This window comes from Python bivittatus, unplaced genomic scaffold (assembly GCF_059951505.1).
Source record: "Python bivittatus isolate LINGU-HERP-01145 unplaced genomic scaffold, Pbiv_v1 ctg000810_np1212, whole genome shotgun sequence".
Lineage (NCBI taxonomy): Eukaryota > Metazoa > Chordata > Lepidosauria > Squamata > Pythonidae > Python > Python bivittatus.
The window spans coordinates 250,872-320,172 of record NW_028277111.1 but is presented as its reverse complement, the minus strand read 5'-3'; the positions used below and the strand labels follow the sequence as shown (position 1 = coordinate 320,172).

The window sequence follows — 69,301 nt, the reverse complement described above, 5'->3', positions numbered from 1 at the left end:
ATATTGGTTTAGATAGGAGCGTGGGTGTCCACGAAGGAGAAATGGTGACATGTAAGTCATACTGCATTGTGCAAAAGACACAAATTATGTTCTTGGGAAATGGTGCAAAGGAGACACCTGGTTGCATCATTTGCACAATGGTGTCATGAGATGCACGTCGCTTGGACATCCTTGTGGCTTGCAATAGATGCCTGTCAACATGAGATGGCTTCTGCATCAGGAAAACTGCTAATGAGTTGGCGGACTAATTCTGTCAGTGGATTAAAAATGATGTAAGGAAAGTCCCTCCTTTCTGACACAAATGCAAGGAAAAATAATTGAGTTAGAAGCGTGACTGCAAATGTGACTAAGTATGTGCAATTCAGGAGTTAGCAACCTGTTTGGGCACCCAATTATGAGATCTGCTGAATATTTTCATCGTGGAAATCTCAAAAGATTTCAGCTGTCTTGGACTGTTTTATTATTTTTTAAAAATACTACATTTAATATAATCCAGGAGTCTATGGGTATCATGGTGCCAACATTTGGGTAATATCCTTTGTTGGCATATGTCCTTGCAGGAGTGTCCGTGGGGATGTTTGTGTCAAAAAAGGCAATAGAATGGCTACAACCATGAGATGAAAACCCTGCCCTGGATTCGACCCTCCTTCACTGGAGGTCCTTATTTAACGGGGGTGGGAGATGGCCATCTACTAGAAACGTTGTAATAACGGATTCCTCCATTGGGCAGAGAGTTGGACTAGGTGATCTCTGAGGTCCCTTCCAAGCCTTTCATTCCATGATTCTATAGCAGGAAACATTTCCACCACTGAGAGCTGTTCAACAGTGGAAATGTCTGCCTAGGGAGAGAATGAACTCCTTCAGTGGAGGCTAATGACCATCTATTGGGGATACTGCAGTAGTGGATTCTGGACTGGGCAGTGGGCTGGACTAGACCATCTCTAAGATCAGTAACAACCCTTACATTCTCTGATTTGTGGCTCCAAATTGGAGCAAGAACAATTGGACTCTGATGAAGAGAGTGCCAGCTGTGAGAAAATGTTCAAGGAGAAAGTGGTTCATGGAACCATTGGAGGAGGAGAAGAGGAGGAGGAGGAGAAAAGAAGAAGAAGAAGAAGAAGAAGAAGAAGAAGAAGAAGAAGAAGAAGAAGAAGAAGAAGAAGAAGAAGAAGAAGAAGAAGAAGAAGAAGAAGATGATCTAATTGATTCCTTAAAGTGGTTGCCTCTTTTTTTCTGTCTCCTGTGGAAGTGTGGAAGAAAAGGGGTTCAATCAAGAGCAGAGGGGTCCTGCCCTTGTGGGAATCCAAACCCTTCTGGAAAGCCTGCATAGCCATAGTCCTGCAAAGTAGGAGTTCTTTGTAGGACCGCAAAGTATATTTAGCCTTGCAGAGAGATGACCGAGGAGAGGACACAATCGGATGTCTGCAGGGAGGGTCGAAAAAGTCAAGATGGTGGCTGTGACCCTGTCATCAAAGCCCCACCCCTTTTTTGCAGTGCATGTAGAAAAGGGGCTTTGTCTGCACAGTCGCAGCCTCCCTCTTGACTGCGGAACCCCCGGACATGATAGTCCTCTTCAAATACCTGATAAAATATCAGAAGGAAGAAGGCCAAACCCGTTTTCCTTCCTTCCATAGTGCAGAATACAGATTAAAGGATTCAAGTACCAGGAAGGCAGGTTCCTGTGAATGTCAAGAAAATCTTCCTGACTGTAACAGCACGTAGACGGTGGAACTGATGCCCCAAGCCAGTGGTGGCCTCTCCTTCCCTGGATGGGAAGGCATTCAAGAGTCTATTGGAGTTGGCGGCTATGATAAATTTTGAATGAATGAATGGATCAATCAATAAATCTATCTGTGATGATTTAATTTGGACCCCCAAATTCAACAGCCTAAATTGCCGCTTGCAATTCTGATTCTTCGAGGCGCACAAGACTGTCATTGAAGACGCGCAGAATGCCTTGTCTAGCCTCCCCTTCAAGAAGTGCATTTTGTGAGTGTCTGATTGTAGGCCCTACAGTCCTGATGGGTTAGGGTTCTTAGCATTCTCAGGGCTCCCTCGGCAAGCGTTGGACCCAAAACAGGGTTCTTGCCTGGAGATGACTGCCAATAACTTCGCTGGAGACGAGAAACCTTTAGAAGTTTCCTTTACTGTGGCACAGCAATGAAGGGGCTGCCTCTGTCAAAAGAGGCGCACCAAACACAAAGAAATCGGGTTCTTTATACATTAAGTTCACGAAAACACAGCCAAAAGGAAGGATAATGATTGGTTTGGAGCCTCTTTATGACCATACCGGTGCAAACTTAGGTTATAATGATGAATGACTGTCGGGTGACGTCTTGTTATCATAAAGAGACAGTAGGCCTGCAAGGGACAGTATACAATACTAGGAAGTCTGGTATCAGAAAGAGATAATATCCAGGGAAGGGTCACTAAGTTAGTTTGCATTTATGTATCTCTACCATCAGGAAGGGCACTGAAAAGGAAGGGGAAATTGCAGGCTAATTCCTCTGTGCCTTGGAAGGTTTCAGATATGGGTTACTACATCCTTACCCTAAAGAAGGGTCACTAAGGTTAAAAGACCCATTATAGGTTAAGGCTGGGAGGGATCAACTATAGATTCTTGCTTTCCCACAGGAATTGCACGTACAGTATTTCTCCATTTTGTGCCCCTCACAAGAGTGCCCCTCAACATGGGCTGAGTGCTTACATCAAAGCAAATGTTTCCCCCACCTAATGCAGGTTAAGGCCAGAAAAGCAACCTACACAATATTTCACCCTTTAAAGAAGGCAGAGATATTAAACCTAAAAAAGTAGGATTCCATTTCCGGAAATTAAAAAGAAGGGTGGGGGGGAGAAGCAATAAAGGCAATTTTCTTCCTCTTTCCTTCGCCTTTGAAAGAGTTAAAACCGCAGAGCGGCACCGCCTAGACCTGCCCGGAAGTGCAAGCGGCGGCGTGCATTTCCCTTTCCTGTCCTTTCCTCTTGGCTGGGAGGAAGTGGCAGCCGCAAAAGCCTGTCGGATTGTCTGCAGTTGGCCGCTGGGCAGCGCGGGGAGCGGCCCGTTTGGGGGCCTCCGGTTGGCAGGAGGTGAGTTTCGGCGGGACGGGCCAGCAGCGAAGGGGGCTTGCATGCAACCTTCCCCACATCTGGTGCCCTCCAGTTCTGTAGGATGCGGCGCCCATCCTCCCCAGCCCTGCTGGCTGGGGGTGATGGGTTTTGTAGTCCAGCCCCCCCCAATCCTGACAGGGCGCCGGCTGAGGTGGGAGTGTTGAAAGGGGTGAGGATCGCCCCACCCCAAAGAAACAAAGCCCCACCTTAGTCAAAAGAGATGATGATGATGGTGATGATCCTCCTCCTCCTCCTCTTCTCGGCTGCTATGTATTTTATTTAATGTTATTTTTGTCTTTACGATGGAAATTTGTTTTTCCTTTATTCTCAGATTATTCCCCGCCCAGAGTCCCTTGCTGAGGCGGGCGGCATACAAATTGAATGAATGAATGAATAAATAACTTCGGTGTATATAGTTGCCCATCTCTCATACGAGACTCTAGGCACCTTGCAATAAAATAGGTAAAATGCACAATATAAAAATAAAACCCACAGCAGCCAAGCCATGCTGTTTCTTTCACTGTCTGTCTGTCGGCCGGCCAGTTCTATTATGCTGTCACGCGAGTGACATAATAAAAGCAGACGTGGGTGGGCAACAAAGTGAGGGGCATGGTGGGAATAATACCTGAGGAACAAAGGAAGCGCTCGGGTGGGTAACGGCAGAGGGTCTTTAACTGCTGTCAAAGGAAGGCTGTCCAGCACCTTTAAAAGTCTTTGGGTCGCATGCCCCAACATCCAAATTACGCAATGATGCTATTGCCTAGAGCCTCTTGGCAGCAGAATAAGGAGAAAGCTAAAGAAAATGTTATTTCTTTACAGCTTGCTTGCTCCACTTTGCAGAAAAGCCGCTGTGGGATTTCTGTGGCTCTCTTCCCCATTTCTGTGAGCCCCTGTCCTGCTGTTCTTTTGACCCCCAACCCAGTCATTCTTACGGCGTCACCCCCTCCCAGCATCCTCTGCTACCTCCCTCCCAAGGCCATCTGCTTCCTGCCATAATTTCCGTCTGTCGTTTCCTGCCATCTTTGGGTACCTACTTTTCCTGTCTCCTTTCCATGACGTTGCTCCTGCAGTTGGTTTTGAGTTATGGCTCCCCTGGGTGACAGAAATATGTTTCCTGGGTTATACAGCAATGATTTTTCCTGTCCTCGAGTTAACATTTGTACCTTGTAACATCTGTCTTGACTTTGCTGGTCAAGACAGGCCTATATAATATCTTTGTGTACCCACCTTGACTCCTGCTAATGCGACCTCAAATCCTCCTTCATTTTTGTTCTAGCACAGCATACAAGGTAATGCTGGGGTAATTACCTTGTATGCTGTTAATTTGCCTGTTAATTTCCTACAAAACCAACAACCAAGTGCTGATCTCCAATACTGTAGGAAATTCAAAGAGTTGCCACTGCAGCTAGGGAAGACGGACAAAGGCCATTGACTGGGGGAATAGTGTAGCAGAGGAGATCTTCCCTAGGAGTCTTCAGACTCTGATATATGGCAAGCGTCGAGAAGAGAGCAGTATAGGATGTGACAGCAAAGGCATCCAGGCTGTTTAATAGTTCATTCCCTCCCCATGGGATCTGAATTCCCAGGAGACGAGCATTTATGTAAGGCTTTTAAAATGGATTAGGGATTATTAGAGAAAAAAGGATATCTTTCTGCTATTATAAATCTGCATACAGGGAGTCCTCACGTTAAGAACACCCGGGTTACAGACGACCCCTTGTCAAGAACGGAGCCTATTGTAGCACAATCCGAGTTAAATACACAATGATTTGAGTTAAATACACAATGGTTCAAGTTCATTCCGCAATACTACTTATATCAGTGTTTCTCGACCTTGGCAACTTTAAGATGTGTGGACTTCAACTCCCAGAATTCCCCAGCCAGCAGTGCTGGCTGGGGAATTCTGGGAGTTGAAGTCCACACATCTTAAAAGTTGCCAAGGTCGAGAAACACTGACTTATACAGTATTATACAATAATACTGTTTTGGCTTACATACAAATTCAACTTAAGGACAGATCTTGGGGAAGGAACTCGTTCTTAAACTGGGAATTCCCTGTATTTGAATAGCAGAATGCTTTCTAGTATGTATTGCTACAAGGGTACCATTATTGTTTTCATACCCTTCTTGTGAGTTTCCTGGAAGTTATTGGCCACCATGGTAGGAAACAGATGTTGTGCTAGTTTTGTTAAACCTCCCCATGGCTGGGCTCACACAGTGCACATACTGTCACTGGGCGATTGTGCAAAACCTGGGTTTTCACAATACATTGAGTTGTCAGTTAATTGAACCGAGTGGATTTGTACAATAGGTTAAATGACCACAAACCAACCCGAGGTTTAAGCAGATCAAACTTGGCTTGCTGTGTGAATGCAGCCTAATGAAAATGTGTTGTGTGAGCCCAACTTGTGTGCTTCAGAGAGAAGAGAGAGGGCAAAAAAATTCTTTGGGTGCACCAGGATTTGGTGATATTTCAGTTAAGGCAAACTATAAAATCCCAAAAGTATTGTCTTTCCTTGCAAAGGAATTGCTCTAAACCAGGCTTCCTGAGCTTGGTGCCCTGCAGATGTATGGGCCAGCTCCCTGAATCCCCAACCAACAAGACCATTGGCAAGAGTTCTGCACATCAGGAGGTCATGGTGTCAAGCCATTCCTTTTAAGTTTAGCTTAGAGCTTGCAGCAACTAAGTTTGGCAGGCCTGGCTTGGAAATAAAAATATTGGTCTGTTCAAGTGAGGCAGTTCTTTCCTTCGAATGTTTCTTTTATCTCGAGAACATGACATCATTCTGATGTTGAGCTCCAAATCTCTCCCACCCCTTTCTGATCAAGATTTATCATCATAGAGCAGAGGGGGCCATATTTTCTTCATCTCAGTACCACAGTGAAAGAGGGGACACAGATCTCCACACTAGCATGGATGGGGAAGCTGAAATTCCTATTTGATGCATCCTAGCAAAAGTACAGGGAGTCCTCGTTTAGTGACCACAATTGGGACCGACAACTGGGTCATTAAGTAACATGGTCACTAAGTGAAACTGTGACTTTGCTTATGATCTGACTTCAGCCTTCCTTTGCTTTATAGACCTGTGAAGATCATAATGCAAGGACTGGTTGTAAAGTTACTTCTTCATCACCGTCTTAACTGAATGGTCGCTAAATGAGTTGCTAAACAGGGACTACCTGTAAATGTAACACAGCACTGTCCATCGAAATACCTCATAATGTAAAGGGGGAGGCCATGTTCCCCATTCTGAGTCACATTGTAATCTGGGTAAAAGTCACATTTCCTTCCAATTGAGCTTAATTCCTGGTGACTCCTTGGACACTTTCATGTTGCTTCTTGGTCATGGTACAAAAGTGGTTTGCCCCTGCCTTCATCCAGGATGATTTTCCTCGAGGCCCTAGTCTAGTCTAGATCTCCATAATCTCCTGGTCTCTCATCCTGATAGGTCTGACCCTGCTTTGCCTCCTTAAGACCAGCCAAGGTTGACTAGGGGAGAACCCTGAGAAAGAGACTCATAGTAACTCTGCCTTAATTACACCAGGTATAAGTTGTGCAGAATAATTACGTTGGTAGGCTTTCCAGATTCTGTTCCATTCCTGACTAGCGGTAAAGATCTTTCCAGAAATCCAGGTGGCACTTCTTTCCGGAGTTTGCCAGACTTGCAGGGCTAGACAGGCATGGAAGTCTCCCTTTTCCAGCCCTGCTGTGTCTCAACCCAGGTTACGAGATTCAGATCCCCACTCAGGGCTTCCCATATGGCAGAATGAACTGTGTTTGGCTGGCACGCAGCAGTTGACTTGAAAGCATTGTGGGTGATTCCATCTCAACTATCTGTTCCTCCTTAAGAAAGGTCCAACTGAGACGAACGGGGTGATCTCACATGCACTTGATCGTCAGCCAGTCACTGCAGGAGCAAGCAAGGACTCGCTGCTGTGATTCAGCTCCTGTGTGCAGATAGTTTGTGGGTTCAGTCTTGGAGTGACACGTACGTGCGTGGACAGAGCCCCAGAGTAACCATCCACTTCGTATGTGCTGTGGAAGAACGGCTGGTGTGCTTTGCAGGAGCTGAGTGTCCTGTTTGAGACAAAATTGTACTCTCTCTGCAGATCCAGACTGGTGGAAAGTTTGCTCCTAGAAGGCCAAGAAAGAGATTTTGCCAGGAGTTGAGCGGCCTTGTTTGGTGAGATGGACACTTTTTTTTTTTAATAGCCAGCAACTGTACATTTGGGGGGTTCAATTTTCATAGAATCAGTTTTGGAAGGGAACTTAGAGGTCATCTAGTCCAGCCTGCTGCCCAGCGCAGAAATCCTCAGACCATTCCAGACAAATGGCTGCCCAGCCTTGGCTTGGAAACCTCCAGTGATGTCCGTGACTTTGGAAGACATTTTATTGGGGATAGAGCAGTTAAGGACAGTGGGGGGAATGGCAATGACTTAATGCAGTGTTTCTCAACCTTGGCAACTTTAAGATATGTGGACTTCAACTCCCAGAATTCCCCAGCCAGCATGGCAATTCTGGGAGTTGAAGTCCACATATCTTAAAGTCTCCAAGGTTGAGAAACATTGACATAATGAGATTCCCAGTGGAACATTCCCATTTTTCACTGGAGAGACCAAAACCTTTCCTTGGCAAATTAAACCAATGCAAGGCTTACTGGATCCATTTTTAGAAGTGCATCCATTTTCTGTGGTTACTTTTTTCCGCTGAAAACCAGTGGCTGGAACATCACGTTGCTGCTGTTTGGCCAAAAGTTAATGGTTGGGCTCTACATGCCATTAAATGATTCAGGAGCTACGTAGCAAGAGATGTAGTTTGCCCACCCTGAAGAAGCAGACATTGGCCTTGGTCACGTGTTGAATCTACATTATTCCCCACAGTCTGCTTTCTCACCTAAAACTGCAAAGTGGTTTGTACAGGAAATGAAGAACAGTGCCCATAAGAAGAGGCCCCAGAATAAAAGTTTTAAGCCCTTCACACTGCATTACCACCGCCGAATGTGCCCTTAAATATCCAGCTCACGTAATCACCCTGGCAGAAACTTCAGGAAAAAAAGGAAAAAAGGGGGAAAAAAGCTTGGAAGTGTTATAGAGGAAGTTTGTTATTGTAACATATTTTAATTAATTCATATTTATCTATTTTAATTAATGTTTATTCTGTTTTTACCGCAAACCGCCCAGAGTCACTCTGCAGCGAGAGGAGCGGCGACAAATTTGAAATATAAATAAAGAAATAAAAGTATCTTTATCAGCGGAGGAAATGCTTGTAGCATGGAATTCAAATGAACCTCTAAGGCAGTGTTTCTCAACCTTGGGAATTTTAAGAAGTGTGGACTTCAACTCCCAGAATTCCCCAGCTAGCCATGCCAGCTGGGGAATTCTGGGAGTTGAAGTCCACACTTCTTAAAGTTGCTGAGATTGAGGAACACTGCTCTAGTGGGAGGGAGTTGTGCAGCCTCTGTAGGGCTGCTGAAAAGATCCTGACCCTTGACCCCATCAGTCCGTGCATCTTTGCTTGTGGCAGGAAACGAAGCAAAGCTTTTGCTGTTAAGTGTAATGCAGCCTAGAAAGTAAGCGGTCAGAAGTTGCTCGCTGGCAGGAGAAATTATAACCCCGCTGCAGGATTGGCAGGTGAGGTCAATTTCTGCGCAGAGCTAGGAGAAGGGGATTTCTGTCTTATGGCAACCTGCTTCATCTATATGTAAAGCACAGGGAAGACATGGAGAGTGGGGTCCCCCTGCCTGGAGCCTGCTTGTTTTTTCTGCTTGCTGGTGGTTATTGGGCTAGCATTCAAGGCTCTTCTCAAAGCTGGAAGGCATATAATGATGGAGCTGACCCTTGAGATAGCCTTGGGAGAACTGGATGGGACTGGGGTTTCCCAACCTGGGTGTCCTCCAATGGGTAGACTTAGCTCTCCAAATTCCCCAGGCAGCGCAGCTATTCGCTGAGCCTTTTGTGAATGGAAGCCCATCTTTTGAGGTGTAGAGGAGTATGGAGATGGCCTTGCAGAAGGAATTCAACAGCCATTAGTTAAACCCCAGCTTAGTCCAGGAAGGAGGAGAGAGTGAGAAAGAAAGTCAAGACTGCCCTGCCTTGATTTTCTTTAGCATAAGAGGGAGGGAAGGGAAAACACGGGCTTTCAAGATTCTGTTATTATACCCTACAACAATAAAGTAGAGTTCCAGTAGATTTGGTGGAGTTTGTTTCCTGACCTGGCCTACCTGCTGTATGTCTGAAGAGGTCAGGTTTGGGAGCAGAGTACTAAAAGAGTTGTTTTCTCTCAGGTGAATGTGCGGCTTGACTTGATGTCACTTGAATTGAGTGAGATTGGCAGGAATTAGAGAGCGAATCCTCTTAGTGTTTTCCCTCTATTCCTTGGACACCCTGCCAAGAGCTCTTTTTGTTGCATGGCTATTTTTTTTTTCTTCATTTAAGAAGGTAGGCTGATTTTAGATTGTTGGTGACTGTTGCTGCGTTTACATCATGTATAAAGCAGCTTAATGTTAATGTTTGGTTGGGTTTTTAAATGATGATGTTTTATTAATGTTTTGTTTTTACAGGATTAATAGGTGGGAAATAGTTGAGTGCGGATGGATGGATGGATGGATGGATGGATGGATGGATGGATGGATGGATACACACATACATACATACATCAAGGAAGTGCTGTGGCCCAGGTTTGAAGGGCAAAATAGGATTTGGTGTATGCATGAAACACCTGTCAGGAACACTTTAAAGCAGTGTTTCTCAACCTCAGCAACTCCCAGAATTCCCCAGCCAGTGCGGATTTGTAACTCTCAGAATTCCCCAGCCAGCATGAGGTTGAAAAATACTGCTTTAAACCAAACATGTCTTTCGCAAGATCAGGGAACAGTTGCATTGGGCAGTCACAGAAATGCAGGAAAAAATGCCTCTGCTCTAACTGTTAAACATTTCACCCTTTGAGTCCAGATGGCTAGGCCACCCTCGTGTGTGTGTGTGTGTGTGTATGTATATCTTTGCCCAGAATAGTGGGATGGAAGCAACTGAAATAAATACTGATGAAATAAAAGTCTTTCCTCCAACATTTTATGCCCCTTAGGTTTTTAGGGGATCCAAAATCTCAAGGGGCCGCCGCTGCTTCTCCTGAAGATCATGAGATTCTGCCTGGGAAGGACGCCGCCTGTTCTGACCCGGCCGTTGATGCCCCACCTGCTTCTGTTGTAAGGCAGGGGCGAGGCTGAAAGGGGGCCCCCGTGACTGGGGTCCAGCTGCTTTTCTGGCTTTGAGAAGGCGGAGGGGGTGGGTGAGCCTGGGCTGCTCTCCCTCCCCTCCCTTCCAGAAGGAACCCATAGGCCAAATCTTCTCCTTGCCCTGCAGTTCTCACTGCACTCCTCGCTGGCCGTTGGGCAGGGCCAGCCAGCCATCCGCCCAGGGCCCCAGGGCCTCACCTCGCTCATCTCGAGGTGAGACGCCGGCCTCCCTTGCGGAAAACAGCATGGCCTCGGGAAGAGGAGAAACAGCTGCCCTCCACCTCCAGTTACAGGGGGCTGCCGAGCCGAGCCCACGGCCGACCATGAAGATGGAGGTGCAGGAGACGGCCGCGCAAGAGCTGGGGCGGGGAGGGGTCTCGCGTTTCCTTCAAATCGGGTCCACGCGGGAGTTCTTGTCCGGAGAGGCTCCTCACCAGGTGAAACAGGAGCCGGATGAAGTTCTTCCGCCACACCACTGGGCGCCCCCCAGGCAGGAGTTTCCTAAGGGGGTGCAGTATCCTCCATCGGGGTGGAGAAACCCAGCCCTGACCAAGCCCCTGCCGTGGGACAGTAGCTCTTTCCAGGCCCCGTACGAGGCTCCGGCCAACCCGAGCCCCTGGCCCTCGGGAGGATGGGTGGGCCAGCCTCTGCCCAGTCTCAGCAGAGAGACTCAGCCGGTCTACGGCGGCCAGGAGCACCGAGAGCGGAGGACCTACGGGGGTCTCAAGGAAGAGGCTCTGAACGAAGGGATGGCCAACGTGGAGATCCGTCGCCAGCGCTTCCGGCGGCATCGCTACCAGGAGGCCGAGGGCCCCCGGGAAGTCTGCCGGCAGCTGCAGGAACTCTGCCAGCAGTGGCTGAGGCCCGAGAGACGCACCAAGGAGCAGATCCTGGAGCTGGTGATCCTGGAGCAGTTCTTGACCATCCTCCCCCAGGAGATGCAGAGCTGGGTCCGGGAACGCGGGCCGGAGACCTGCACCCAAGCGGTGACCTTTTCAGAAGATTTCCTGATGCGACAGAGAGAGACCCAAAGGAAAGAGCAACAGGTAACAAGCGGTATTAATATCGTTCATCTGCTCAAAAAGCAGTCTACCACCCTGGGTAGATTACAGGGTGATGTAAAACATCAAAGCCACCCCAAGCAATGAAACAGTTAAGAAGGATGCCAGGAGTAAAACAGACGTAGTTGTTAACCCAATTTACATTGCTTTAAAGCAGGGTTAGACTAATTTGTGGAAGTGAAGGTGACTGAAGACTGTTGGGGTGTGTTTTATTTAGTTACACCAAGCATCTAGCAATCCAGCGCCCTCGGAGCAATTCCCCGCGACAGAAACAAAAATAATTGAGGTGGTAATAATAAAACCAATCTAAACATACTGTTTTAAAATGAATTGCGCTTAAATTGGCGTGGCTTTAGATTTTAGATGACCACCTTGCTGCTGCCTGGTTTATAGGGTGTTTTCATTTGGCTTTTCATTTGATTTTGTTACATATATTGTATCTTTAGGGTGCTTTATTGTAAATTGCCCAGAGAGCTTTGGCTGTCGGGTGGTTTCGAAATCTTAATAAATAAAATGACGGGAGATGTATCCCAAGACGACTGAAAGGCCCCGTGTTCCCTCCGGCTGGGGCAGATGATAGTTAAAAGGACTGATTTGGAGTACAGCAGCCTTCTGGGCGCTGCAATTTCCATTCTGAGCGAGGAATTCACCCTCTGCGAGTGGGAGGACACATTCATAGGAGGAGCTGTTCTTTCCATTGCTATTCGACGGGGAAAAGCAGTCTACAGAGCATGGGAAGATGGGTACCGCCTTGTTTTGCATAAGAGTTTCTTTGAAATGAAAAGCTGAGTTTCTCTGCTGCCTGACCCAGCCAGGGTCCATTTTCCTGAGGCTGAACCACAGGCCAGGAGGGGCAGAGTGGGTCCGCCATGTCCTGTTCCATCCCCTCCTGGAATTAACCTCCCCGCCGCCCTTTCCAGGTGATGTGGACCTTCGAGGAGGTGGTGGTGAATCCTCCCCTGCCGCCACCCGTCCAGTATCCCGCCGTGACGCAGCAAGTCCATTACCCCACGGTGGCACTGCCAGTGCAGTACCCACCCTTGGCACCACAGGCCCAATACCCTGCCATCGGACAACCAGCCCCCCATCCCATTGTGGCGGAGCGAGTGCCGGCAGATGCCGGGCAGAGGGTGATCTGCAGGAAGTCGGCAGCGGACGATGGTGCCACCCTCCGACCTTACGGTAAGGTGATCTTCCAGGGGAGCTACAGCCCCTGTACAGCTGGGACTCCACTTCCCATAACTTCCCACCAGCAGGGCTGTGCTGGTGGAGCATCATGGGGTTGGAGTTCCATCTGTCTCTTTTTGAGTCAAAAGCCATATTGGGAAGCTGGAGAGCATGTGAAGGACCCTCTCTCAAAATGGCGGGCATGGCAAGCCACATAACGCGTATACATCTCCCCCTCGTCTGAAGAGGAATAGGTATTGTTAGACTTCAAGATTATGCTTGAGGAAGGGACTTTGTGTGGCTAGCTTCTCATTATCGTTATTATTTAATTAAAAGAAGCTAACCAAATTAACTGTGAGGGGACAAGAAGCTTAGCAGCCCCAACAAGCATAGAGCTGGACCCAACGTCTCCTTTGAGGGATTTATTTATTTATTTACCTATTGACTCCATTTGCCCACCGCTGAATCCCAAAGGCTCTGGGTGGTCCACGGCCTCATCATAAAATAAAATAACATCCATGTAGAGGAGGGGAAAAAAATAACCCCAAGCATACGTTAAAAAGTATCTGCTTCAAAATGGAATACCAGAAAATGGAAAAGTCGTGCCCTTGTTGACCCGCATCACCAACCTTCTTCTGTGTTAGACAGAAGTGACACAACGTAGCAGCTTCCCTAAAGTCCAGGAAGGATGGAGCTGACCGAAGAGAGTTCCACAATGTGGGGACAGCTATCAAAAAAGCCCGTCTCTGAGACCCCGTCAGGCGGGGCCCGGAAGGAGCTGGCCTGATTTGATCTGGTTGGCCGGGCCAACGAATGCAGGTGGTTCCTTACAAAACCGAGTCTGGAGCCACGGAGGAGATCCAAGGCTGACACTAAGAACCTCGTGGTTCATATTCAAGGGCATAAGCCACTCCTCTCTTGTACAGCGGATCTCAGCGTATTTCCTCTGATTTTGCTATCCTGTCTCAGGCAGCAGGGGAACCCAGCCAAGGATGGCAGCAGAGGGGGAAGAATGCGCAGGAACCGTGCTCTTGTTGAGGCTCAGCGGGCGCCATTTTGTTCTATCTGAGCCCACAATTTGACACCGACCGAGGCCATGCTCTGCCCTGACTGTTCTGGGAGGTCTCGTGGGACACTTAAAAAGGGAAGGCCGTTAGCAAGAGGCCAGTTCCTGGCCTCCATTGCTTTCCAAACTGAAGCTGTCTCAGTTTTAATCTGTTGCTCTGCGCAACCACAGTTGCACGATGCAACATGTTTAATCTGCGGCCTGAGGAGCTTAACTTTCTTTCCTTTTTCTTTAAACAGTAAAGAGGAAGCGTTTGTGAAATCTTGGAAATTGATGTGCAGCTGTTCAGTTCTGAAATGGAAACTGACTATTTGTAAACCGCCAAAAGGGGATATGTTTTATTCTGCACTTTTAAGTCTTTCACTTCTTTTGACCACGTCAAAATAATCAGCAGTCGAGTGAGGGCAACATAATATTTTTAGCATGGCCCATGGATCGAGGGTCTGGTCCAAGATCTGTCTCCAATGTATAGTTCTTTTTCTACATTTCACGGAAGCTCTCCCTCCTTCCCTTACAATTTTTTGGTCCCTGCTGGCTACCTACATCATGCAAAATTCTCATAGTTGGAAAGGTTACTGGCCCTCTTTTATTTTACAGGTAGGCCTCAACTAGTGCAGTTAATGAATCCCACAAAATGGTTGCATTATTCAAATTCGCACTATGCAAAGTAATATTCCTATGGAAAATAGGGTAATTGGTTCCAGCTCAAAGGAAATAGGCAATTAACATTTTTAAATATAAATGTTTATACAGGTAGTCCTCACTTAACAACCCTAATTGGGATTGGAATTTCTGTTGCTAAGCGAAGTGGTCGTTAGGCAAAACATCACATGACCGCACCGCTTAGCGATGGCAGTTCCAATAGTCCCGGTTGTGGTCGTTAGGCCAGGACCTCATGCTTCTCCTGCCTTGCTGCACTCACCTCCATTGTGGTGTAGTGCGACAGCCAAAAGGCAAAGATAGGGAGAGGAGAGGCAGGTTGGGCGGAGTTGAAGCACACACTGCGGTTGTAAATGCGGGCAGTCTGCCAAGCACCTGAATTTTTTTGGGACTGCGGGGGTGCTGCAACGGTCATAACTTCAAGGGCTGGCCATAACTACCATTCATTCAGCGCTGTTGTAATTTCAAATGGTCGCTGAATGAATGGTCGTTAAGCGAGGACTACCTGAATGTTTATTAATAAAATGCTGTATAACAGCAAAAGAGGATAAACTCATATCCAAAGCGTACCTGCTCTCTCCTATATTCTGCTGTAGTTCTTTAAAATGGGACTCTTCTTTTTTGAGCTTTCCTTGAATGGAACCTGCCTTTTCTCCAGTTTGAACAAATGACGATTAGTGTCTAAAAGGCCAACAGCAACTGCACATGCGCTAACCTCGGGCTAACTGAACTTTGGCTCGCGTTAAACATGACCTGGTATCAATTTATAAGTCGCACTAAATCGAACTGCGCACTGTTCAAACTCACACTAATCGCAGCCCACCTGTATTTCATTTTATTACGGGTTAGACGCCTCTGCCCGATCCAAGATAAACATACGGTAAGTACAATAAACAACAGCGTAAAAGGGCAACTACAGCAGTGTTGTCCAAACTTGGCCACTTTAAGATGAGTGGACTTCAACTCCCAGAATTCCCCAGCCAGCAAAGGGAATTCTGGGAGTTGAAATCCACTCATCTTAAAGTGGCCAAGTTTGGACAACACTGAACTACAGGTAGTTGGCGGGGCGCTAAATAAAAAAATGGAAGGACTCGAGAGCATTTGGCATGTACAAATCCTAAAACTATCATCAGTTTCAAATAGACTGAAATGCCAAACTCTGAAAAGTCCCGGGGGAACAGCTCTTGGTGTTGGAATGGAAATGATAGTAAGGAGGTGTGGAAACTTTATTGTTGTGATTGTTGTTGGTGGTTGTGCAGTCAGCCAGATGTTTAGACTGGATTTAGCATTTTTATCCACCTCTCGAGATGATGAAGATTCTTACTTGAATTTGTGCGCTGCCCGGCTCCCAAGAACTCCTAGCGAGAGCGTCTTTCAGCTTCTGAAGTAGAAAAGCCAAAATTGCATTTTTAATGCTGTTTTTAGCCGGGGGCGGGGGGTTTAGGGGAGGAGCAATTTACCCTGCTGTCGGGCTCCTGTCTCCGGCAGGAGTCTCATTTCCTTCTCCCCTTGGGCACCCTTCTGATTTCCCTGCCCCCTCAGGGCCCATCCAAGAGTTCCGGAGGCCCCTGACCAACGCCGAACGGATGCGGAACCGGCGGATGCGGAACCGGAAGCAGCGCCTGGAGACCAGCATGCAGCTGGTGGAGTCGGCCTCCCGGGCCCCCTCAATGCTCCTGGATGCCATGCGGGGCCTGCACTGCCACGACCTGAAGGCCTTTGACAGGGCCAGGCAGGAAGAAAGGCAACACCGCAAGCAGGAAAGGCGGCAGGACCGAGCCACGGCACAGCTGATGGTCGACGCCATTGAACGCTCCCACAGCGACCTGGGGGAGTTCCTGGGAAGGCAGACCTCCACCATGGCAGCCATCGCAGAAGTGTTTACGGGCCAGCGGTCTCCTGCCCAGGGGGCCTATGCCAACTACAGCTCTTACCCGGGGTACGGCCACCCACCCTGGGGTCCCCCAGAGCCCGGAGCTCCGGTACCGTCCAGTCACGCGCCTGGCATGCCTTCCGAGCCCGTAACTGGCCCAGTCATTCCATGCCCAGTGCCTCCGGTGGCCATGCCTGGTGGCACCGGTGACCCAGTCCTAGAGCCAGCTCCTCCCGATGGACCAAGCGAGGCTGCTGCGCCAGACTCCCCAAAGCCCTCCACCTCCGATGCCACTTCCCGTAGTCTTGATGCGAGGCCCAACAGGGGAACCAAAAGGAAAACGTGGGAATGAGGACCCATCGCGTGCTCTGAAAAACCCAGCGGTAGTTTTTAGGCCAATTTGATAGCCCGTTCCCACCTGGCGGACCTCCTGTGTCTCCCTACCCCTAGTGTGTTAAGAGAACAGCCCATCTATCTATGCAAGAAGGTGTAAGTCAAAACTCCCGGCCAAGGGGCAGGATTTGCCACAGGCTTCCAAGTCCACGTGCTTGCAAATTGTAAAAGAAAGCCACAAAAAGCTTGATCTGTCGGAGTTGGGGATGGATTAGCCATGCAGCTTTGGGGCAAGTTGTACCTGCCCATCTGCAAAACGGGAATAATCACCCTCCATTTACATAGTCACTTAAACATACATAGCCACATAGTCATTTTACTTCCCAAGTAATTGAAGGATGGAGTTGGAAATGGTAAGCTGTACAAATGAAGCTGCGTCTGACCAGAAGAGGTACTATTCATCTTACTATTTCTCAGTTGCAGTTTGTTTATTATATTTATTATTATATATATATATATATATATATACACATATACATATATATATATATATATATATATATATATATATATATATACACAAACACACACACATATACTACCTGCTAATGTTGAATGCCCAAGTTGGCTCCAACAATCAAAATACAAGCTTGCAAAGTTAAAACACTGATACAGAATGAAAAAAAAGGACAGTATTTATTGAGTTGCTGTGTTGAGCAAGACCCCTTTTATACCCATTTTGCAGATGGGAGGGGAGGGACTGAGGCTGAGGATTCGAGGTGTGCAAAATGTTTTCAAGTTAAAACATCTCGAGCTTGGGAATGTCCCATCCAGACCTCAAAAACGGTGGCTCTGACTTCATGGGGAGTATTCCCACATTGGAGCAGATCCTTGTGACCTCTGGAATAGTCCCATGAAGGTCCGAATGCTTCTGGGTGATCATAAATCAGGCTGGATTTCTGAAAACATTTAACATTCCTCTCCTGAGACTCAGTTGTGTTGGGCTGTTCGTTATTCCAGACTCCCGCTACTTTTTAAAAAATGTACACCATGGTTTTGTTCTGCAGTGGAGGGGGCATCCTGAAGCAAGTGGCTGTTTCTAGCAGGATAACTTTATATTTTCTAACGTAAAGAGTTCCCAGCCCTGTTTTTACCTTGCTTTTGCTGAGAAATTAGGATTTTTCTCCACTTCCTGCTTCATAGGATCCAGTAAGTTGAACATTAGGTATCTTGTTACCCTGATTCTGGACGTCGGATTTTACACCTCCTGTTGAAACCGAAGGCAAAGAGCCATGGTGTTCCTTCTCTGTGCCTTCCCTATTTATGTGTTTGTTTTTTAACTCACTTGTCCCCAGCGTGCTGGGTGGGGAGACTTAAAATGGAGCTGGAGATTATGGGAATGCCAGTCATTTCCTGATCCAAGATGACCTCCGCTGTTAGTAGTGAAGTTCTGCTTAGCACAGCAGGGGATTAAGGTGGGGAGGAATGGCTGATCTGGATCAAATAGCCCAAACCACAATTCCAGCTGTGCCAGAGGTTCTCACAGTGTGTGTCCGGTCAGGTGATGTCCTGCTCTTCTAGCACTCCTTAGTTAGCAGTCTCCAATATTGCTGGCGTGCCCATGTTTATATGTGCAAAATGAACAAGATAGCGTGTCCAAGGCTGTCCTCTGGCCTCTGTAGTGCCGTCATCCCCTTGAGGCCTCAGAGCTCCAACATTTGCCCTCCAAAGAGAAAGGCTTCATGTTGCCTTCTGTTCTCAAAACGACCGGGAAAGGAAAAAAGCCCCATTTGTGGCACAGAGAGGAGGCTGGATTTCAATGGTTTTGGCAGGTTAAGCTGCATAAACCTGGATTCACACTTTCTAAATCAGCAAATGGCCCCGCTTTAGCCTTTAAGTGGAAGAGGGGCATATGGGGCTGCATGGGGAAAGCCAGCATTTGAAGAAAATGATGTTTCCCCAAGGATGGCCAGGAGGCTGGCAGCCTGCACCTTTATGGACTCCTGGGTGCTCTCTGAGCTTGGCTGTTTGCTTGCAGACGTTTCATTACCCAACTAGGTAACATCATCAGTGTGAGGGAGTGTGGGGTTTGCTCCCTGTTTATATACAGTGGCATGCCCTGCCAGTGTTGGTGGGGGTGTGGCTTTCTCAGTAATTCCTTGATTAGGCAATGCCAGACTTTCAGGCAAATCTGCCATCAATAGACCCATAGAGATAAACCATATTTACACACCATTCAAAAGAAACAGTAAAAAAGCTAAGAAGGAAAGAAAAAGACCAGAACACATCCTCTCCAGCAGCCAATGCCCAGAGAAGCAAGGATTAACACCAGACAAGCAATCAAGAAGAAAAAAATACCCTAATCAAGGAACTACCAAGCAGAACCCCCCCCCCAACACTACCACTATATAAACAACCAGTGAACCCCACTCTCCCTCATGCTGCTGATGTTACCTAGTTGGGTAACAAAACGTCTGGAAGCAAGCCACCAAGCTCAGAGAGCATCAAGAACTCCACACTTCAACCTTGAGCTACAGATATTCTCTTCTATTAGAACTGCATCTTTATGCTGGCCACACAGGAAGGGCACCTGCCCCTAAAACTTGTGCAGCTAGATTTGCGGCCAGAATATGAAAAACAGAATTGTCTTTGACTAGGACAATTGCTGGGCAACTTCCAGATGTACTTCAATTCCCAGAATCCCCCAGCACGCCTGGCCATTTCTGAGAACTGTGGGAGTTGAAGTCCACAACACACCTGGAAGGTGTCCCTTAGATCCTCCTGCAAATGTATTTCCCTGCTCCTCATGAGGAAGAGATTGTTTGGTTGCCAACCGGGCTTCATAATCTATCTTTCCCCAGCCAGCCCACATCTGCATGAATTTTACTTGACAGGGGTGGGCGGTGTTATTAGCAGGAAGCTGTGTTTTAAAAGGATCGTTCCCCTTTTTCCTTGCATTATGACAACAGTCAGGGAAGAGCCAAAACTTTTAGTCTAGTGCTATGGAATTTGAAACAGAGATATTTCTACTCAATAGACACATTAAAAAAAAAAACCCCCGCTGAAAATCAATGATTTTTTTTTTTCTGAATTGTAGCAGTGGGCTGTAATAATATATTGGCTTTCCAAGGGCAGCTGATTTTTCTTTATTGCGGGGTGTGGAAGGGAGGAAAGTTCAGACAAATGCCCTTTTCTACCAGCACAGTCCTGAGTGAGGCCACCTCTACTGCTTTACATTAATTGGGAATTCCCAAAGAAGCAGATCACTTCCAGAGACCAGGATAGTTTGCCAACCCTTCTCTGGTGCCTTTAACTGCAGCACCAAGCTATTCATGTGCTTTATAATCCTGGTCTTCATCCTCTGAAACCTTTCACGGGCTGCTTTTAAAGCCCTGTGTGGGGGTTGGCCATGTAGTCCTCCCCAGGACGGATAGATGATGCTCGAGAACTTGAGAAATGTAAATAACTAAAATAAAATGTAACTTGGCTAGCCCGAGTCTTGCAAGATCGCTGCGTTCTCACATGTGATCTTATGAGATTTGGCCATTTTTAATTTGAAAAACCTTGATTTTTTGAGATTCGGCCATTTCTAATTTGAAACACCTTGATTTTTTTAGGCATCAGTGTTTTAATCTGAAAAAAGGGGGGGGGTTCTACCACGCTGTGAGGAAGTTGCTTACCTCTGCCAGAGAACATCTTTTTTTTTTGCTAACAAAGAACACTTCCTACATTCATTCCTACAGGGTTTCTTAGGAAAAGGTGTTGAGGGTTGGAACTTGATCGAAACAGCCACATTTGAGGCATCCGTTGTTAAATTCTCCGTTTCCCTTCCCCGATTCTTCTCCTGCAACAAACCGGTTGCTTTTTGTCTTTCATGCGCTCTGAAACAGACAAGCGAAGGAAGAGCCCTGTGTGTATCTGCAATAGAATATATTTATTTATTTGTCAGGGTATTTGAGGGGGAAGGGGGAAGAATCAAGAAAATGCTACGATGGGGAGGAAGAATGGCCAGGGTGGGATTGGCGGGGGGGGGGGATCCTCCCTGCGAGCATTGGATAAAAGTGCAAGGGAGGCCGTGGCACGGTCTCCTTTTTAAACCTTTGCACCGGTGGCTGTGTAACTGTCACTGTTTTAGATCCAAAATGTGGAGAAGGGAGTTGGACAGAAAAACTGCAGCGGAAGCTCATTGGTTAGAACTGCTCAGCCTAGATGAGAACGCCCAGGGCAGTGTTTCTCAACCTTGGCAAGTTTAAGATGGGTGGACTTCAACTCCCAGAATTCCCCAGCCAGCCATGCTGGCTGGGGAATTCTGGGAGTTGAAGTCCACCCATCTTAAACTTGCCAAGGTTGAGAAACACTGGTCCAGGGGTTTGCATCTGTCCAGAACCAAGTCTAGAAATGGCTGGGCACCTGCCAGGGGCCTTATTCCAATAGGCCTTGGCATCTACTGGAAAGAACCGGACGGCTCTTCTTCATTGCTACTTACTCTCTGCCAAGAGAAGGGGCCGTGGCCTCTGCCCCCCGGTCTTCTTGGTACCGATCAGGCCTGGAGGTGGATGGGCGAAGAAGACCCCTCGGTTTTTGTCTCCTGCCCCAAAATCTGGAACAGACGTGACGTTTCATCATTCCGCTGTGGGAACGCGCCTTGCAGCAATTAAAAAAAAAAGACCTGTGTCCTTTAAAATTACCGCAGAAGAGAGGAGCGCTACGAAGAGCAAGCGAGATGCGTTGGGGAAAAAAGAGTATTTTCTGCCGCAGCTGCTCTGGGTTCCCAAGCCAAGCCAAGCCCAGCCCTAGCAAGCCGCTGGGTTTAATTAATATCTCAGAGGTCACCCTCCGGGCTCCCTCTGCATGTAGAAAGCTAATCTGGTAGAGGGAACGGCCCTAACTCAGCCTTCTCCCTGACATCCTAGCTTTCTATGCCCAGGAACGTGCGTTTTCGGTCCTGTGAGTCCCCGTCTGCTGGTTGAGGCCTCAAAGGCCTGGTTTTCTCGCCACCCCATGGAAAGCCCCTTCTGGAAGGATCCTGGACAAGGCCCTGGTGGTTTAGCAGGGGAGGGGTGAATGCTAACGGTGCACACATGAATTGCTTTCCCAGAATCCTCTGCAGTGGATCATTTCCCAGAATCCTCTGCCGCACCCATCACTCCTGCAGGTTGCCCGCAGACCTTTCTCTGTGAAAATAGTTCACTCAGAGGCGGAGCATTGGAAAGCCGGGACCCCAGGGCTGATGTCCTTTCTCATGTCCAAAGAGCTTAAGGAAAAGTAGCTTCTGAAGTGTCGCCATCTCTTTACTGAGATTCATCCGAAATGACCTAGTTTACCTGACCTCGATTATTTTTCTCCTCTGCCTGGACCGCCCCTGTATCTTTGCAGTGTGGAAGGCTGTCTTTGCAGGTTGTTAAAATGCAGGATCTCTCTTGGATGAATTTCCTTCTCTTAAGTTTTGAAAATATCCAATAAAGTTTGTAAATTTTCTGGGATGCGGCCTTGCTGTCGCCTGTATTATTTGTGTCATTCTCTTTCCCCTGAAGTACCAGCCTTTTCAAATGGATTCCCTTTCTCCTTCCCCAGAAGCAGCTGGAGCCATTTTTGAAATGGGGAAGGGTTGCTATAACCATGGAAGATGAAGCTGAGGAAGATCCCTGAGGATGGACTCAAAGTTACCCCAGGAGGGCCGGTTTCTTAATATTAAAAGTATTTCCAAAACTTTTTTCTGCCCACCAGGACCTTCAGCATAACGTACAACTTTGAAGAGCCACAGAATAAAAGGGAACGAAATGCTCTTAAAGCAAATACTGTATTATTTAAATCACGTGGCTTAAATATTAAGTGTTTAAGACGAAAGCCAGTTTGGGGTAGTGGTGAAGGCACCAGGCTAGAAACCGGGAGACTCTGAGTTCTAGTCTTGCCTTAGGCCCAAAGCCAGCTGGGTGACCTTGGGCCAGTCCCTCTCTCTCAGCCCCAGGAAGGAGGCAAGGGCAAACCACTCCTGAAAAACCTTGCCAAGAAAACCACAGGGCCAAGTCCAGGCAGTCACCAGGCATTAAGACTGACTCAAAGGTGCAAAAAAAAAAAAAAATGGAAGATCAGCACTTCGTAGGGTAGAAAAGAAGCCCTTGAAAAAACAACTCGGATGCTGTGATGTGTCTATACCTACAAAGATCAGAATTGTGCAAGCCAGGGTATTCCCTGTGACACTCAATGGAAGCGAAAAGTTGGGCTTTGAAGAAGCAGGATAGGAAGAGTATTGACGCCTTTGAACTTTGGTGTTGGAGACCACCAACTTGATGGTACATGATCCGTCCATCCATCCATAAAATACCCTGGTAACCACTTTTATCTGCTGCTTCTCTCTCTGACATTACCTTCATCTTGTTCCCGGTCCACAATCTAGACTAGTGAATTCTCCAAAGTGGGGGGGCATGCACTATTCAAATATCCAGCTATCTATTTCTATTGATGTATTCCTCGTTCCATCTCATCCTTTTTTGATTTTCCATTTTGAGGGTTACATTTTATGATGTCCATAATAGGCTGGTACAGGAGTCCAGTTATATCATTTACAAACTTACACACATATTGGAGTTGCACACTGAATGTTTTTGTTATGGACAAGGGTGGGCAATCCCAAAGACCACCCCCCGTTCCCAACAGCCACAATCAACTTTAGCTGTCCCAGTGTTGTGGGACGGGGGTGTTTCCCTCTTAAGCAGCCAATAAACCAGCGAGTTTCATCCATTTGATTTGTTTTACCAGCATTTGGGTTGGTCTTGAAATCAGATGACCTCAATGGGAAGGAATCAGCCAACTCCTATAAACTACTAGGTTAGTACAGGGCAACCGCCTTCCTCCCCTCTGGCTCCCGGACACAGTCCTGGTCCTGCAGGGTCATCAATGTTCTTCGGACAAGGAGAGATTCCCATTTTTCAACCTGGGTTCTTCACACACCCCTCCCCCGGTATCCTCCAGTGCTCCAAGCTGGTCCTTGGAGACCTGGATCAGCCTGACCAGCAACGGAGGAAAAGAGGCCACCCAGTGAAGCCAAGGAAAGACAGCTCTGGAACATACAAAGACACGTTTGGAAAGTTGAGGAACAGTTGAAGGATCTGGATATGTTTAGTCTATGGAAAAGATGGCGAGAGGAGGCATGGGGGTCTTCAGATATTTGAAAGGTTGTCACACAGAAAGAGAGAGGGATGGTTCTCTGGTGCTTTGGGGAGAAGGACTAGAACCAGGGGGTCAAAATTACAAGGAAGGAAATTCAGACCAGGGATCAAGAGGAACTTCCCAATAGTTTGAGCCAGTGGAACAGGCTGCTCCATGAAATGGTGAGTCCTCCATCACCAGATGTCTTCAAACCAGAGCTGGAGGGTCATCTGTCAGAGATGACCCTCCAGAGTCTATAGTGGATCCTGCCCTGAACAGTGGATCTCTAAGATCCCTTCTAACTCTATAATTCTAGAAGAGTGTTTCTGTGATGAAATGGAATTATGAAGGCCAAGCTCAGGGAGATAAACATTTTCTTAGCTCACCAGAACCGCGTGGGAGAAACAAGAGGATGAGGCTGGCACCTCCCTGAGGAATTCACGGTGTTGTGGCTGGCTGGCTTGGGAGCTGGGGTTTCAGTCTGGGAAGATTCTTGCTAGAGGTTGTAGCTAATAAACATAGCCGGACTGAATTGGCATTGTCTCTTGGAGTTCCTTGGGCTAGGACTGACATCAATCTTCCCAGACTGAAACCCCAGCTCCCAAGTCAGTCAGCCACAACATTGCGAATTCCTCAGGGAGGTGCCAGTCTCATCCTCTTGTATCTCCCACGCTCCTCTGGCGAGCTAAGAAAATGTTTATCTCCCTGAACCTGGCCTTAATAATTCCATTCCATCACAGTTTCTCAACCTTGGCCATTTTAAGATGGGTGGACATCAACTCCCAGAATTCCCCAGCCAGCCATGCTGGCTGGGGAATTCTGGGAGTTGACGTCCACCCATCTTAAAATGGCCAAGGTTGAGAAACATTCTTCTAGAGAAAGCAGGTTCTCTCATTGTGCTGCTTCATGGCAATGCCCCCCCCCCACTTTTGAGCCTATCCCCCTATTCTGGGAGAAAACCACCACCACATCGTTGCCATGAAAATCACAGAGATGTGTCCGTGAAGTCGCTCAGCTCTACTACTAGCTGAATAGATACAGCTCTTTCCTCTTTGCACTATTTAACACACAAAAATGGTGATCAGCCTTCCCCACCCAGAGTCCCCAATCCTATATATTCTCCCCCACCCTGAAACTATTCAGTGCCCAAAATTTAGGATTTGTGACACATAAAACCAAAGCAGATCAATTCTTTAAAAACAGCTAAGCTGTAGTTAAAGAGCACCCATTTTCTATTATTATGCCAAAAGTATATTGAGCAGTGTTGGTGATCTGATTCTTGAAATTTGAAATTGACTGGTTCTTGAAATAAAGAGGGAAGAAAGCCATGGACCAGATGCAGCCTAGGGCCGTAGGTTGCCAACCCAAAGCAGCCGCAATACTTGATTAGACAGACTTTCGGATCTGCCTTAAAGGCAACCTTCCATGTTAATATTTTCTAGTTCTATTAACGCAGTAAAATCCTTCTCAATGACAAATTTCGTTAGAAATCCAATAGTAGAAGTGGTTCTGCCATTTGCAGACTGCAGCGTGAAAGAGGAAAGATGGTATAGCTTTTTCACTTTTATTGCTATTTTAATAAATTTTAATAATTTCCAAGATGGAAAGCCTGTAAACCTTTCGTTCCCGATTCTTAAAACGAAGCTTCCCATTTTGACTTTTTGACATTGGAAAAAAGCTTTGGCTGTTTGGAAACAAACAGAAGCAGGATCATGATGATAATCTAGTTCTTTATAGCGCAGGAATTGAGATCAGAATGGTAAAAAGGTAGGATTGTTAATCCTTGAAGAAAGAGTTTGCTTTAAGTTTTAACCAAACTTTCAAAATCGATTCCTTACAATCTGAAAAGGCAGCAGTTAGAGGGGCCTGTTTGATCTTTTTTTCCCTTGTTTTAAATGCTGGCTGCTAGATATTTTTGAAATTAGTTTGCACCCCCCCGCCTTCATACAGAGCTGACAACAGAAGCGATCAACACAGAAAAACATTCAGCCTTCATTGCAACTGTCACTCAGTTATATTATTCAGTGTTAGCTTTTTCCAATGGAAAAAAAACATCTATTACACTTTGTCTGCTATTGCAAAGTAACCCAAGCCCCAGTGCTCACATTTCACTCATTCTTGTCTGACATGGTAAATTCAGCAAGGGGAGACCTTTCATTTCTCCAATCACGTCTTTCAAACACATCCCCCACCACCACCTCCACCAGGTGCAGGGAAGCCCTATAACGCAGGGTTCCTCAACCTCAGCAACTTTAAGATGGGTGGACTTCAACTCCCAGAATTCCCCAGCCAGCCATGCTGGCTGGGGAATTCTGGGAGTTGAAGTCCACCCATCTTAAAGTTGCTGAGGTTGAGGAACCTTGCTATAATGGATACTTTGTAGAAAAATAGCCAAAGTGCAGCAGGTAGCAGGTAGAGTGCAGACAGGTAGCCCTGTTTGAATGTCTGGGCTTAGAAGCTAAGCGGGGTAGAGCCTTGTTAGTATTTGGACAGGAGACCACCAGGAGAGCCAGAGCTGTAGGCTGGGAAAGATCCCAGAAAAAGGCAACCACAAACTGTTATCTCACCAAGAAAAATTCAGGATTAGGGTTACTCCCAAGTAACTTTACAGTGTTACTCTGAAACACTGTGAGGAAGTAGTTTAGTGCAGGGTCACTCTCAGTTCTGTCCCCAGTTGGAGCAGAGTTATGAAAGAAATGCTAAGAGAGAATGTCCAAGGGGGTTGACAAGCAGGCGATTTTGACCTTGTGAAATGTGACAGTGAAGCTCCTTGGGGAAGAAGGAAATAAAAGGGGGAGATGTTCAAAAGCAGGGGTGGGGAGGGTGGGCGTGGAGGTAATCCACCCACAGGGTCAGAAGAGGAGGATTTTTGAACCTCACAATCAAGATCTTCACAGTCAAGTGACATTCCGCACTAACAGCTGAATTCTGGATCCCGGTTATGGCAGACAAATGTTATCTACTTGCATCTTTTGCAGAATGTATTCCGTTTTCTTCCTGCTTGCTCCCTGTGGGAAGCAGACAGCTCTCTGGGCCAGGATGTGCATCTTCTGACCACATGTTACCCTGTGTTATCCCCCTCTCTATGGCTTAAGGGCTAGAAACCCATCAAGCCTGTTTTTCAGTGTGTGCAATCCAGGTCTTGACAGATTTGTTTGCTTAAACGGCACTAGCACATCCTTAACCTTAAAATCCTTGCTCTTAATGACACCTTAATAGCTGACTTCTCTTGCAATTTACTCTTTTAAAAAGTTTTAGCTCTGACCACAAATATTAGCGTATCCCTGGGTTATGAAACACACTCCTGAATTAATCAATTAAAAAAAAGAGATCAACATGAACCTCAAAGTATTAATATATTCGTTAAGGACACCTTGTGAATGGGACAAGAAAAGCAGAAATGGGGGATCATATTCTCCACACTCCTCTTCCTCCTATCATATTGTTTTTACATTTGCCAGGGAGAGCGCCTGAATTTTAGGTACATTAATTGCTACCCGATCAAAATTAGGGCACAAAATTATGTTTTGTGTCCTTGCTTATTCTGTGTGTCATATGCTGGGAAATGCAAATTATTACCTCCAGGAATGCAGAGACCTGAACAAAAATTTGGGGTATCTTGATTTTGTTATGCTGAGAAACATCTATCAGAAATGTCGGTATGCTGGTCTTTCTGACAGTAATAAAATATTATTTTATCTGGTTAAAGGCACCCCCCCCCCCTGCCCCCCAGAGTTATAATATTGGATGAGTAAATGGCCATTAATACTGGAGGACAAAGAAAGAACACCGTTGGACTTTTTGAGTTTTTTTCAAGGGAAAATATTGCAAGATGGCTTGGGACTCTAAAGGCCCCCTTTTTTCTTTCTTCTGGATAAAAGGGTTTGGCACTGGGGGCTGTTGCCTTCCAACCGCTGGGCTGCTTCTGCATCGCCATGCTCGCCTTCTCCAAAGATGAAATCAGGAGCTGGGGGACAGGAACGACTGTATGCGAAGCTGTCTGTAGGAAAAGGGAAAAGAAAATAAAGGAAGCCTAGCAGAACGAACGCACGACGTGTGAGAAGCCAGAACAGGCTCCAAGGAGAACTATCCTTGGAGAGTTTGAAAACTCAGTCTTGTGAGTTGCTGGCTGGGTTGAGCTTGCAGAAGACAGACGAAGGGAACGTCTATCATGTACAGTGGTACCTCTACTTACAAACTTAATCTGTTCCGTGACTCTGATCGCAAGTCGAGTTGGTCGCAAGTCGAAGTAAATTTTCCCATAAGGTTCAATGTAATTACCGTTAATCCGTTCCGGCGTCCACGGACCACGCATCAGGGGCAGAAAAACGGCCGCCGACCACGCGGCAGGGCGTAAAAATGGCCGCGGACCACGTGTCGGGCAGAAAAATGGCTGCGGACCACGTGGAACGGGCGGAAAATGGCCGCGGACCACGTGGAACGGGCGGAAAAATGGCCGCGGACCACGTGGCATGGGCGGAAAAATGGCCGCGGACCACATGGAACGGGCGGAAAATAGCCACGGACCACGTGGAACGGGCAGAAAATGGCCGCGGATCCGGTTCGTAAGTCGAGGCGAGTTCGTAAGTAGAGGTAAATTTTTTGGGGCCGGAGCTGGTCGTATCTTGAAAAATTCGTAAGTAGGGGCGTTCGTAAGTAGAGGTACCACTGTACTACAGGGGAACACCTATTCTTGTTTGCAGTCGAGAGCAAGATGTAAACCAACAGGTTGAATTGTTTTGAAAAAGGAGATTCAGGCTGAATAGCAGGAGGCGTTTTCTGTTAAGTGGTGGAAGAATCTGCTTAAAACAGTGGCGGATGACCCCAATCCACAGTGGTTTTCAAACATCACCACCTGTAAGGGATGGTGTGGTAGAGTCCTTCACTGAGAAGAGAGGTTGGCTAGATGATCTCAGTGCTCCTTTCGAATCATACATTCGATGATTCTGTAATGGTTTATAACAGTGTTTCTCAACCTTGGGAACTTGAAGATGTGTGGACTTTGACTCCCAGAATTCCCCAGCCAGCCTTCAAGTCCACACATCTTCAAGTTCCCAAGGTTGAGAAACACTGGTTTATAAACATAATGCAAGGGGTAGAGAATCAGAGACTTTTTTGTCCTCTCTCATGATTGCAAAAAAATATAATTTGTTCTTCACATGTCACAGAATTCATCTCTATCATCCATCCATCCATCCATCCATCCATCCATCCATCCATCCATCCATCCATCCATCATCTGCCTCCATCACCATGTCAATTTTTTTCACTAGCCTCAAAGATGCCCACAGGGGAAGGTCAAAAAAGTCAAGATGGCAGCAGTGACTGTCATTGAAGCCCCATTCCTTTCTATGGGCATAGAAAAGGGGCAGGGCTTCGATTGGGTTGTTGTGGCTGTTCTTGGACCTTGCCCCGGACTAATGTGTAGCCTTCTAGGTGTTTCCATCTTTATTTGCATGAAGGAGCAGACGATCAGATGAGTTCCTGCCGGCAGTTGGAAAGGATCTGGCCCAAATACAGCTTTTAAATACACCTCGCAAATACAGGACCTTGCGGCACAGAAGACAAAGCAGCTTATTAGAACCCACAGCCATGCCTTTCCCCCTTTCCAGCTTGTAGAACCCAACTTCCTTCCCCAGAATCCCTTGGGACTGCCTCTGCAGCCATAAACTGACCTCCTCAACCTGGGTATCCATCCAGCTCCCAGAATTCCCCAGCCAGCTGGGCCGTTCACAAGAATTCTGAGAGCTAAATTCCATCCAGTTGGAAGACCCCCATCTCAGGGAAAGAAGCCATAAAGAATAGCATGGTTTGGGTTTTTAAGTGAAGGGCACCGAGCCTACTAACCAGATTCATTCCGTTCTTTCCTCAAGCGTTCCTGCTTTTAGAAACTACCACGGGCCGTAGGGAAGCTTCTCCGTCAGAGCTGCATGGAAACACGTGACTGGCATCTCTTATCTCAAGGCCACTCGGCGGTGGATTTTCCGCCAGATCTTCCGCTGTCATGTTGTCACCTAGCAAGAAAGAATATTCAGATGTTCAAGTGTCTTGAATGGATGGATCGTCTCATGTAGGGATTAAAAAAAACATCTAAAATCTAATCTAATCTAAATGGACTGGCACTAGGGAGACCTAGGCACTTTGGAGCAGTCCTTCTCTCACAGCTTAAGAGCCAGTATGATGTAGCAATTAAATACAGGGCTAGGAGTGATGAGACCCAGGTTCTAGATCCCCATTGGCCATGGAAGGTCCTTGAGGTTCACAGGGCCAATCTCTCTCTCTCATCTCACAGAGTTGTTGCTGTGGGGGAAAAATATGACTTCTACTGTGTTTACAATGAGTGTCTGCACATACCAAATAAAAAATGTTTTTACAATACTAAATATTGTCAAGAGAGCCAGGGATCAGGCTAGAAACTGGAAGACCATAAGTTCTAGTCCTACCTTGGGCATGAAGCCAGCTAGGTGACCTTGGGCCAGTCCCTCTCTCTCAGCCCTGGGAAGGAGGCAATGGCCAACCACTCCTGAAATCTTGCGAAGAAAACTTCAGGGACTAGTCCAGGCAGTTGCCCTGGCTCAAAGGTGTGCGCACACACACACACACACACACACACACAGTCAAGGTCATTCTGAGCAGTGATTTTGACCTCTAAGGCACTACCTATCATTTGGCTTGGGATCACCTGCAAATTTAATAACTATACCGTACTGTAGGTCATTTATAAAGATCAGGCTGAAGATGGAGCCCTGGAAATCCCATTCAATATTTCCCTCCAGGACCCTGCAGAACCCCTAATGCGCACCCACTGAGGGTGGTGGTTCCGTACCATCGAGCCAAGGTTTTGGCAAACCTGCTTTAAGGATATCATGATAGACATTTTGGGGGTTTTATTCCTGTCAACCTCAGATCAAGCACAAAAGGTCTGGATGAAGAGGAAGACCTTTTCTTCTTTTCTGAAGATAGAGGCCCAGCACCTCTGCCCAGAAAGCTTCTGAGCAGAGCAGGCGGCTTGTGAAAAAAGGTCACCCTGAAAAGGTCTCTCTTCTCTCTCTGAGTTCTCAGGTGGGGTCATCTCAATCGGTATCTTTGGTCTGGTGCAACCCTTCATGTCCTAAAGTGAAGCAGTCCAGATTCCAGACACAATTAGGATCCATCTCTCGGTTGCAGTGTTTCTCAACCTTGGTGACTTTAAGATATGTGGACTTCAACTCCCAGAATTCCCCAGCCAGCCTGGCTGGGGAATTCTGGGAGTTGAAGTCCACATATCTTAAAGTCGCCAAGGTTGAGAAACATTCCTTGGTTGGAAGGATAAAAGAGCAACTCACAAGCGTCACTGGATCCTGTCCCATTGTAAGGGGGAGCAGGGCCTGTGGGTGAATCCTGTCCTTCAGCTTCTCCCTCAGACAGGACCGGAGATGGTTGAACTCGTTCCTTGCCTCCACCATGACTCCCTCGGTTCTCTTTTTCCTCCAAATGCTGGATCCACGGCAGCCACGGCTCTCGTTGGGACCCCACGCGGGAGATTAAATTGGGGGTGGACGTTAAATATTCTGGCGAGGAGGGAAAACAGAGAATGAAAAATACAGCAAGAAGAGAAGCACGTCACCAAAAAAAAAAAATTGCAAGAAAACGGTGCGACGGTAGAACGCTGCTGCTCAGATTTCCAGCGAGTCAGACGGCCAGGCCCTTCCCTGAAATACTCCATTTCTTCCCTCACCTCAGCTTTCCAGTCTCCTTCACCGTTTTACTACTCTGTCCTCACAAAGCACTCACAAATCTTACTCAGGGGCTTGGCAAGGGAGTATTCCTCCATGATTCCACTGCTCATGCCCAGTCATTGGAAAATGAATTTATTATTTGTGCAGGTTTATCCTCACCCATCTGATATCCTCCAGATGTTTTGGACCTATAATGAATCGGCATCTTGGACATCAAAGTTCACACACTGGGCAGGGACCAAAGTGGAGGAAGCTGGTGTAGATGAAAATTAAACCCTTGAATCCTTATAATTTGGTTTCACCTAAGAGTCTTTGGTTAATGCTTTATCAAGATTTTCCCAAGAAGCCAGAACATGGGTAAGACTCATACTGTTGCGCAGAGTGCAGCAATACTCCCAGGAAAGTGCCAAAAATACACACCAGTATGAGAGATTTACAAAATGCAATGCCCATATCTTGTTCTCCAAAGAAATCCAGCCAGAAAGTATAAAATATCTGGTTGTTTATTGATAAAAACGCAAAACTCCATAAAATACAAGTTTCATACAAAATATAGGAAAAAAACACTTCTTCTCATGTATTTAGCATCCAAGACTTAACAACTACACAGGTATAACAAAGTCTCTAGCTAAACAAACTCTCAGAGAAGAGGTACACTACTTGGTTATTAGTTACTACTACATAACCCATAAAACTGACTACATGGTGGCTAAAACTCTACTGAGAGGCTGGGCATATAATCCTCCCGTTTTATTGCCATCCCTTGATTAATACATACTTAATAATTAATTAATTAATTAATAATTAATACATAATTAATAATTAATACATATGCCAATAGGTGGCAGTAAATAGCAGTATACGTGCACAATTACAATAACAATTTTCACATGACTTGCTCAGCCATAACAAATCCATTTTGAAGATAACGAGCGGCACTTCTTCCCATGAGAAAATCCTAACACATATATGGCTTTTTTGAAACTAATGTTCAAGTAAACAGTGGTAAAGTACAAGCACAGAAGGACGTAAGTTTCTTCTCTAGCTCCTAGAGCACTGCTGCCCGATCAGAAGTACAAGCTGGGTGGCTCTGGAGGACCACTAGATCACAGTGAAGAGGCACAGAACAATCTAATGCAGTGTTTCTCAACCTTGGCCACTTGAAGATGTGTGGACTTTAACTCCCAGAATTCCCCAGCCAGGCTGGCTGGGGAATTCTGGGAGTCGAAGTCCACACATCTTCAAGTGGCCAAGGTTGAGAAACACTGTGTTAATGTAACCTTACCATAGAGTTGGTACTCCTAGTTGTGCTTCTTGTCTGGCTACCCCGAAGGTCCAACACCCGCTTACCTGGTTGGCTTTCTTCCTGATGCTCCGGGAAGGAAGAGCTGTCATAAAGGCCGTCCCCGCTGTCGAAGTATCTGTAGGTGCTCTCTCCCAGGTGGACCCTCTGGTGCTTGGTCAGGTACGGCCTCCAGCGGAAGCTCTCCCCGCACTGGAGGCACTTGTACGGCTTCTCCCCGGTGTGGATCCTCAGGTGCTCCGTCAGGGTGGAGCGCCGGTTGAAGCTCCGCCCACACCGGGGGCACTCGTAGGGCTTCTCCCCCGTGTGGATGCGCAGGTGGGCGTTGAGGTGCGTGCTCTGGAAGAACCGCTTCCCGCAGGCCAGGCATTCGAAAGGCTTCTCCCCCGTGTGGGTCCGGTGGTGCTTCACCAACTCGAATTTATACTGGAAGGCTTTCCCGCAGTCGTGGCACACGTGCTTCTTCTCGACCTGAACGATCTTGATCTGACTCACGTCGGTGACGTCGTTCCCGCCGGGGAGAGGCTCTGATTCAGTCTTTATGGGCCTCCTGAGCGGCGGCCCGCCTGAGCCTTGCCTGAGCCCATAGATCTCAGGGCCGGGCTTCACCCCACTGCGTGGTTTGGACAATGCGGAGGCAGCACGCAGGGAATTGGCGTCTGGGGTGCCACTCTCGATGGCGCCACCTGCTGGAGGAGAGCGGAAGAAAACAGCTGATTTAAATGTACAGTGGTACCTCGGGTCACGAACGCTTCAGTTCACGACCAATTCGGGTCACGAACAGCACCGTTCGCAAATGTTGCTTCCGTTCACGAACTCCGCATCGGGTGACGAACAGGATCCACGGCCGTTTTCCCTGCCGTGACACGTGGTCGTGGCTTCCTGTAGGGAGGGGGACTCTCCCTCCAAGCAATAACCGCCTCCCCACCCGCCTTCCTGTCCTCCACGCCAGAAGTCGCCTCAAGCAAGGTTAGCTTTCTCTCTCTTCATACTGTACTTTCTGTCATATTTTTGTGGTTTAAAAAAAAAAATACATATGGTTCAGAACGGATTAACCGTATTTACATTGAACCTTATGGGAAAATTTGATTCGGGTCGCGACCAAAATCGGTTGGCGACCACATTCGTAGGGGTCAGAATGGATTAACCGTATTTACATTGAACCTTATGGGAAAATTTGATTCGGGTCGCGGCCAAAATCGGTTGGCGACCACATTCGTAGGGGTCAGAATGGATTAACCGTATTTACATTGAACCTTATGGGAAAATTTGATTCGGGTCGCGGCCAAAATCGGTTGGCGACCACATTCGTAGGGGTCAGAATGGATTAACCGTATTTACATTGAACCTTATGGGAAAATTTGATTCGGGTCGCGACCAAAATCAGTTGGCGACCACATTCGTAGGGGTCAGAATGGATTAACCGTATTTACATTGAACCTTATGGGAAAATTTGATTCGGGTCGCGACCAAAATCGGTTGGCGACCACATTCGTAGGGGTCAGAATGGATTAACCGTATTTACATTGAACCTTATGGGAAAATTTGATTCGGGTCGCGACCAAAATCGGTTGGCGACCACATTCGTAGGGGTCAGAATGGATTAACCGTATTTACATTGAACCTTATGGGAAAATTTGATTCGGGTCGCGACCAAAATCAGTTGGCGACCACATTCGTAGGGGTCAGAATGGATTAACAGTATTTACATTGAACCTTATGGGAAAATTTGATTCGGGTCGCGACCAAAATCGGTTGGCGACCACATTCGTAGGGGTCAGAATGGATTAACAGTATTTACATTGAACCTTATGGGAAAATTTGATTCGGGTCGCGACTAATTCGAGTCGCGACCAGAGTCGCAGAACGAATTAAGTTCGTGACCTGAGGTACCACTGTATTTGTATCGCAAGGTTTCTATTCCTACCCCAATCGTTTTTTTTCCTTTAACACTTTTATGTATGTATATGTATATGTTATTTATTTTAATTGGATTTCTCTCATTTTTATATTTAATTCCATTTTCTTTCCTTTTCTTTTATATCTCTATTTTATTTATATATTGTATTACTTATTTTTATATAGAGAGAGTGTCCCAATGTTTCTATTCCCACCCCGATTTATTTTTTCCTTTAACACTTTTACACATTTATTTTAATTTGCTTTATTTATTTTTATAGTTTAAAACATATTTACTTTAATTTTGTCCCAAGGTTTCTATTCCTACCCCAATTGTTTTTTTTCCTTTAACACTTTTATGTATGTATATGTATATGTATATTTTATTTATTTTAATTGGATTTCTCTCATTTTTATATTTATTTCCATTTTCTTTCCTTTTCTTTCATATCTCTATTTATTTTATTTATATATTGTATTACTTATTTTTATATATAGAGAGAGAGTGTCCCAAGGTTTCTATTCCCACCCCAATTGTTTTATTGTTTCCTTTAACACTTTTATACATTTATTTTAATTTGCTTTGTTTTATTTATTTTTATAGTTTAAAAAAATATTTACTTTAATTTTGTCCCAAGGTTTCTATTCCCACCCGTTTTGGTTTTTGCCCTTTAACACTTTTGTATATTTATATTTTATTTATTTTTATTTGGGTTTTTTTAAAAAAAAGTGTTTTATTTATTTATTTATTTATTTGTTTATTTGTTTATTTAAATATTTATTTTATTATTGTATCATGGCAGACTGGGGCAGGTAAGCGACAGGAAGAAAACATTCAATACGAAACCCACGTACATAAATAAAAACAAACCAACAAAGGGTGGACAAACCATGCATTTAATCCAGAAAAGCCACTAGCCCTCTTTCCAACATTTTACTAGCCTCCCTGGGTTCAGGCAAGTGAATCACCCATTTCTGACCTAAAAAGGAGGACCAATTTCTGGAAAGATGATATACGCCAGCCAATGGGTCCACCTGGCCTGCTCTGAGTTATTGTGCTTACTATCAGCTGTGGGGTTAAAGGTCTCAACTTGATCCCTTCCAGTAGGGTTTCAAATCCTCAGAGTAGTGTTTCTCAACCTCAGCAACTTTAAGGTGTGTGGACTTCAACTCCCAGAATTCCTGGCTGGGGAATTCTGGGAGTTGAAGTCCACACATCTTAAAGTTGCTGAGGTTGAGAAACACTGCCCTAGAGTTTGGCTCACTGGTTACCTGGTACCTTACCTTACCACATTAAATTAAAGTCTCCTTCAAATCAATATGGAGTCCTGGGGATTTCACAGACCGTTTTCTAGACCACAGTACAGAAGTGCTTTGCCCTTCTCTTCTTCTGGACCATTTTGCGACTTCCCACTCTGGCCCATGCTCTTGAGATGACTCATGGTCTCCCATCCAAGTACTAACCAGGCCTGACTCCGCTTAGCTTGGGAGCCAAGAGATGGTGAGCCAGGCCCTGCCACCCACTGAGGCGTCACCACCTTGACCCCCTTGGTCATCCACAGGAAGATGTGGGGGACCAGCTCGTAAAGTGGGAGGCACCCCACGGCTCCCCTGCTTCCATGTTTGGAAGAGCTGCTCTAGAGAGCTCCGCACATCAGCTCTCTGAAATCGAAGAGGAGATGGGCCTTCCCCAGAGGATTATCTATTTTCAATGGAGACCAGGATCCTGCAACCAGGATCACTGCCCACAAAAGAGATCAAGGCGCACTTTAATCAAGAGGCTTTCCAAATCAAGCTGGGGGGAAAAGAAACCACATTTTGGTCCTTCCTACTCTCTGCCTTTTTTCTTTTTCTTGCTTTGCAAATGTCCCCCAACTCCTGTTAATCGCCACAGATGGAGTTTATTTTATTTATTTAGTGATCATATTTACAAGGCCACCCAACTCACATAAAGGTGACCCTGGGCAGCGTATGACAATTATCGTTGTTTCTAAGTTGTTTCTAAGAGCTGAAATTTCTTCTGCCGTCGGATCTTGGCTTACGAGGGTTTCATTCCCTAAAAAATCACATCTCTGGGATGCACGATCGGTGATCATGATAATCTCACTGATACTGATCACGTTAATAGCCCTTTGCCTTGGTTTCTGGATGCAGTGCCAGTAGGCCGGGGCATCTGCGGGGGGGGGGGTCAAACAAGTCAAGATGGCGGCTGTGAGTGCAACTGATCCCCCCGAATATTTTTAATGTGCGTCACAACACATGTAAAAAAGGGGTAAGGCTTGAATCACAGTGTCACGACCACCATCTTGACTTTTTTTACCTCCCCCAGGGACACTCCTGCAAATATAGAAATATATTGGATTTTAGATGCCGGGCCAATATAGAAACTCTAACTAAGAAGAGGCATCCTCTTTCTTTCAGAGAGCAAAGGAACACCAAGAAGGTGCCAGTGTGATTTGCGATCCAGGCCATGCCCATCTTAGAAGAGGATCCTTTCCCTTTTGGAGAAGATACGCTCCAACTCGTTCTTCTCGTAATACAGGAGAGAAGGAAGGATGCAAAACATACCCTTCTCCCCTTGCAATCTGACTTTGCATAACAACTAGTGATCCTAAATTCTGCAGGTAGCTTTCACAGCCCAGGTTCAGAAGGAGGAACGGTAAAATAAATACAGGTACTCCTCACTTAACAACCACAATTAGGACTGGCAACTCCATTGCGAAGCGACATGGTTGTTAAGAGAGATATTGTGTGATCGTGACTTGCAACTTCCTGCCAGCTTCCCCACTGACTCTGCTTGTCGGAAGCTGCTGTGCAGTATGGAAATGGTGACCATGTGACCATGGGACACTGCAACGGCCATAAACGCCCACCAGTTGTGAAGTGCCCAAATCTTGATCACATGACCATGGGATGCTGTGATGGTTGTAAGCATGAGGACTGGTTGTAAAGTTACTTTTTCAGTTCTGCAGCAACTTTGAATGGACACTAAACAGGGCAGTCATTAAACAAGGTCTACCTGTAAAAGCAGAGAATAAAATTAGACTTGCCTGGGAGTCTTCCCTGCGGCTCAGGACAGGATGAGTCTTCAAAGATGGCTTCCCTGTTGTTGAGGCCTCTGTAGGCAGCATTGCCCAGGTGGACCCTCTGGTGCTTGGTCAGGTACGGCCTCCAGCGGAAGCTCTCCCCGCACTGGAGGCACTTGTACGGCTTCTCCCCGGTGTGGATCCTCAGGTGCTCCGTCAGGGTGGAGCGCCGGTTGAAGCTCCGCCCGCACCGGGGGCACTCGTAGGGCTTCTCGCCCGTGTGGATCCGCCGGTGGGCACTTAGGTGGGAGCTCTGGATGAAGCGCTTGCCGCAGGCCAGGCACTCGTAGGGCTTCTCGCCCGTGTGGGTCCGCCAGTGCAGCAAGAATTCCGACTTGCAGTGAAACCACCGGTCGCATTCCGGGCACATGAGCTTCTTCCGCCCGACGTGGAACATGCTGTGCTTGGAATTGGCCACCCTCATGTGCCTGGAGGGCTCCCGCCAGACATGCCCCGCCTGCAGCTCCCACTGCCTCTGCAGGCCGCACCGGCCCTCCGACACCAAGGAAGTGTTCTCCGGGGGCGCCCCCAGCAAAGTCCACTGAGGATCCGCTGGATCCAAAACTTCAGGTTCCGCAATCTCTTCCTTGATCTCCCTCACAATCACCTCACTTGCTGGGATAGTGGGGGAAGTCAAAGCAAAGTTATTTCCTGAAATAGAGAAGGGGGAGGATGTAAGAGGTAGAGGAAAAGAGTCCCTCTATGATTCCCAACTCATTTCTAATTTCCCAACTAAATTAATTAGTTTTAATTAGGCTCAATAGTGTGCGGTTTTAGGGTACCATTGTCAGGTTCAGCCCAAGAGTCACACAAGAGAGTCCAGAAATCAGCTCAGCTTCTTTATTAGCTTGCACCTACTAGACAGAATCTCGCCAGACTAACTCTAATTCCCCAACGAGAGCAACTATAACCATCAAGCCCTTAGGGAGGGGCCAGTCTCTTCCTCCTGACTTTCACGCAGTCCAGCCGGGGGCTGAGGAGATGCTTGGAGTGCCACTCCCCTGCCCTGTAACCTTGAAGCTCCATTCCAGAACCCTCCCTGCTTGTGCCTTCCATCACACCATCCCTGAATTGCAACAGAGAGAGGCCCATTAGAATTTCCCACCCTTGAGGAGGTTACCCATTGCAACTCTGAATGGGTTGCTGTTCTTGTTTTTCTTCTTTCTCTGCAGATAGTTGAAATTACACTTGTAATTCTGCTGCAACGGAACGGAAAGACATACTATTCAGTCACTTTCTGAACAGAGCTTCAACATGCTTATCAGAAAAGACTGCCTGTAGTATCTCTGAATGAATCAGTGTTCTTTTGGAAGATCATTCCTTTGAAATCTCAGTTAGCTTGTCCCAACCTGTTCATCTAAAATTCCTTAGATGAAAATCCACAATCAGTGGCTTCATTGCTTGGGGAAGCCGGAACTGTAAGCCAACAACAGTTGGAGTAATAACTGAGTGATTCAGTATATGTCTTGTGTAGTGAATTCTCTATAGCAGTATTTCTCAACCTTGGCAACTTGAAGAGGTGTGGACTTCAACTCCCAGAATTCCCAGCAAGACTTGCTGGCTGGGGAATTCTGGGTGTTGAAGTCCACACCTCTTCAAGTTGCCAAGGTTGAGAAACACTGCTCAATAGCTTGATAGAAAAGCATCAGGTTGGCATGCAGATGATCCAAATCTTTGGCATCTCCAGATAAGGATGGGAAAAGTCTCTGGAACCCAGAAGACCTTGGAATAGACAAGAGTGAATAGGAGGAACCCTAGATTTAATTCTCCATGTGGGGCCTCGCATTGGGTAAGGTTCCAGATATAGGCTTTTCCAAAGTTGGCAGAATGACACCCTCTCTCTCACGGCCTTAAATTCAGCAAGTTTTCACTGCCAACCCTCAGAGGTTTGGAGGGCGCTGCTCTAACCACTCTGCCACCCTAAGAAGCTAAGAATAGCCTGCTGGATCTGGCAAGACACGTTTGGTCAAGGCTTTGGTTTCTTCCTGGGGCCAGCCAGAGGCGTCCCCTGTCCTGCACCTGTTCCTCTGAAAGAGAATTCCACCAAGATTATGTTAAGTTATTAGGGATAAGTTATTAGGGATATGCAATATTTGAATACATTCTGAGTGTCCTTATTCCTCTCTTGTTCCTTAACCAAATTACCTAGCCAGACATTTTGTTATCTGGCTAGGTAACATCATCAAGGAAGACACCATACTCCTCCAAGACTGGCAAGCAAACTACAATATCTGCTCCCCCCTATACTGATGATGTTACCCAGCCTGGTAATAAAACGTCAGCAGAAAAACAACTAAGTTCAGAGGACTCCAAGAACCCAACCGTTCAACCCTGAGCTACAGATGTTGTCTACTACCCCTGTCTAATAAATATTATTAAAAGGCTTAAGCTTTCATGAGCCACAGCTCACCTTATTAGACGCACAGAGAGGCTTCACTGAGGTAGCTCACGAGAGCGTAGGCCTTTTAATAACTGGTGCCAGATTCCTGCTTTTTGGCTAGCACAGACCAACATGGCTCTCCTCCTGCAAAGTCCACTCTGTACTGAGTAGATCTATGGATTTCTCTGGCCCCATCCACCAAGTTCAACTAGAAATAGGAAGCCGGAACCAGAGGTGTCTGCAGGGAGGGCGGGGAGGGGGATAAAAAAAGTCAAGATGGTAGCTGTGGGTGCATGACTGAAGTCCCACTGCTTTTTAACGTGTGCTGTGCAGATAAAAAAGGGACAGTACTTTGATCATACAACCCTGGCTGCCATCTTGATTTTTTTCACACATACACACTGTTGTGGACACCCCTACAGTGAACAAATGATGAAGGAGGAGAGAGAAACTATACAGTATTCTGGTCTGTTCCTTAAGCCAACCTCCTTTTATGCTGATGTAGGTTTTCAAAGGCAGACCAGTCAGGAACCGGTCCTCTTGGAACTTCTTCAAAATGGACCAATTGGAGGTCTACCTAGATAAGGAACCTATCAGAAACCAGTTTTCTTGGACTTCCGTGACATGGACCAATCAGAGATCAGTTGGCCAGCTTCAAATACAAGCAGCTCGCTCTGCTGAAGATACCAACCACAGCTGCTGGTGAAACATCAGGACAACAGAAGACTAGACCATGACCGTTCAGCCTGAAAACTCATTACCGATTCGCCCTTCTCTCACCTTCATAAAGGTTGAGGGGGATTTTTTTCTCCTCTGAAGCTGTTTGGGCAGGGATCCATGGCTCTTCTCCCCGTTCCAGACGAGAGATCAACTCAGGTTTTGGGATTGGAACAGCTGCATTGTGCACACACACAAACATACACAAAAGAAGGAGAAAATGATGAAGTCAGTTAAATGCATGGCAGCCTGTAAGCCACTGACTCAGAAAGCAGCGAATGTCCCAGAGCATGAGAATTAGAAGAGACAATAAAATAATGCAAAATAAATTGTTCCTTGGGCAGGGGCTACCAGCACAGTAAATGCTTGCCAGTTTTGAGGCAACTGTGGACAACCCACAAATTAAAGTGAATTTTGGATTTTCAAAAATGGTGGAAATCTTAAGGAGCACCAAGCCAGAGATGATGAGGAGTATCATATAAAAACAAAACAAGGCAGAAAATGTACCCAATACTCCTGCCTCCTATTTTCCTCACAACAACCCTGTGAGGTGGGTTGGGCTGAGATAGAGGGACTGTCCCAAAGTCACCAGGCCAGCTTTCATGCCTAAGGGAGGCCTCGAACTCACCGTCTCCTGCTTTCTGGGCCAGCACCTTCACCACTACACCAAACTGGCTCTCAGAGATGTTCTAAGATTTCAGATGTACAAATGTCCCAACAAGATGGAGTTACCATATGATTGTAAACAGCAGAATCTCTGCTGACATCAATCGTGGTGGTTGTGTTTGATGGAGTTGTGCTTCCCCTGAAAGAGCTGGTCTGTGACTTGGGGGTCTTGCTTGAATTACAGGTGGAAAGAGGGACCAGAAGTCTCTTGGCTTGGTTTCAGCTGGTGCCCCGGATCCAGCCTGACCTGCAGTGGGAGATCCTTGTGACACTGACTCACGCCCTGATCTCTGCATGACTGGACTCCTGCAATGTGCTGTACGTGGGGCTGCCCTTGAAGAACAACAATTGAAGGATCTGAATGTGTTTAGCCTACATAAAACATGCCTGCATCTTCAAACATCTGAAGGGCTGTTCATCCAGAAGAGATAGTGGGCTTATTTGCTCTTGCTTTAGAACCACAGCCAATAGGTTAAAACTGCAAAGAAGGCTATCTATCAGGAGGAACTTTCTGACTGTATGAGTTTTCAGCCAGTGGAACAGGCTGCTGCATGAAATGGTGAATCCTCCATCATGGATGTCTTCAAACCAAAGCTGGAGGGTCAGCTGTCAGAGACCTATAGTGCACCTGCCCTGAGCAGGGGGTTGAGCTAGTCCATTATGGTGGTGATGGGCGCTCAACTGGAAGACTTAACGGGCCAGGTTGGCCAGATCACCATGGAGAAAATCTGTCTATGGAGAAAGTGTATTTATGTGGTTGATAATGAGGCAACACTGATTCAATGGCACATAATCAATCAATGCAAAAGAAAGGGACTGGAGCATAACTATATTAATGTTCTTTAATTTTAATTAATTGTAAAAGTAATTTAATGATTGTCCTGGGCCCAGCCGCTATTCAGAGAGCAGTCCCTGGCATGTCTCCCAAAGGGCAAATGTGATCTTTGGCCCCGAAGAAACACAACTTCAGCTTTAAAGAGTCAACTCAGTAAGACAGAACAGACAGGACAGGATGAAGCACGAAGGGAGACGGGACAGGACAGGACAGGATAGACAGAACAAACAGAAGAATTACTACAAAACAAAACAGGTTGGGCAATTCCAGGCTTAACGGCGACCCTAAGCATAACTGTGTTTGTAGAGGCAACAATATTACACTAAATTTCCGGCAGTGCTCTAAAAATTAATTGTGGGAAATTACAATGGTAGCTAGACTCAGCTTCCTGGTGCTGTTCGTAGTTCAGGTCAGTAAATTAAAGGGTATACATCAGTTCTCCATGGTTGTGGGAGCCACTGAAGCATGTTGGAGGACCACAGGTACCCACAAGATCAAAACAGAGCTACATCTCAGGGATTTAAATGTTCTTGAAGGATCACTGGAATGCTTCCTTTTGCCAAATCAGATCACATCATTCGGGTTCCCCAACTTGGGCATTCCAAAGTTGTCATCTCAACTCATCTTGTCGGAAAGCCAAGGTTTTAGCCTTGAGTCTTTCACCGTTATACTAGGGGATGTTGGGAATTTGAACCCAGGACCTTCTGAATGCAGAAAGGAATGGGATGACATCTCACAAGGCTCTGAGAAGGAAAGCCTGTAATCTTTTAAAATAATGGGATGAGGACCAGGGGCATTTTCACAGAGGAGGGTCAATACAAGTCAAGATGCCATCCATGACTGTACAACTGAAGACCCTATCCCTTTTTTATGTGTGTCATGACATATGTAAAAGAGAGACAAGACTTTGATCGCTCATCTGTAGCTGTACTCTTCTTGACTTTTTGGACCATGCATGCCCCTGACATTGTTGTACATGCTGTACATTGTTGTACAACATGCTGATGCTTACACTAACTCAATTTCAGCAAGTAAAACCAAGTTGCTAGAGCCATACATCTAATTCTTCCCCAGGGCAGGAAGTTAAGGAAAAGATTGAACCTGATGAAATACAATTTATGTCAGGAATAGAGTGATCCTAGTCTAGTTGGAGATTTTTGATTCCTTGTGGTTTACGAGTTCCAGAGTCTGATTTAGTCCATGCTTCCTCAGTGCGGTATTTTCTGGATGCGCTGAACTTTTAATGTAATAATCCAGGGAATTTCACACGTTTTCAGACTGTGGAACTTGTTAATTAAAAAATAAATAAATCCCAGAACCTTTGATCAAAAGGCATCCACAAGTTTGGGGAAACTTCAAAATAACGCAACACAGCTCGGAGTTGGCAACCTGAAGATATCTAGGAGGGCTTCCAGATCCGTCCTTAAATTCTTAGAATGAGATGTTTTTAACACGAGGGCAAATGTGACACCCCAAATCCGTGGAACCCCATAAATCAGAGAGAGAGAAAGGGATTTTTCATGGCTATAATAAACTCATGGGGCGACCCGTTTTTTTCAAGATTTTGCCATTCTTCCACGGGATTGCATGAAATGGAATCTGTTGGAGGTTGGTTTCAAACGGAGCTGCCCAGATGAAGCTGACTGGCTGGCCGGCTGACTGCATCACGTCACCTCATTTTGCTGCAGCTCCCATTTGCTGCAAACTCTGTGCTTATTAGGATTTGATAATGCTAGAACTGCCCTTAAACAACGTATCTGGGATACAGATTTACCAACAAATTTAAGTAAGGTGCTGCACCCCAATATTTGTCAGTTTCTACCACAAGGGTTCATTCCAGCTTATTTAACATCTATTACAATTCTGAAATTTTGTAAAGCTTTCACCCTAGCTAGAATGGACGCATTGCCCTCAGCAGTCCTTTTTGGACTTTTTAAGGGCATTCCTATGCACCTTCGATTATGTCCATGGGGAGGTGGCTCAATAGAAACACTAAGCCATATGCTATTATATTGCTCCCTATATAAGGATTCGAGACATATATTTATATGTCCTATATATATATACCCGATATTGAAGAGATTTCCTGGCAGGGAGTGTGACTCCCATCTAATGTTACTCCTTTCGGACAAAGACCCGGAAATATCCTCCCAAGTTGCCTGGTTTTGTGCCACCCTCTGTACCATACACTCCACCATTATTTAGAGTTAAAATTCCACAACACAGTATCTTACTTTGATATATTTTAGCACTGTTATTTTAATTACTAGATTAAATCATATTAATTGCTTTGTTTTACGGATATATATAAATGTAAGATGGTTGTTATTGTATACTTTGATTGTATCTGGCCTTAGGGCTGTAATAAACGTGCGTGTGCGCTCCCGTTTGCAGTTCAACGTGGGCGAGCAAGGGATGGGGGATTCTTACCCAGGGAAGCCACATTCTCGTAGTTCTCTTGCATGACATCCCAGTACAGGTCTCTCTGCTCTGCGTCCAGCAGGGTCCACTCTTCCTCCGTGAAGTACACGGCCACCTCTTCAAACGAGAACGGCGGTGCCTGCGAGGAGGGCAGAAAAAAATTGGGGTGACTGCTCCCCTCCCTCCCTCCCCTTGCAGGCTTTATTTGATTCCAGTTCCCCCAACACCGTCTGCTACCTGAAAGGGTTCTGCCGACACCATCTCGGTTCCCCCAGGAGGAGGGAATGCTCCGAAGAGAAAAACACACATCATTTTGCCAAATCTGTCAGGGAGAAAAGGGGAGGTCAGAAGGGGTAGCCTTGGTTGAGGGGGGCTTGCTAGCCTTTTCAGAAGCAGCTGCTCGCTTCCCCGGCTACGCACGCACAAAGACGCAAAGGGAATCCGATTCAGACAACGTGCGGCCCAACACCCTTTATGCTCCTGTTGCAATAGCGGGGAGGAAAAATGTCTACCAGGGTTAATGTTCGCTCATGGAGAAGCTGGTGGGAAAACTAGGAAATCTGTGAAAGCAGCCATGACAAACTCTGTTCTTGTCAACTCCTTCAAATTAGGACGGGGCACTGGGAGGAAGGACACGTGGAGTCTGATCAGGGTAGGGAAATGGTAGCCTTCTAGATCAGTGTTTTTCAACCTCAGCAACTTTAAGATGTGTGGACTTCAACTCCCAGAATTCCCCAGCCAGCCATGCTGGCTGGGGAATTCTGGGAGTTGAAGTCCAAACATCTTAAAGTTAACTCCACACATCTTAAAGTTACTGACTGGCTGGGGAATTCTGGGAATCCTGGCTGGGGAATTCTGGGAGTTGAAGTCCACACATCTTAAAGTTAAGTCCACACATCTTAAAGTTACTGAGGTTGAGACCTAGATCCATGACTAGTACTTCCAGTGGTGTGTTTCCTGACCTAGCCTACCTTGAAGGGCTGACAGACACAATTTACAGCTTGAAGCTAACCCCCCCACCAGCTGGCCTGAGACTTCCCCTGGCCAGTTTAATGGATACCCCCTGCATTCGTACCATGGGCTCAACTTGGTTTCAACCTGGATGACGTTTCTCTGGGTCTGCCTTAGGAGGCTGTGTGAACCTGCCCTGTTCGGTTTGCTTAATGCCCTGTGCAAATCCAGAAAAATGACTTTACGCAATTCTGGAGTTGCGCCGTTGCTGACTTACAGTCTATGTTTCTTTTTTCCTCCCAGCTGTCCAAGATGGAAATACAGCAAGGCAAACTCTTCCAAACATAGAGGTGGCTTTTTTAAAAAAAGAAATCCTTCTAATTCAACTACGGATTATGGGCTGAATATCTGGGATAGAGAAGGGCGGTGCAGGGATGGGAGAGAGTCGAAGTATAATATGGGACCTACAATAAAAAAAATTTGCAGCGTATACGGGTTCCTTCATTACACACACATATCTTTATTCATTACATTTACATTCTGCCTTTATTCTGCACAGTGCCGGGTGTCATGCGTAATGCTCCCTCCTATTCTCCCCATCACAACAACCCTGTGAGGTGGGTTGGGCTGAGAAAGAGCGACAGGCCCCAAATCAGCCAGTCTTCCTGCCTAAGGGAGGACCAGAAACCACATTTCCCCCCATTCCTAGCCCAGCCCCTTAACCATCACACCAAACTCATTCCCACCCTCCTCCCTTATGAATAACCCGTATTTCTGGCTGTTTTAGGGGTTTTCCCACCCTCTGAGCATCCGCCCTGAAACCCGCAGCATCCTTCTTCAAAGCTTGCTTTTCCTGGGACCGCCCAAACTTGCCTGGCTTCTTCCACCTACACCCCCCACCGCCCCAATTTCACCCAGAGTGAACAGGAGGGCAGAGCGGCGCCCACGTCCTCCCTCCCCCCCTCCCTCCCTCCCTCGGTCTCTCTTCTGCCCAGCCCGATTCCTCCCACCCCCTGAAGCAGCTTCCCCAGTCTCCCGCCCTCCAGATGCGCTGGACTTCCACGCCAGCAACGGGCAGGCTGACGGGGACGATGGGGCTTGTAGTTCCCCGCGCACAGAACGCTCCCCGTTGGGGGAAGGACGCTTTAACCACCGAACCTGCTTTTTTTAAATCCAACCTTTTCTTGGAGGGACCCGTGGAAAGCGGAGCGGCATGCCACAGAAGCAACCGCAATCATCATCATCATCACCATCCGTGCAAGGTCCCAGCAAGGCCGCCTGTTACCTGCTGCAACTCGGACGCCTCTTTTCTGCTTCCCTAAATGTTGCAGCACCCCTTGGCTGGGGGGAGGGAGAAATGGAGGGCGGGGGGTGCAGCCGAACCCCCCACCCCGCCGCCAAGCCGGCGCTGCTCAGCGCCCCCGCTCAGACCGGGTGCCAAGGCCGCCCCCGAAGGCGCGGACGCCGGAGCTCCATAGACGCCGCCGGCCGGATCTTGCAGCCTCGGCTGGAGGAAGGCCGGCCCCTCCGAGGTCGCCGAGCGGGGAGCGCGGGAGAAGGAAGAGAGGGAGAAAAGAGCAGCCTTCTTTCGGGAGGCCTCGGCGAGGCGAGGCACCGGAGCCATCTGCTGGCCGCACCGCCCTGCCGAGCGGGAGAAGCAGCCGCGCGCGCCCCAGCTGGGGTGGGGTGGGGACCCCAACGCCCACCATCCCCAGCCAGCAGGCTGGTTGGGGATGGCGGGAGTTGCAGTCCCAGCCAGCAGAGGGTGGGAGTGGGAGTTGCAGGCTGGTTGGGGATGATGGGAGTTGCAGAGCTGTCTGATCTGGAGGGTGCTAGCTGAGTCCTGGGCAGGCAGCTTACGCTCTTCAACCTAGCGCCCTTCCCTTCAAGGTGGCAGGCCAAGGTTGAGAAACACTGGGCTAGACTGATCATTTCTGGCTGGTTTTTGGACTGTCATCCAAAAACCATAATCAATTCCCAGGATGTGGTCGGGGATAATGGGACCTGTAGTCCAACAACTGATAAAGCCAAGGGCTGGTTGGGACCTCCAAACTAAAACTCCATGAAGGTCTTAGGACAGTCACTCTACGCTCACACTTTTAAAAATGACAACAGCTGAGCCCAATCTTTTATATTTGTGGATCAGCACTTGAGTATATGTTATGCTTGCTTGTTTTTTGAGAGGCCCAGGGTAGAAGCAAGGTTTGGCCCACCGTCCAAGCATTTGTACGGTTTTTCATGTCCAGGCCCCCCCGTGCATGATCAAAAGGCCCTTCCGACAGAAGCTTTTCCCACAATCCAAACATTTGTAGGGTTTCCCTCCTGAGTGGATCCTCTTGTGCCTCTGGCTGAAGCTTTTCTCGCAAGCCCCACATTTATGGCGCTTCTCCCCATGTGGATTTGCTTCTGAGGGGTCAGATTGCCCTTATGAGTGAAGCTCTTCCCACATTCTCAGCACTGATGTGGCTTCTCACCTGTGTGGATCCACTTGTGAAGCACCAGCTGGGCGCTGTTGTTGCCGCAGTAGGTACATTCATGCATTTTTCTTGCATCTTCTGGATCTTGGGGAGGTGAATGTTTCGAGAGGTGGTTCTTCCATAGTTGGTGCTGGTCTGTTTCCCCACGTAGTTCGAAAGTCCTTCCTCTAAGATGCTTACACTGAAGACTTCACTGCACTTATTCCACAGATAAAGCTTGCTTTGAAATCCTTTAACTAACACAAGCCACAGTTGTTTTACTGAGATCACAGGAAGTTCACAAGAGAAGACAAAAAGGTTGCAAGCACATCAGCATTTGATTAAGTTGGTCGCACATGCCGCTGTCTTCTCAGGAGAACACAGAAGTTCGCAACCCTTCCCGTGTATCTTATTTGGAGTGGCTGGTTAGCAAATAAACATCTGGTTTTTTTGTTTATAAATTCACTCTTGAATCAGGCATGAGGAATCACACAAAGAGCGCTCCACGCAGATTCGCTTTTCTCCCAAGACTTTGCTGATGCCTCTGAGCGACCTTCTCAATGGCTTTTAGCAAATTCTCAATGGAAAGCTACTCGGGGTGCGCTCTCCTCTGGCTTCAGCTATGTCTGCTCCTATCTGCTGATTTGGGGCCCATGCCTAAAATCTAATCCAGTGTTTCTCAACCTTGGCCTCTTTAAGACGGGTGGACTTCGACTCCCAGAATTGCTGGCGTGCTGGCTGGGGAATTCTGGGAGTTGAAGTCCACCCGTCGTAAAGTGGCCAAGTTTGAGAAACACCGTAAATACCTCGCAGAATTTGTGAACCGCGAGGAGCGTGAGCGCCGCGTCCGCCTCTCCCACCTGCCCGTGGGAATGCACGGCCCGGCAATGCTCACCCCTGCCGGCCCGCACAGCCTCCAGAGCGACAGCCCTGGAAGGCCGGCCGCCGGATAAACAGGAGAATCAATAAAATAAAATAAAACAAAATAAAACAAAACAAAACAAGGCAATCTCCTGCAGCCGAGCGGTTGCCTCGCAAGAGAACGCCTCCGCTTTGCGCCTGGATTTCGGGTTGGCAGGGAAGGGCTCCCGCGGAGCCTCTCCGGAGCAAGGTACTCAGTGGGTTAAAGAGAGCGAGAGAGGCTGCTTGCTAGAGAGGCCCGGGACGCGGAGAGGGGTTTGGGGGGATTTAAATACTCGATGCACCTTCCTGTGCTGTTTTATCTGCCCTGGGGGGCGGGGGGAACTGGCGTCGGGGCTGGTCCGGAGGAGCTGGTCGGGCGAGCGGCGCGTGGCCAGGGCGAGGCGCGCGCGCCAGCAGGTGAGCGGCTTTTGCAAGGGCGGGAGGCGCCCGACCTGGGCAGCTGCGAGGGGCGAAAGGGGAGGGCCGGCGGCGCCTCCCGCCCCGTCTGGGGTGGGGTGGGGAGGGGAGGGGAGGGGAGGGGAGGGGAGGAATCCCGGGCAAGAGCTGCGTAGCTGCAAAGCCTTTGAAGCCCGGGCCTGCTGGCTTCCCCGCCCCGGGGCTCTGCGGCTAGCAAGGACTACAACTCCCATCTCCTCGCTTGCCGGCCGGGGAGCGAGGGGGAGTGTAATCCCGCGCCGTGCAAAATCCGTGCAATGTTGAAGCCCGGGCCTGCTGGCTTCCCCGCCCCGAGGCTCTGCGGCTAGCAAGGACTACAACTCCCATCTCCTCGCTTGCCGGCCGGGGAGCGAGGGGGAGTGTAATCCTGCGCCGTGCAAATCCGTGGAAAAGCCCGGCCGGCCAGGGAGGGCGGCTGTGCAATGGCAGGCCCGCCCCTCAGGATTGCGTAGGAAGGAGGGTATGGGGAACATCTATGCAGGCAGGGAATAACGGGTGGGGAGGATGGGATTTATAGTCCAGTGCCTCTTTTCTGGTTGGAAAAGGCAGATGCCGGGCATTCAGGTTGCCAGCTCTTCGAATTGGCTCCTGCAGCTATGCCTGTTAGGGTGGCTTTGATCTGCCCAGATTAACAGGTGAAGCCGCTCCCAGTGTTTATTGTCTGCTTAATATTTGCATATCAAAGGCCCTGTGAAAGCCACAGCTCTTCAGTTGTGGGCCAGATTGTCATAGCCGTCCTCCTGCATCACAGGGGGCAGCATCCGGAAAGTGCTTGCCTTGAAGTTTTGTTTATTACGAAACGATTAAAGTTGCAGGGCAATTACTAATGTAGGTACATATCTATATAAGCTTTTATTTAGTCCTGATTATCAGTCTCATCTTCCTCTTCCCTCCTGTCTCCCCACCTGCCCCAAGTCTGCTCTGATAATACGGACGTCTCTTGCACAATTTTTGTGAAGCGTGCAACGGGTTCCTTATATGCAACGTGCTTTAATCTCCCCAAAGCGCTTTAGTTCCTTGTGACAATTAAAACTTCTGACCTGTCACTGGGTGTTTTATTTTCCTGTGGCTGGATCTCTTTGTGGGAGTGTTGTCTTGCTGTTTCTGCGTTTCTGTGCGGCCTCATGCTTGCGTATGATTGTGAACTGGTGGCATGATCACTAGTTGAACCAGCACATAAATGCTCCTGGTTGCCAAATTTTACCAGCCTTGGGATCTGGCCTCTTCCAGCGGCTGGTCTGTCCTACCAAACACAGCTGGGAGAATCCCGTCTTGGCTTTGGCTGACTTGGAAACCATAGGGAAGCAGTTTGCCAGGTTCGTGGTCTAGCTTGCCTGTGATTTTCTTCGCTCCCCCAAGGAGTAACCGTGTCTAACCCTGCTGTCAGGACCCTAATGATGGCTTGCAGCCACGAAAACTAAATTCTCACAGTGTCCTACCAGCCAGATTTATGGAAAGGTAAGGAGTTAGGACCCTGAAAGACCAGGCTAGGGACAGATCGTCATGGAGAAAATGTGTCTGCATGGTTGAAGGGGATGCGGTGGCGCAGCGGCTTAATGACGCTGAAAGTTGCTGGCCAGAAATGGTCGATGCTTCAGCGGTTCGAGTCCTGCCTTCGCGTTAGCAGGGTGAGCTCCTGTTTCCTCCCCAGTTCCTGTAAACCCAACAGTTCGAAAACTCACGTGAGTAGATAAATGGGTACTCTCACTTGGGTGGGAGGAAAATGCTGGCGGCGCCTTGCAAAAGGAGTCGGGAGCAGTTGCCGGTAAGCGTGAAAAACCACGCATGCCCGAAAAGGGCGCGAAGCAACGGAAACGCCGCCTCCTGCGCTCGCCAGCTGGGCTCTGCCCTAGGAAGGAGGCTCTGGCAAACCACTTCCGAAAAAAAGTTGCCTTGAAAACTGCAAAGGACTCGTCCAAGCAGTCACTGCAGAGTCGGCAGCGACTGAGTGCAGATTAAAAAAAAAAAAAAAGGTTGCTAAGAGTCGACACTGACTTGATGGCACATAATCGTTCAATCAATCAAAAGAATTAGGTGATGGTGTCTTGGAAACTGGATGTGTGTTCTTTAGCAGTCCATTTGTGAGTAAGTAGGTTGAAGTGTCCTCTTTCTCCTAACTGTCTCTTGGTACAGTGGGGATGTGCTCCCCACCTGCCTGATCGTAAGGAAGGAATGCACAAATCTTTGCAAGTTAGAATTCCCGTTCCCAGGCTCTGACAATTCCATTACGCTTGCTTAGCCTTTTCACCCATCAACTCATTGAGTATGCTTGAGCTGAAAACTACCCGAGATCATCTGTGCAGGGCTTCTGCAGAGAGTAAGGAAGTGGATCTTGACAGAGATAAGCCAGGTCTTTTACCAAAGCGATGCATGGAGAAAAACATTGCTTAAGTCCAAAACAAGCAGGAAATATGCGGAAGAGGCTCAGAGAGACACCTCCCTCATTCTCGTGGGTATAAGAAAGGGAGGGGGTACGGCACAATCAGGCTTGCAAGATTCTGGTCCTACAGCCCCTCCTGATAAAAGTGTTGGGGCTGGCAGTTTCTCACATTCTCTGTTTTTCTCCTCAGAGAGTGCCACTTTGCTGCTGACTTATGTTGCACAGCCAGTTGCTTCTTTAAAACCCTTCCCTCCTGGGCCAAGATCCAGGGGGAAACTGCCTTATCTGCTGAGAGAGAAGGGAGGGAAACAAAGACAAATTCTGGATAGTCCTGTCAGCTTCCAGCCCAAGATTGACTGAAATTGCAAATTCTGTTGCCCCCCGAGGCCTGCTTCTGCTTTTCGAGAGGCCATGGCAGCTGAGCAGAGGGCCAGAACAGCCGAGGGCTTCCCGAGGCCCGTGGGGGTCAAAATGGAAGCCTGTGAGACCACCGGCCCCAGAAGGGCAGAGGGAGCGGACAGAGCAGGGAAGCTGCCGCGGGTCCTCCAAGTGGGGACCATCCGAGAGTTCCTGAACTGGGCCGCCCCACAGCAAGTGAAGCAGGAGCCAGAGGGGGGCTTGCCTGAACTCTGGGAAGCCCAGTGGCAGGAGTTCCTCTCTGCTCTCAGGTGCTCTCCTCTGGGGGAGGGACACCAGCAGCTGGCCGAGGACCCCGTCCCTTGGGGGGACAACAAGGCCTTCTTCGCCTCCTTTGAACGTCTGGCTGGAACCTGCCAGTTGCCCCGCCGAGAGTGGCTGGCTCGCCTCTTGCCTGTCCTGGGCCGGGAAGCCAAGGAGGCCTACAGTAACCTTAGCCTCCAAGACCGGGGCGAATACGCCAAAGTCAAGGCGGCCATCTTGAAAGTGGACGCCCTCCGGATGGAGGCGCAGCGCCAGCGTTTCCGGCAGTTTCGCTACCACGAGGCCCGGGGCCCCCGGGAGGTGTGCAGCCAGCTTCGGGAGCTGTGCCGGGGGTGGCTGAAGCCGGAGAAACATACCAAGGAGCAGATCTTAGACCTCCTGGTCCTGGAGCAGTTCCTGACCCTCCTGCCCCAGGAGATCCAGAGCTGGGTACGAGAGCATGGCCCGGAGTCGTGCGCCCAAGCTGTGCCCCTGGCGGAGGCCTTCCTGCGCAGGCAGCAAGAGGCCGAGAGAAGGGAAAAACAGGTATGTTTGCTAGCGCTGAGCTTCCTTGTCCTTTGCACAAAATGCTCGGATGACGATTTTAAGTTTTGTTTTGTATATTTTTGATAGAGGTCTTACTATGTATTTGGGTGGATTGTTATTAACCACTTAGGGTTATGTATGTAAGAGTGGGGGGCTATGCACATTTTCTAAATAAACTATTTTAGAATCCCGAATAGAGGAGGTGTCCCTTTCAGTTCTGTGATTCTTTTGTTTTTGCCATAGTTTGTTGTTTAACCTGTTTACCAGTTTATGTAAGCATTTGGGCTGGGTTTGCTCTTCCTCTTTTAGCCAGGGTTACGGATCAGAAAGATTATTAAATTCTTGAGGATCACCTTCCTCTTCTTTTCAAGATCAGGTTCCTAGCCCGTAAGAGTTCTTTTTCCAAAACATTTTAGCTTCTTCCCCCACAAGCTCCCTTATTTATAAAGCTCCCTTGTTTATAAATGTTTTATAAATAAGAGGGTCCCTGCCTTCACATTAAGAATCTACACGACATTTGCTTGTTTATATTTAGAGTATTAGATGGCTGCCTAACTTAAGCAACATGACTCTGGGCAGTGTACAAAAATCAGCAAGAAATACAAATCACAAAGAAAAATAACACCTAGCATTAAAAACCAACTAAAACTGTAATGGAAACCAGAAGTAATGTATATTGTAATTCATCCAGTTGGGGCTCTACTTATCGTGACCCAAGGCTTGGGGAAAAAGCTAGGTCTTGATTTTCTAAAGGGTCAGGGCCAATCATATATTGGGGGAAGATCGTTCCAGAAAGTAGGGGCCACCACCGAGAAGGAGTGGTGAAGTGCACACGTCTTAAGGCTCCCAAGGTTGAGAAAGACTGCTTTAACAAGTAAAACCTTAGGTCCCATAAGGTGACATCATTTCAGTGAGGGGATCTGGAGTGCGTCCTTTGTGTTGGAGCGTGGGAGATGGGCAGATACCTTTGGGGACAGGCGGTCCTACAAATAATCTGGTCCTATACCACATAACATGATACTAAGGAAGAAAGGATGGAGAAAGAGGTGGGGAAAGTAATCTTAGCCCCCCAGAGTTCTTCATCATGACTGCTTGGGTGAAAGATATTCCTACAGAAGGATGGAATAGCTTCCAGCTGGGTGAGGCAGTGGGACCAGCCTGTTCCTCCTGTTATGCAGCCTGATTGTGCAGCTACATGTGAAAAACTGTGTGACAGTGCCTATTGAATTCTGGGAAGATGGAGGGGAGTGGGTGAAATGGATGCTAGCTGTTCTGGTGGGACATCCGTTGTCTTTCATTGGGGCTGGTGATAAACGGGGGCTTAGCAAAAGACCTTGGAAATGATGGTTTTTCAAGGTCCTGCATTCTGCTCTTCTTTCAGACTCGGGGAGCTCAAGTGGCAAACTGGGCTGAGATGAAGCCATCTCCTGTGGGCGTTGGGCTGAAACGGATCCACAGAGAGATGAAGCAAGATGCCAGAATTCTGGGTAAGAATCTCCTGCCCCTGGTTCTTAGGAAGCTGTAAGATCACCTGTCCTAATTCATCAGGTGCTCTCCAGGGTTGTGGGGACTCCAAGACCCAGAATTCCCATGGTCAGGGGGACTGATAATTCTGGGAGTTGCATTCTCAACATATCTAGCAGGCACCGGATTGGGAAAGGTGGTTCTGTGGCCCTGCTTGGCTTCATTGCTTGGCTTTACTTTAACACACTGTTTCTCATCCTTGGGAACCTTAAGACGTGTGGACTTCAACTCCCAGAATTCCCCAGCCAGCCATGCTGGCTGGGGAATTCTGGGAGCTGAAGTCCACACGTCTTAAGGTTCCCAAGGTTGAGAAACACTGCTTTAATAAGTAAAACCCAGTTGGCAAGTATCTGCAAGGTTGGATCTCAGATGAAGTAATCAGACAACGAGACTGTCCAGGAAACCATGATATTTGCAACAACTACAATAAAACAAAATACATTTAATTAAAAAAAAAAATCTTCAAGCCCCTTCAGCAATGCCAGGTTGCCATTCTAAATACCACAGAAAAGGCACATTGCTAATGCCGCGGTAAATCATTCTATTTATTGAAGGCATTAATTTAATTCAATTAAACCAGTGTTAGATTTCCTTGTCTCCCCCCACTTTTGCACATGGCCTTCCCAAATGCCAAGTGTAGTTCTCAAAAAAGGTTGTAGGCCTCTGACATATCACATCCTCAAAGAGGGCATGGTTATCTTGAAACCTAGATAGCAGCCTGCAGGCATTACTCAGCTCTAGCTGCTATTTCTGTCTGTGAAAGCATTTAATTATCCCATGTATTTACTTATTTAAAGCATTTATTTAGCCACCAGTCCCATGGCATTGACTCTGGGCAGCATACAGAGGCTTACTCTGTGTAAATGTGTTTTCTTATAAATTTTAACTATATATTTATTTATTGCTTTAATCTGTTGTAAGCCGCCCAGAGTCCCCCACTGGGGGGAGATGGGCAGGGATAAGATAGATAGATAGATAGATAGATAGATAGATAGATAGATAGATAGATAGATAGATGATAGATAGATAGATAGATGATAGATAGATAGATAGATAGATAGATAGATAGATAGATAGATAGATAGATGATAGATAGATAGAAACATAATCCACCGTTAGAAATCTGATAATACGTAACATATGCCGTGGCCTAAAAATCCAACATTAATTCATACAGACCAACAACAATTCACTGACAGGGCTGGTTGAACCTCCTGGCCCCAGCTCCTGGGTTAACATCCAGATCTTTAATGCCTTGCACAAAGCCAGAAGAGCTGGGGTTGTCTGGTGGGGGGGAGGGGATGCTGTGCTATAGGGCAGGTGGTACCACAACAGAGAAGGTGTGACTCCTAGATCCCACAGGATATTTGTAACAGAAGGGACCTGGAGCATGCCAAACCTGCCAGTTCTGGTGGGGCAAGCAGAAACGATTGGGTATCAATGGTCCTGCACACATAAGGCTTTATAGGTGGCAACTGCCCTCTTGAATTGCACGTGGGTGTATCGTGAAGCACCCAAGACTTCCCACCCCACTGCATTCTGGACCAGCTGCAGCTTGCGAATGCTCTTCAAGGGCAGCCCCACGTAGAGCGAGTTACAGTAATCCAGCCAGGAAGTGACTGTGGAGGGCAGGTGGTGGGACAGCTGATGTTATTGGGCCAAGTAAGGCCTCTCGCTCCCTTTTGTTTCAGACCTGGGGAGCTCCAATGGGGACCACGCTGAGAAGTCGGTTAATCGAAGTACTGAAAACGGATTGAAGAGTCCTGGCAGAGCCCAGCTGGGCCAGAGGATCTCCCAAGGCCCCGACAGCAGGATTACTTTCCGCCCAAGCCCGGCTGTCTTCAAACACCAGCGGGTCCATGCAGCAGAGAGCCCGCACCAGTGCCCTGACTGCGGGAAGCATTTTACGCAGCGTTCGAGCCTTACGATCCATCGGCGGATCCACACGGGGGAGAAGCCATACCCCTGCCCCGAGTGCGGGAAATGCTTCCGGCAGAGTTCCAACCTTTTGAAGCACCAGAGGATCCACTCGGGCGAGAAGCCCCACCAGTGCCCGGAGTGCAGCAAATGTTTTGCCCAGCGCTCCAACCTCCTGATCCATCAGAGGACCCACACCGGGGAGATGCCCTATGTGTGTTCTGAGTGTGGGGCATGCTTCAGCCAGCACCGGGGCCTGGTCACTCACCAGAGGATCCACATGGAAGAGATGCCCTATGGCTATGGTTGTCCAGACTGTGGGAAATGCTTCCAGCAGAATTCGGATCTCACGAAGCACCTGCGGGTCCACACGGGCGAGAAGCCCTACAGCTGCCCCGAGTGCGGGAAGAGCTTCAGCTACAGCTCCAACCTGAGCAAGCACCAGCGGATCCACACGGGCGAGAAGCCGTACCGCTGCAATGTTTGCGGGAAAAGCTTCAGCCATCTATCGACTCGGAACACGCACCAGCGGGTCCACACGGGGGAGAGGCCCTATGGCTGCACCGAGTGTGGGAAGAGGTTCATCTCGAGTTCCAAACTCACGCGGCACATGAGGACACATTCCATATACACGCCTTACATCTGCAACGAATGCGGGAGGAGCTTCAGTTCGCACTCGCTACTGACCACCCATCAGAAGAACCACTCTGCCGAGAGTTACCACAGGGGCGGCTTGTGGGAGGGGGCTGAGCAGGGCCCGAGCGACTTCATGGGCAGGATGTCCCCTCTCTGACTGGTGCTGAGTCTCTCCCTTAGGATGGAGCCTGTCCTTGTGATACTTCTAGCAAGGGTGCTAGTCCCTAAGGTATTGGAATTTGGCAGCCCTGCGTTGTGCGGGCAGGATGCGAGACTAGAGAATGCCAGGCTATAGAATTAGTGTGGTGGTTTTGGAAGATAGAGGTAGGCTGAAAAAAAAAATAGGGTAGTATAAAGGATGGAAGCTCAGATTGTCGGTTGGTTTTAGAAAGAGAGCAAAGCCTTGTGCAGACAAGAGAGCTTCGAAGCGGGCTTCCCCGAGACCCTAAGCCAGCAAATGTTGAGCCTTCCATTATTAGCACACCCCCTGCTGTAATTAGCTACCTGATAACTCTGTAGATCCCCCACATTCAGGAGCAGAATATCTGTGAGTAATAAGTGAAAAAGCATCTTTGGTCTCTGGAAGAAGAAGGCTGAGATACCGTTGAGTCGGATTCAGCAGCTAAAAAGCAAAGAGAACCCTCTTAGTCTGTGAAAACCCAACAGAAAAAATCCAGAGTTGGGCAAAATCTTTTCAGAGAACTAGAATATATTTCATAGGCTTTACTTTTTCTCCTCTCCCCGCTCCACCCTTCTCAGCATTGCTAAAATCCAACTTGAAGCCAATGTCAAAAACTTGCCTGTGGTTTTGTGACGTTTGGATTGGCACGCTAAAGTAGCTGTGCATTTTGATGGAGCAGCCTGCTCCCTGCCCTCCCGGGCAGCAGCCACGTTCCACGTAGTGGTCACTGCAGGTTATGCACCGTGTCCAGGAATCCCCAGTTTTAGAAGGCCAGTGCGTCTGGTTCAGGCGGCTGGGAGGCGTTCTGAATCGGATGCCTGTTGCCTCCCTCTGCTGGAGTTTTCACAGTGTAGAAGTCATGTGTCTAGACTCATGTGTAAGCCCATCCGTGGATAGACCGACCCTCGAATTTTTCACCAAAATACTGTGAAAAACGTGCCGCCCAGATAAGCCGCATTTGTTACAGTATTTGCATTAAAAATTCAAGGGTCTGCTTAGCCACAGATAGGATTATACAGGATATTTGGGTCCTTTAAAAAAGTATTACCATTACATACTCACAGAGAAGCCAGATCCGATTTTTGGGGCATGTTTTGGAGCCTAAAATTCTCAGCTTATTTGCAAGGATATACAAAATTGTATATTACAAAAGAGAGAAGGGTCTGGAACAGAAGATTGCAAGATATTCCAGCCAGCCTTGCCCTCCTCCAGCATACTCCATTCCGTTCCTTCTAGCGTTATGCCCTTCCTTTTTCCAAAGACACCAGCATCTAACAGGCATACCTGAATAACTTGCTCAATTACTGAGCTGTTTTAGGCCTCCCCCTTCCCATTTAGGGGTCTTTTTTGTGAAATCATGTTTTATTCTTCTCTATAGCTTTGGGTTTCCCAAGCACATCCCTACCTCCCTTTTAGGTGGATGCTGTTTTGACTGACCCAAAGGTGTCCCCGCAGGCAATGGGTTTAATTAACCCTGAATAACCTGCCCTCGCAAAGCATACACGTTCACTTGTGAAGTCGTAGCAAAAAATCAGAAAGAGTCTGGTAGCACCTTTTCCAACGAACACAATTTATAAAAAGGCGTACACTTTTGTAAGCAGCGGCTGGCTTCATCTGATGTGCCAAGTGATTCATCAAAGCTTATGTGGATTGTAAGTTTGCCCAAAGTCAGCAAATCCTGCCATTGTTTGGTGGGAAGCTCTGTGAATGAGCCACATTTTGCTAAACCGTGGTTTGCCTAGCAACAGTCCAGTGGCAGGATTTGCAAAAATGGGCTAAGGCATAAATCATGGTTTACAAACCACAGCAGACTGATTCACCCAGTCTGGGAAGATAAATCTCAACAAACCCCGTTATGGCAGGGCGTGGGTATCCCCACTGTGCTAAGAGAAGGAAGGGGTGGCAGAGGAGGAGGAGGGGGACATTTGGTCTCCTCCATCTCTAATAGCTCTAGTCCCCAATTGTAGGCACCCCTGACAAATTAATTTCAAAGGAGCATGTCTTTTGACTGTATCATGTAGTCAATATTAATAATCAAGGAGAAAATAGGTTTGGATACAGTGGCTTCCAGGTTGCTAAGCATCTAATGGTTAAGATGCACGTGTGTTTAAGAAGAACACGCATAAGGGGAAGAGAGACTTGATAGATTTGTATAAAATGTATGCATAGAATAGAGAACATGATGAAGGGGGGGGGGATTTGCCCCCTGACCTAAGTAGTATAAGCTGGGCTCCTCTGGAAACATTGAATGAGGAGAGATTCGGAACAAACAAGTCCTGGTTTGCACCATGCATAGCTAACTGGGTTTTGCAGCTCAACGAGAGAGCCACGGCGACCAACTTTTAGATTCATGGAGCTAAGCTGTTGATCACGGTCCGCTTGCAGGGCTCCACCTTATCACAAAGATTGGGAGTGGAAGCTTCTGGCTTCCAGATGGTGCAGAATAAAGTCTGAACACGCTCCTGCTTTCAGATGCTGCTGGTGGATTTTTTCCAAGGGGATCCAGTTTGGTCACATCTGGATGCATGATCTTGGACTCGGTGAGCCTTTGGCCTGATCCAGCAGGCGCTCTCCTGTTCTTACAAAATGCTGGGTAAAGACATGAGTAGACAGAGAATTAGGATAGGGAGCTTGCAGAGGACGGGTTCAGAAGCAGCAAATGTAGTTTTGAGGGTGGTTCTCATCACCAGAAGGACGTGTGTCTGACTAAGGGAAAAGAGCATCATCTTAGAGCAGAGTTTCTCAACCTTGGCCACCTGAAGATGAGTGGACTTCAACTCCCAGAATTTCCCAGCCAGCAAAGCTGCCAAGGTTGAGAAACACTGTCTTAGAGGAAGGATCCAAGATTCTGCTGTAATGGAAAAGATCTCAGGTTGGAAGATTCTCCATGGACTTCCTCTTACACAGCAGTGGATAATCTCAGTAGCCAGGCCTGTACTTAGAAGTTGGGGAGGGGGGCCAAAATGAGGCCACTGTGAGCAGGACAAGCATTCAGAAAAAATAAAAGGAGGGTGTGTCAGGTGGGACCAGGAATTTTAAAATAACCCCCTCCCCCCAATGTTAAGGGAAATGTTGAGGGTTTTGTCTTATTGGTTATACTATTTTACACATTTTTTTTCGCTGTGCTTTCTACTTCAAAATGGGCGGGGGGAATGCCCTCTCAATTCAGAGCAGTAAATTCAGAAGGGGGTGATGAATGCCTACAGCTATAGGTTGCTTTTCCTGTTCAAATGCTGTCAGCCCTTCAAGGTAGTGCAGACAAGAAACCAGCACCATGAGTACTAACACTACCTTTTCTGTAAGATTACAGTAACAGAATCTTGCAAGTCTGAAAGCCCACCTCTCCCCCCTCACCTTTACTTTCCAGGCAATCAGAGAGGGTCCCTTCTGAGATGTTTACCACACCCCTATTCGTCCTGTGGGCTAAGCTGCCTCTTATCTGACCATTGCCCTGTCTGTGGCCCTTCCTCCTCCTGTATTTCAAGGATATTCCCACCCACCATTACCGATGTATCCTTTCCCAACGTAGCACCCCCCACAGGGCAAGATAGTCAGGTAGGCTAGTAGGAGAGAAAATGATAGACAACTTTGTGTGTTGTTGACTAGGGATTTAACCTTGTGTCTTCCCACTTTTAGTCTGACCTTTTAGCCAACATGTGAGCATAGTGTATCACTTAGACTTAGTTAATCTTAACCATGGTTAACTGCATGGGAAGGCTCACACAACACACTAAGCCAAAGTTAGGCCACCTCTATTAAGGCCTAGCCAGGTGTGAACCCAGCTTCATTCACACACATTCAGGCTGAAGTCCAAATAAAGTTCAAAACCAAAGAAAATTTGTTGTGTCATTTGATATTAGGGGGGTGCAAGGGGATCTGATCATCCAAACTGGCTTTGCTCTGCAAGATTTTGTGGGTGTTGTGCAGAAGACGTAGGAGTGGAAGCAGATGTTAGCTGAGTATTGGGAAAATTCATCCTTGGGATAAGATCTATTGGAATAGGTTGATTTGGGAAGAAAAGAGGGACAGTTTTAATCCCAAATTACTGGGGTCATTGCGAACCCATCTATCTTCTCCCAATGAGCTACATTGCAGACATCTAAAGATGGTTAACTGGTCAACCAAACCTTGCCCACTCATCCTCCAGAGCTGCAGAGTGGCTGATAGCATTAGGCACTCCCTTATTAACCTCCCTGCCAAGATCTGGGAACACGGAAGGGTCTCCCAAATACTGGTGGTAGCCCCCAAGCTGCTTGCTTGGCATAAAACCTGTATTCGTGGGGTCTCAGACTGGATTGGAGAAGTGGGTGGAGACCATTTAGGATGAGGTTAGTGCGATTGGTATGAACGGATCAAACAGCTATGACTGTTTAGTGGCTAACTGGGTTATGTGAACCCAGCCTACGGTCAAGCCCTCACGGCAGGCCATGATCCAGGAAGTGAGAATTACAGACTTTAGTAAGAGATTTGAACGCAACGATTAAGGGTGAGGGTACAGAATCTTGGAAACACTGACCGGGTTCTCCACTCCTCTTCTTTAAGTTCATTAAGGCAGAGGTTTTTTGAAGGTTTTGAGTGTCATCTTCCTGAGTTTTTTGCAGCTGGGATTGAACTTCCACGTATGAGATAGGAGTTTGTTAGTAGCTTATCTTTTGGTTATTTCTGTCTCACTTTCCTCCTGGTATTTTCCCAGTCTCCCCCAATCTTTCATACCCACGATTCAATGACCAGTTTCTTTGCTTTTGCTTCTACATTTTTGTCATTCCCTTATCAATTTAGAGCAGTGTTTCTCAACCTTTGCAACTTTAAGCTGTGTGGACTTCAACTCCCAGAATTCCCCAGCCAGCATGGCTGGCTGGGGAATTCTGGGAGTTGAAGTCCACACAGCTTAAAGTTGCCGAGGTTGAGAAAAACTGGTTTAGAGCATTAGTGGTGGATGGGGGAACCCCCCATTCAGATTGCTGCTTGGTCATAAATTCAGCAGGTACCTTCCAACCAGCAAAAAACCGTTTTCTCAACTTCAGCCTTTTTCCTTCCTCTTTCTACTCAGAGGAACGTAGTAAGAGTCACCGAGCCTTTGTCCAAGACTCTTTGAACATTCTGAAAGGTTAGAAAGATGTCCATCTTCCACAATAGAGTAGTGAAACCCAGCGACGCCAGCTTAGCTTTTGTCCTTAAATAGGGGATAGAAAAAAAAGGTTTTGAAGGTTAAAGCTACAATGATAATTAGTCAAGGTAAATCTGCAGAGCCCCCAAGTTGAAAAGAAGTTCATCTCTCAATATTGGTTTTCTGTATGACTGATTTTCTTCATTTCTGTCCATTTCTCAGGGTGAGGCAGCTTCTCATTTCTCCACGGGAACATTCAACCTGTTCTGTGCAGCCATCCACGCCCCACTTTTTCCAGGGTATATGTGTCTAATCTCCAGACCCAATTTATGTTGTATCTTGTAGAGTTGTCTTCTTTAATCTGATATATTGGACTATAAATTCCAGAATTCATTGACAGGGTCCTGGATGTGCTGGCTGAGAATTGTAGTTCTCATTCCAAATCATCTATGGCAGTATTTCTCAACCTTGGCAAGGTTTAGACATGTGGACTTCAACTCCCAGAATTCCCCAGCCTGCCATGCTAGCTGTGGAATTCTGGGAGTTGAACTCCACATGCCTTAAAGTTGCCAAGGCTGAGAAACACTGATCTCTGGGATGCTTCCTCAGACTGGAACTTTTGAAACTGGGGATGGATAGAGAGTTATAACAGATACCTCCAAGCTCCCCCTCCCCTTTTTTTTGTCACTGCAACATTGGGGAATACAGTCTACAGTCCCTGGGCCAAACCCAGCCTCTCCAAAGTCTTTTGAGGGGGGCTTCTCCAGATACGTTGATGGAATTGTAATTTTTTTTTAGTCTAACAGAAGGGGCAAAGTGATCTTATTATGTGTATTTAATTAAGTTTGATTACATTTAAATTAAAACACGTTTAGTTTCTGTCCTGGCCTTGTCTACTTCTTTGACCTGTGTTGGCGGACGTCCAGACCTCCTGAGCCGCTAAAAGGTGAGATACGATTCTCGGCTTGAACAAAGTTTGGGCAGTCCTGTTGCAATTATCTTGCTCGATTCCATTTGACACAATATCCAGGCCCACCGGTTGTGTTTCTGAGGTTGTTACCTCTGTATTCCATTTTTGATTCTGATGTATTTGGTTGTGTTCTTTTATTACATCCCAACAGTGAGAGTCTGAAGAAGTAATTTGGAGTTTTCTAGTCCACCTCTCCTTTGGGCAAAAGCATTTAATATTTCTGGTCTATCACCTTCTCTGACATACTTCAGCTACCTCTTGTGCAGTGATGTTTCTGGCAGTAGCTTTTGAACACCTTGTGTTCTTGGGGAATATTGATTTACTTTGGTAAAATAATTTGAGCGTTGTGCCTAATTCCAATCCCTGTTCCAAATATATCAAGGGACTCATGCTTCCTCCCAAGACCCAATAATAGTGTATTCTGATTTTGTTTTTCCTCTGTAGATGTGTCCAACTACAACCAACCATCTCTGGGACATTGCTCTACTTCCTGTTAACCTGTATTGTTTTCTTCCCTGTAGCTCAGTGTTTTTCAACCTTGGCAGTTTGAAGATGTATGGACTTGAGCTCCCAGAATTCTGGGAGCTGAAGTCCATACATCTTCAAACTGCTAAGGTTGAAAAACACTGCTGTAGCTGGAATGGATGCTCTTTGCTTAGGCCAATAATTTTGACTTCACAAAGGCTGCCAGATGAAAACCTCCTTTATGGGGGGGAAAGTACTATCCTGTGAAAACGGCGTTTGCTTGCAACATTCAAAATAATACTGGTGGTTGGCTATAGGGGTCAATGAATCGACCAGATTAGGACAACAGAGCACAGTTTTATCTGGGGGCAGCTCCTGTGAGATGTTATTTCTAAGGATCAGCTTCAGAGCCTTGTTTCCCCAACTCAAGGAGGTCATGGGTGACTCTTCACACCCATCTGCAAAGTACAAGGGAGCAAGTTTATTCTGTTGATCGTAGGTTCTGTTGTGGGTGGAGACTGGGATTATGCATACCTTTGTGTGTTGTTACTTATTTAAAAAAGTAAAGCCAACATTAAGAAGCTGGACTTGGGCTACTGCATATATCACCTTTCCCAATGAAGCAAGCCAGTGTATGTTTCTGTGTTTATATAAGGGATTCCATAGGTGACAAAGAGCTGTCTTGGGTGCTGGAGCTTTAAGCAGCTGTTTCCTATTCTGTTCTATGTCCCTTTCTGGTTTCTGGAGTTTGGGGTGGAATTTTTTGTTAGTGTGGAAGGCTCCATCTGGCCCAAGGATCAGACTCTTCACCACACTTATGCACCTAGGAAAGGAATGAAGCCGGTGTGCAAGACTTTAGGAAGGATCGCCCTTTGATCAAACATTCCCATTCTTTCCAGCTGTCCTGTCTTTTCTCAGAGCTCTTCTCCAACATGGGAATGCTCCAGATTGTGGACTTCAGGTCTGTCCATCCGTCCATCCATCCATCCTCTGATTTATATGGCCACCCAGTTGTCTGTCTGTCTGCCTGCCTGCCTCTATCTACAATTGTCTGTCTGTCCATCCATCCATCCATCCATCCATCCATCCATCCATCCATCCATCCATCCATCCATCCATCCATCCTCTGATTTATATGGCCACCCAGTTGTCTGTCTGTCTGTCTGTCTGTCTGCCTGCCTGCCTGCCTCTCTCTGTCTACAATTGTCTGTCCGTCCATCCATCCATCCATCCATCCATCCTCTGATTTATATGGCCACCCAGTTGTCTGTCTGTCTGTCTGTCTGTCTGCCTGCCTGCCTCTATCTACAATTGTCTGTCTGTCCATCCATCCATCCATCCATCCATCCATCCATCCATCCATCCATCCATCCATCCTCTGATTTATATGGCCCACCAGTTGTCTGTCTGTCTGTCTGTCTGCCTGCATGCCTCTCTTTATCTACAATTGTCTGTCTGTCCATCCGTCCGTCCATCCATCCATCCATCCATCCATCCATCCATCCATCCATCCATCCTCTGATTTATATGGCCACCCAATTGTCTGTCTGCCTGCCTGCCTCTCTCTATCTACAGTTGTCTGTCTGTCCATCCATCCATCCATCCATCCATCCATCCATCCATCCATCATCCATCCATCCGATTTATATGGCTGCCCGTCAAATTCATGACTCTGGTTGGTTAACAATAATTTAAATATGTGTATGTATGTGTGTGTATGTATGTATACACACACACACACACAACACAACAACTTACATATTAAAAAATACAGCCAAGGTATAAAAACCACAACACAGGTCAGCTCAACCATTGCACGGGCTTAGACACAAACCCAGATCCCTAGACCTGGCGACAGAGCCATGTCTTTAAGGCCTTGTGAAAGGCCGACAGGATTGGGGCCAATCTAATTTCAGGTGCCACGACAGAAGAGGCTGTCTTCCTGGGCCGCACCAGATGACATTCTCTAACAGATGGGATCCAGAGCATGTCCTTCCTGCTGGACCTAATGGGACGGGTAGATGTGATTGGGGAAAGGTGGTCTCTCAAATAGCTAGCCTGACCATGGTTGAAAATTCTGGGAGTGGCGATCCTGGGGGGCATCCAGGCCAGGGAAGTCTGGCTTAGAAGAAAGAGGCAAAAGTCCCTTTGCTCCTTCTGGGTAGAGGAACGAATCCCCTTTCTAAGCAGTGGGGAGAAGGAAGTGGTCACTCGCCATTTCTGCTCTGGGCATGGGATCCCCTTGTTGCTGCAGTTGTGTGGGGGTGCAGGATTAGAAACCAGTGGCAATCTACTGCAAAGCAGCTAGAGATTTGACTTCTTCTCAGCCCCAACAAATGGTGGGATTTCAAGCACTGGAGATCTTCATGGGGGGCTTGCTGCACAGGCTAAGAAGTAGAGCAATCAGCTTTGGAATTGGTTAGGTTGGCTGGGGAATTTTGGAGTTTACGGTTGGAGGCATCTAGTTGGGCAAGGTTGCTCTAATCCAAGATTTTCTTCAATGAGTGGAGAATTAGGCCTGAATTAACTCCTGCCTCCCACTCACTCCAGGATTGTCTTCCCCAGGTAAGAGTCTGTTTTTTCTCAAACAGGCCTAAGAACTCAATCTGCCCTAGTATCTAATCTCTGACTTTCATCTTGCCACCTGACTTCCTTAAAGCCCAACTGATTGGACAGTATCTGAATTAAATAGAAAATGGTTCTACAACTTCTATTCAAGCATCCATTTGCAGATGGATTTGATTATGGTATGGATCAAGCGTTTGGCATTTTGAAGGGGCCACATGTCCATTTCTCCCACTCAGCTATTAAAGAGAGGGCCCAAGTGCTTACTCACTCTGGGCAGAATGCACAAATATTCCATGATGTCATTCCATGTATATAGTCTCCTGGGTCATGAAACAAACATCTCTCCTTAGCGTTGGAATTGCCCTCGCAACAGTTGGGAAATCGCATCTGGGTCTCCATGCTGGGTCCCATGCATGGTAGGATAAATGGCTGACGTGCTAGATGCGTCTGTAAATCCCACTGACTTTGTGACATTTCCCTAGAAATGGTTCTAGGAGAAAGCATCGGATTGAATAGAGTGGAAATCTGCCAGTTGCGTAATCAACCTTACAGGGAGGACTGAGTGCATTAATATAGTGAGCTCAGATCCATGTAACCCCTTGTTATTTCCATATATGGCTTTTAGATGCCCTAAATCAGGGTTCCTCAACCTTGGCAACTTTAAGACGGGTGGACTTCAACTTCCAGAATTCCCCAGCCAGCAAGTTGCCAAGGTTGAGGAAACCTGCCCTAAATGAACCCTGCTCCCTCACTGTATATAGTCAGCCTTCTCCACCTGTTGCATTCCAAATTTAATGGCCTTCCATTCCCATAATTCACAGCTACCGAAGACTATTGGATGAGATGTATGATCATGGAAGTTCAGCCTATGAAGAAGGGCATCAGGTTTTGATGTTCCTTTGCCCCATCACCTGTTTATGCCCAAGGAAATTCTTGAAAAAGTCTTCCCCTTATGAAAGCTTAACTATGTCCATTGCATTCAAGCCATGGTTTGCTAGGTAAACCACTATGCCTAGTGCATAGTGCATGCCGAGCCACAATTAAACATGATAGCTTAGTGTTATACTATGCTCGTAACTCAGGCTAAACTACTGCAACTGTTTTGTTCCTGTGTTAGTGTATTACATGAACCAAACACTGCATCTTGTAAGTTTTGTTTGTGGCTTAGTATGTTGTGTGCACCAAGCCAACTGTGGCTTAATGAACTATGGTTTAGCATGATGTATGAATTCCTGTGCCTCGCAGAAGCAATTCCATAATGAGTCATCTTATGCCTAATCCAGTTGTGGCTGGTTCACAGAACATGTGAAAACAAAACCGGACAAATTGCATCATGGCTTAGTGTGTTTTGTGAACCAAGACAAGGAAATAAAATTCCAAAAGTGTACAGGTAGCCATAATATTTTCTCTCCTACTGATGGAGTTGCAGCTTCATTTGAAGGTACCTGAATCCCCAATAAGGTGGATGTTCTGTTCCTTCTGATGGTTGTGTCTGGGTTACAGACACAGAAATACAGTACTGCTAAGGGGAAGGGAAGGAGGGAGGGAGGAGGGAGGGAGGGAAGGAAGGAAGGAAGGGAGGGAGGGAGGGAGGGAGGGAGGGAGGGAAGGGAGGAAGAAAGGAAGGAAGGAAGGAAGGAGAAGGAGAAGGAGAGAAGGTAGGAAGGAAGGAGGGAGGGAGAGAAGGAAGGAGGGAGAGAAGGAAGGGAGGAAGGAAGGAAGGGAGGGAGGGAGGGAAGGAAGGAGGGAGGGAGGGAAGGGAGGAAGAAAGGAAGGAAGGAGAAGGAGAAGGAGAGAAGGTAGGAAGGAAGGAGGGAGGGAGAGAAGGAAGGAAGGAAGGAAGGAAGGAAGGAAGGAAGGAAGGAAGGAAGGAAGGAAGGAAGGAAGGAAGGAAGGAGAAGGAGAAGGAGAAGGAGAGAAGGTAGGAAGGAAGGAAGGAGGGAGGGAGAGAAGGAAGGAAGGAAGGAAGGAAGGAAGGAAGGAAGGAAGGAAGGAAGGAAGGAAGGAAGGAAGGACACCCCCCCCAAAACCAAAAACCAAAATACAAAACAATTTGTCTTCAAAAGTGCCTTGATAAAGATTTATTACCATTGTTCAGTACTTATCCAAGACCTTTGGAAGTAGAGAAAGAGACTAAGCCTTGGAAAACACATGGAAATACATCAGATGATGATGATGATAATTTATTACATTTATACCTTGTCAAGGCACTTTATAGGAAAAAACCCCAACCTAAACAGCACAGTTCCCAATATAGATTTTCAGGGGCGGCCCTCCTATTTTATACTCCTCCTTTGTGAGGCTGGTTTATGAATTCCACCCGCCTCCCTTCTGAGCCTGTTCCCAACCCACAAGGGGACCAGCCTCCTCCTCAGGGGATGACTGAGTCGCTTCAAGAGCCCTTTGAAGGAGGTCGTCCTCCAAGTCTCTGGAAACCAGGTAGGCTGCAATGTGGATCCTGGCCACCAGATGGCAGCAGGTGACTCCCATGCTTTGATTTCAGGGGATGGGAGGAGATGACAGCCCCAAAATCTTTTACCACAATCAGCTGAACGCTGAATAAGAATAAGAAGAAGGTAAGAAGACTGACCTGCTTTTAGAGGCTTCAGGGCTAAGGACAGAGGTCCCTCAAGAAATTGAGCCTCTCAGGCCCACTGCCTGGAGAGATACAGCAGACAGACCTCCTGGCCTGTTTCTGGGATCCCTGGTTGACCACTGTGGGAAACCAACTTTGATCTAGTTCACACACACTACTAAATCATGGCTTGTTTGCAACAGATGGTGGTGGTGTTAGTAAGCACAATCGGCTGGGTTCATACATCGTGCTAGATGGGAAACATGGTCAGCCAACTGGAATGGTAGACCATTTTCCCACTAGGCCTATTATTATTATTATGGTTGGTCACA

General features: G+C 47.3%; 3 protein-coding genes across 14 annotated transcripts; 2 read left to right on the top strand and 1 right to left on the bottom strand.

Annotated features, from left to right (window-relative positions):
* The first annotated feature begins 2,961 nt into the window (after window positions 1-2,961).
* LOC103051706 (uncharacterized) lies at window positions 2,962-20,225 on the top strand. 3 transcript variants are annotated; one of them, XM_025177023.2, is made up of 6 exons: window positions 2,962-3,087; window positions 7,219-7,292; window positions 9,393-9,546; window positions 10,190-11,386; window positions 12,322-12,583; window positions 15,837-20,225. In XM_025177023.2, the coding sequence occupies exons 4-6, from the start codon at window positions 10,586-10,588 to the stop codon at window positions 16,517-16,519; spliced, it is 1,746 nt and encodes a 581-aa protein (XP_025032791.1). In that variant the 5' UTR covers window positions 2,962-3,087; window positions 7,219-7,292; window positions 9,393-9,546; window positions 10,190-10,585; the 3' UTR covers window positions 16,520-20,225. The 3 variants fall into 3 exon arrangements, with proteins under 3 accessions (XP_025032791.1, XP_007444418.1, XP_025032792.1); XM_007444356.4 differs by lacking the exon at window positions 9,393-9,546; XM_025177024.2 differs by lacking the exons at window positions 2,962-3,087; window positions 7,219-7,292 and having other exon boundaries at window positions 8,513-11,386.
* Window positions 20,226-27,447: 7,222 nt separating this feature from the next.
* LOC103058572 (uncharacterized) lies at window positions 27,448-48,743 on the bottom strand. 8 transcript variants are annotated; one of them, XR_015793625.1, is made up of 9 exons: window positions 48,100-48,732; window positions 44,912-44,996; window positions 44,684-44,813; window positions 40,816-40,929; window positions 37,620-38,306; window positions 32,718-33,359; window positions 30,975-31,199; window positions 28,719-29,663; window positions 27,448-28,625 (listed from the first exon to the last, which is right to left on the bottom strand). XR_015793625.1 is itself a non-coding variant. In XM_007441484.4 (9 exons), exons 1-8 carry the CDS (start codon window positions 48,156-48,158, stop codon window positions 29,518-29,520), a joined length of 2,088 nt encoding a protein of 695 aa, XP_007441546.2. In that variant the 5' UTR covers window positions 48,159-48,731; the 3' UTR covers window positions 27,448-27,649; window positions 29,497-29,517. The 8 variants fall into 8 exon arrangements, 6 of the variants coding, with proteins under 6 accessions (XP_007441546.2, XP_087985642.1, XP_087985641.1 ...); XR_015793624.1 differs by having other exon boundaries at window positions 28,733-29,663; XM_007441484.4 differs by having other exon boundaries at window positions 27,448-27,649; window positions 29,497-29,663; window positions 48,100-48,731.
* Window positions 48,744-49,251: 508 nt separating this feature from the next.
* On the top strand, window positions 49,252-62,136 carry LOC103059133 (uncharacterized). Of its 3 annotated transcripts, none has more exons than XM_088129570.1 (4): window positions 49,252-49,401; window positions 52,011-53,026; window positions 54,408-54,513; window positions 56,242-62,136. In XM_088129570.1, exons 2-4 carry the CDS (start codon window positions 52,232-52,234, stop codon window positions 57,258-57,260), a joined length of 1,920 nt encoding a protein of 639 aa, XP_087985696.1. In that variant the 5' UTR covers window positions 49,252-49,401; window positions 52,011-52,231; the 3' UTR covers window positions 57,261-62,136. The 3 variants fall into 3 exon arrangements, with proteins under 3 accessions (XP_087985696.1, XP_087985697.1, XP_007441549.1); XM_088129571.1 differs by lacking the exon at window positions 49,252-49,401 and adding an exon at window positions 49,538-51,122; XM_007441487.4 differs by lacking the exon at window positions 49,252-49,401 and having other exon boundaries at window positions 49,538-53,026.
* The last annotated feature ends 7,165 nt before the right edge of the window (window positions 62,137-69,301 follow it).

Coding starts and splice junctions, on each gene's coding strand:
- LOC103051706 (XM_007444356.4), top strand. CDS start 10,586: ATGGCCTCGGGAAGAGGAGAAACAGCTGCCCTCCACCTCCAGTTACAG. Junction 11,387..12,321: donor CCCAAAGGAAAGAGCAACAG/GTAACAAGCGGT, acceptor CGCCCTTTCCAG/GTGATGTGGACCTTCGAGGA. Junction 12,584..15,836: donor TGCCACCCTCCGACCTTACG/GTAAGGTGATCT, acceptor CTGCCCCCTCAG/GGCCCATCCAAGAGTTCCGG.
- LOC103058572 (XM_088129515.1), bottom strand. CDS start 48,158: ATGTACCTACTGCGGCAACAACAGCGCCCAGCTGGTGCTTCACAAGTG. Junction 44,814..44,911: donor TGTCGGCAGAACCCTTTCAG/GTAGCAGACGGT, acceptor CCCTCCTCGCAG/GCACCGCCGTTCTCGTTTGA. Junction 29,664..30,974: donor GACAGGATCCAGTGACGCTT/GTGAGTTGCTCT, acceptor CTTTCTTGCTAG/GTGACAACATGACAGCGGAA.
- LOC103059133 (XM_088129570.1), top strand. CDS start 52,232: ATGGCAGCTGAGCAGAGGGCCAGAACAGCCGAGGGCTTCCCGAGGCCC. Junction 53,027..54,407: donor CCGAGAGAAGGGAAAAACAG/GTATGTTTGCTA, acceptor CTCTTCTTTCAG/ACTCGGGGAGCTCAAGTGGC. Junction 54,514..56,241: donor GCAAGATGCCAGAATTCTGG/GTAAGAATCTCC, acceptor CTTTTGTTTCAG/ACCTGGGGAGCTCCAATGGG.